The sequence below is a fragment of the Felis catus genome, chromosome C2, assembly GCF_018350175.1.
Source record: "Felis catus isolate Fca126 chromosome C2, F.catus_Fca126_mat1.0, whole genome shotgun sequence".
Lineage (NCBI taxonomy): Eukaryota > Metazoa > Chordata > Mammalia > Carnivora > Felidae > Felis > Felis catus.
This window is the reverse complement of record NC_058376.1, coordinates 101035400-101107488: the sequence shown is the minus strand read 5'-3', so window position 1 is coordinate 101107488 and position 72089 is coordinate 101035400. Positions and strand designations below refer to the sequence as shown.

The following is a 72089-nucleotide window of genomic DNA, read 5'->3' as shown; positions in this document are numbered from 1 at the left end:
TTAAATATATCAGTTTAAAATGTAAGTAGAAATATGTAGAATATGTTATGAACACATGTAAAAAATGTTCAACTATGACTTTAAAGGAGAGAAAAGATGGGTAGAGTCAAGATAAAGTTAAGGAATATGTAATATTTGAGCTTGATCTTGAAAGAAAAAGAAATTCTTTAGGTTAAGGGAAGTAGATAAAAGAACTTTCACAAAGAGTACTGTGGACATGAAAACACTTCTTTTGTGTTTATTTTCCTATATATATCTTGTTTTTATTTTTTTAATTTTTTAGGTTAATTTATTATTTATCCCTTTGCCAATATTCAAACAGCAAGGCAGTCATAAACCATTCAAAAGATCCTCTAAAATAGTCAAGACATGGATTTCACCTCAGTTCCTTTTTAGGAACTTGGAAATCAGTAGCCCCAGCATTAACAGAAAAGTTGTGTTAAAAATATCTGCTGAATTGGGCGCCTGGGTGGCTCAGTCTGTTAAGTGTTGGACTCTTGATTTCAGCTCAGGTCATGATCTTGGGATTCATGAGTTCGAGCCCCACTTCTGGCTTTGAGCTGACAGCACAGAGCCTGCTTGGGATTCTCTGTCTCTCTCTCTCTCTGCCTCTCCCCCACTTGTGCATGCACACTATCTCTCTCTTTCTCTCTCTCTCTTTCTAAAAATAAATAAACATTAAAAATATATTTGTTGTATCAAAAATATTGTTTGAGTATCAATACTTAGAAAAATTTTAGTTTAGATTTTATCTAGACAGTGGTTCTTAAAGGAAGATTCAACGTAAATTGGGAAAGTGTGGCTTCCAAATCTTTGACTCCTCAATCAGTATTATTTTGTTGGAGCAAGGTGTTGACAAAGCCCACTGTTTGGTAATTAGCATCCTGTCAAGTCTCTCCAATCAAGACCAGCATGCTGCACCTGGTCCTATTTAAAAAAAAAAAAAAAAGTGTGTGGACAATTCTCTTTTTTTTTAAGTTTTTATTTAAATTCCAATTAGTTAATATACAGTGTAATATTAGTTTGACATATATAACATAGTGCTTCAACACTTCGTGTAATACTGCGTGCTCATCACAAGTGCACTCCTTAATCTCCATCCTTGTTGAACCCATTCCCACCACCCATCTCCTGTCCAGTAACTGTCAGTTTGTTCTCTATAATTAAGAGTCTGTTTCTTGGTATGCCTCTGTCTCTCTTTTTTTCCCTCTTTGCTCATTTGTTTTGTTTCTTAAATTTCACATATGAGTGAACTCATATGGTATTTGCCTTTCTCTGACTGACTTCTTTCACTTAGCAAAATACCCTCTACCTCCATCCACGTTGTTAAAAATGGCAAGATTTTATTTTTTTCAAGATTTCACTCTTTTTTATGGCTCAGTAATAGTCCACTATAAATATATGTAATCACATCTTCTTTATCCATTCATCAGCCAATGGACACTTGGACTGTTTCTATAATTTGATGATTGTAGATATTTCTCTTGTTTTTATTTGTTGAGGTGTAATATCATGAAAATAGATTGCTGAGCACTCTAGGATTCTACTTTAAGTTGGAAGCCATAAATTTGTCATGCCACCAGTTTTTTACTGCAATGTAATTTTCTCCAGCAAGACTCAGCTACTGAGTGCAGGAGCCTAAAATGGAAATGTTTAAATTTTATGAACATATTTTCTGTCTTGAACAATATTTAGATGGGTGAAGCTTAGTAATAATTTGGAATTTAGACCTAACCCAAGAGAACCCCAAAACAGCTCAAACTATTTCACTGTTTCATGAATGTAGCCACAGTACCATGGCCTTTCATGATCACAAGATCTATATTTATTTTTTTAACTTTTTAAATGTTCATTTATTTTTGAGACAGAGACAGAGCACAAGCGGGGGAGGGACAGAGAGAGGGAGACACAGAATCCTAAACAAGCTCCAGGCTCTGAGCTGTCAGCACAGAACCAGATGCAGGGCTCCAATCCACGAACTGCGAGATCATGACCTGAGCTGAAGTCGGACGCTCAACTGACTGAGCCACCCAGGCACCCCAATTTATTTTATTTTTTGAATGGTTATTTATTTTTGAGAGAGAGAGACAGAGAGAGAGAGAAAGAGAGAGAGGGACCAGGGGAGGGGCAGACACACACACACACACACACACACACACACACACACACACACACAGAATCTGAAGCAGGCTCCAGGCTCTGAGCTGTTAGCATAGAGCTGGACGCGGGGCTCCAACTCAAGAACTAGATGACCTGAACTGAAGTCAGATGCTTAACCGACCAAGCCACCCAGGTGCCCCACAAGGTCTATATTTTAAATCTCCTAGCTCAAGTGTACTTTCCTTGCTCTAGAAAACATAATTATGAAAGGAGAAACAAAGTTTTTCTCTTGTCTCTCTGAAACTGAAATGAATATAATTCTAATATGGTAAAAAGGAAAAGGCATGTCAGTTGGTTACTGATTAGCGTTGTCACTGTTGAAACTCTTTTCCATGACATGGAGACAGGCACTTTCTCTGTGCCTTCAGATAATTAGCTTTTACCCTTCTCTGCCACCTCCAGTCAATAGTCCATCAATATTTTATAGTCTCTTCTACTACAGTACTCCCACTTAGAGCATGATAGCATTCTCTAAAGGAGCTTCAGTAGTTTTCTTTTTTGTCATTGATGTCATTTCCAGTCTTTTGTGGGACAAGTAGTGAGGGGTTTAGAGTTATGTGCTAGCTACATACGCATTTTCTAATTTGTCAGTTCTCAAATAAGTTTGTGATGGGACACAAATATCTATATTTTTATCAAGCATTGCAGGTGGTGCTGGTCCAGGTGGTATAGGGACCAGAATGTGAGGAACATGTTGTAAGATATCATATGTTGTACATCGGTTTGACGTTTAGATTTTTCTTTACAGGGTAGTCATTGCTTAATCTGTCTTTAGAGTGTAGTCCTCTGTGACATGTTAAAACATTCCCTGGTAATCGTTTGAGAAACTTTGCTGTGTGGTAAAGGATACCAGCATTTGTTACCTATCTCTTGGTTTATAGATAGAAAAATCAGCTTCGGTCCGGAATTCTCTCCCCTGCTATTTTTAACCTCGTTGCTGCCAATCATTGTGATTCCATTCAGTGGTATCTTTTTTTTTTTTTTACAAGAAAATCCTGGGTTTTTTTTTTCCTGTTTTATTGGGAAATAATTGACATACATCAGTGTTAAGTTTGTGAAATGATTACAATAGGTTCAGCTGACATCTGCCTTCTCATATAGATACAATAAAAAGAAAAGAAATTAAAAAAAAAAGAAAAACATGTTCTGATTACAATGAGAACTCTTAGGGTTCACTCTCCTACCAACTTTCTGTATCGTACACAGTGGTTGCTATAGCCATCATGCTGTACATTACATCCCTAGTGCTTATTTATCTTGTAACTGGAAGTTTGTACCTTTTGACCACCTTTATCCAATTCCCTCTCTCTCCTCACTCCCTCACTGGCGTCTTTACTAAACAAGGCAATGATCATTTGTATTCAAAGTCTCCTATGCATGGGGCATCAGTAAAAATTTGGAATAAGGAAAGGTAAACATACAAAGTTCCTGTCCTCATACAAATTACAATCTTGGGTGAGAAACGAGCCTAAGCAAATAATCATGCACTTGACATAGAATATAATTGTGATAAGTTCTGTGAAAAAAAAAGTATACGTGATACTTTGACATCATGTAAAGAAATAAGATTTGGGAAGGCGAGTAGTTCTTTCTTAGGAAGCTAAATATTCTGATATAAAAGTAAATCAATTGAAGAGAAGGGTAATAAACAGCATTCTAAATCTAGAAAATAATGTAGTTGCAAGTCCAGAAGAAACTGGGTAAAACTAATGTGGCTTAAACATAATAAGTACACGTGAGATGGGCAGAAAATGGGATGATTTGGTCACTAAAGTCAAAATCATGTAAGCCCTTTCTTCTTTTCTCCATCCATCCATCCATCCATTTTTTTTTTTCTCTTCCTTCCTTATTTCTTCCATGTCTAGTCAGGGATTTGGATCTTAATATAAGAGCAGTAAGAACTAGTTGAAAAAATCTAACTTCGTAAGTGGCATGATGTGATTTAGCTTTTGGAAATACCAGTATGACAAAATAGACTGGAGATGGTGGTCATCTGAAGGCAAAATAGGGACTAGAGATGTTAGCAGGGAAGCCTCAGTGGAGGCCAGATGAAAAGTTTCATTTTTAAAGGATGGAACAAAGGAAATGGAGAAGGATCAAATAACAGAGATATATTTTGTAGATAACACTGAACATTCAGTCAATTGGTATTCATCTCTGCTAACTCCTCTTGCTCACGCATCTCCAACATTTAAACATTTGACTTAAGAGTATTTAACATTTGACATAGAGAAGCCACTTGCTGACATGAGAAGCATGGACAGAGCAGCAGATACAATGTGAGATTTAGAAAGCAGAGCTCAATTTTGAACACATTAAATTTCAGATAGTTCAGTCCCTGTGCTTGTTGCCACTTTTCCACTTTCTCTCCAGCGGCTTTTATTTTGAGGGGAGTGCTTTTCTGTACTCTCCCCTCCATCTCCGTCCTCTCTCCTCTAGCAAAAATAGCTCCCTTCCCATGGCTTTTCTCTCCCCCAGTTCACCTCTCTGCACTGTGTACCTGCTGAGTTCTGTAGTTCAGGTTGTGCAAATTGTTGTGTTAATCCTCAAATCAGTTTTCTAGGTGTGCAGGATGGTTTAGTGTTTATCTGGCTGCATTTCATGAATGCGAGATGCAAAAAAAAAACTTCCATGCTGTTCTGCCCAAATTTCAGATATTTGTAACACATGCAAATATGGAGGTCATGTGTATGTATCTGGTTCTCCATAGCATTCTGGCCTTAAGAAATTATTTTGGGAATTATAAGTATATTTAATTTTTTTTTAGTTTTATTTGAGGGAGAGAGGAGAGAGAGGGAGGGACAGAGGGAGAGAGAGAGAATCCTAAGCAGACTCCATGCTCAGTGCAGAGCCCTATGCAGGGCTAGATCTCACGACCATGAAATCATGACCTGAACCAAAATCAAGACTCACACGCTTGACCAACGGAGCCACCCAGGCACTCCAAGAGTTGTAAGTGTATTTAAAACTTCTGAATGTGGAAAATAATGTAGTGCTCACCTAGACACTTGTTTGAGACATGGCCTTTGACTCTCAAGATCAAAATATAAAACATATTTTTTCAGTCCCCCCCTTAGAACTAGTATCTCTAAGCTTACATCTTATGAGAATTGTATGGCCAGATAGCAGAACACCTAAGGCTACTGGTGACCATACAGTCAACACCTGAATGCCTTTTGTAATATTGATTTTTCTCCCCAGTCAGGACCACAGGCTAAAGGGCTTTGGGCCCTTTGAAACTGCCACTCTCTCCACTACTACATCAGCTGAGACTGAGTCACGAAATAGATTTGGGTATATTAAAATTTGTACTTTGAATGGGTTTGTTTACTATGGATTCATATTTAGGGTCTGGTATGACTTTTGAACAAGCATCTTTAAAAAGAAGTTAAGATCAGTATATCCTGTTTTAATTTTTTTGTTGTTGTTGATCCACCAGAGAAATATGGATAAACTGGGAAGATGTTCGGTCTGCACCAAAAGGCAAACTAGGTAATAAAAGCAATGCACCACCTTGTACCTGAGTGATCGAACTAGAATATCTGCAACCTGATTAGCTAGTCATATCCCATTATGAGGTCTAAGATGCATCTTTTGTCTTTGAACATGGGCAATATCAAATGTGGTGGGTCACTAAGAACAGCTTCTTGCCACATTTGTGCCAGAATAACAGGCAGCCTGAATGAATTTAAGTTTTAAAATAACCAAGAACCAAGTTTTATTTGACTGGAAGACACTGTGCACAAACTCAGAACCTTACCATGTTCATACTTGTTTTAATATACCATCTGAAACCTTAGTGTTACATGATATTAAGTTTATTTACTTAAAAAATAACATAGAGGCACCTGGGTGGCTCAGTCGGTGCAGCGTCCGTCTTCAGCTCAGGTCATGATTTCACAGTTTGTGGGCTCCAGCCCCACGTAGGACTCTGTGCTGACAGCTCAGAGCCTGAAGAGTGCTCCGGATTCTGTGTCTCCTTCTCTCTCTCTCTCTCTCTCTCTCTCTCTCTCTCTCTCTCTCTCTGCCCTTCCCCCACTCATGCTCTGTCTCTCTTTCAAAAATAAATAAACATTAAAAAAAACTATAAAAAATAAACAAAGAGGATAATGGAGGCAAATACAGGTTAGCAGTTCTAAACTTTCTCTTTCTTTTTCTTTCCTACTCTGGTTTATCCATTCCTATTAAGTCTAAACCATTCAGAGCAGACAACCAAACCATTATTTCATTCATGCAATCATTCATTTATTCAACAGTTTTTTTTAAACTGAGAACCAAATATGGTAAATGCTAAAGTTTCAAAGGTAAGTAATATGTACCTTACCTTTAAAACCTTCAGGATTTTAGAGTTTTCTAATTCCAGTATCCAGTTTGAAGAAAAAATTTATTGTCAAAAGTAACACATACTACAATAAATTATTTATTTTCATACTATCATAAATGTTTCTATTACCGGGTGCTATTAAAGTGAGATGCCATATATTACATATTTATTCATTTATTGAGGCTGAAATGAATGCATGAATGAGTAAATGAATGCTTTTTGGGGAAGCACAAAGGTCTCAAATAAAGTTTAGGATATTATGACAATATTTAGCAAAATACCTAAGTTTAGGAAAGATAACAACTTATCATCATGGAAATTTGTTTATGTACCTAGCTCTTATTAGCGAATTTTAAGTAGTATTAACTTAATCCAAATACAATAATAAAAATACATAGAATAATCCTATTTTACTGAGGAAGATATGAGTCAACAAATTGGCCCCCTAAAATTGAAAAAAAAATCTCCAGCATTGGAAGAAATATTCCAATCTGGATTGTTTAATACAGCCTGTATTCTTACTACATCCATATTCTTCCCCATGGGATAGAATAAAGGGGTGTGCAGCACAGAATAATTGCAGAACCTTAGAGAAGTGACTTAACATTTGCAGTCTTAGCCTTCAGTTTCACCCCTGCATCAAGCAATCCCCTCCATTTCCTTTCAGAGCCTTTGTGTTTTTCTTTCCATAGCATAATCTAAAATTCTATTTCAAAATCAACCTGATTTTGTATCATGCATACCTTTGTATTATTTCTCACTAATCATCAACATAAACCCTATGTTTATTAATAAAATATGTCCCCCCATGTGACCAAACTCATTACTGTTTAAGATTCTTCCTTGATGGTGTGTGTCTTTTGCTTGGAATATCTCCCATCTCCACAGTTTCATTTTTCCTACTTTAGTCACATTAGGTATCTTTTAAGATCAGTACCCAATCCAAATTATGTGCATACTTCTTTGATTTCAGCCTTGCAGTTCATACTTTGGGAAGTGGAGAATCAGGGAAACAAGGACATGAGGCCAGAAGGAATTGTCCTAGGACAATTGTGAGGGTCTTCAGGATGAGCAGGATTATGTATTCCTAAAATGAACAAATGTCTAGAAAAAAATTAGTTTAAGCAATTTCACACACAAAAAAATGATACACATATTAGTTATAAACTACTGATTCAATATTTGGTCACCCTGAGAATCTAACTTAAAACTGTGACGGTTTCCAAATTTATACTTAATTCTCTACAGTTCTCAAGATTGAATGAACAAGAATTTAGGATCCACATCCAAGTATCTTTACGAATATGCCTTGTTTACTTTCATATTTACAAAAACGTGCTGCAACAAGAAACAATATGTTGCAGGTCATGCGTATTCCTATTTAGAGCTAATATCTCACTTAGCAGTCAGAGTAATGCCTTAAATTAAGAATCATCCCAAGTAAATAATATTAAATATAGGAAGTGATTGACTGCAGTAGAAATGGTCCACTGGTCACATCTTTCCTTATATCTGTTCATCTCATTTGTCAAATTATGCTTAGAAAATAGTAGAACCAGCCCCACCACCCCTCTTACAGGTGTTAGCCAATTGTCTGGGTGCAATGATGTACAATAGCTCCTAGGACTAGGGAAGATGAAAGAAGTAGTTAAGAATAGTTGTTTGCAGGTGTATAATCACTCATACCTGTTCAACACATTTTAAAAATATTGAAATGCATAGTTTAAGAATATTGGATTATCTTTACTGCTTTCATTAGGTAAAATGTGGTGGTAAACTAAATGTAAACTTAGTGATTCATTAGAATCTTTACTATTCAAGAGTTCTAAATTACTATCTGTATCTATGTGTTGTGGTCCATCTGGGTTCCAACATGTTCTAGGAGTTCAGTGATGGACAAAAGTTCTAGCCAAATGGATGAATCTTTGTGCTATGCTTCTAGTTGTTCCATTCAAAGGCCTTCACAAGCACAAATAGATCTGAATATCACTAATGAATACTGTAACTAATGAGTAAGAACACATTCCTATTTTATAGTTAAGTGTCTTTTTTTAGCAAAGCACTAAAGTATTTATGTGACATTATTATTATGGTATTATTATCCCATTCTCATGATATACTGAGAATTTATTGTACCTATGTGAGAGAATAGAAAATATATTGGTGTCTTCCCCTAGGTCCTGGCACAGAGCTCCTCAAACCCTTGTAATTTTCTGTGTGATAAGAATATCCCTTGTGACTCTGAGTAGGCTCCTGGATGGGGCTGGTCACCAGAAAGACCAAGCCATGGGGTTTTTTTTAACTAGTATTTTAAGAAAGTTTGAATATAACTTAATTAATAAAATAAAACAAGAAATCTAAACAACCTTTAATTAAATGTGCCCTGTAGGTCAGGCCATCTATAAACCAGTGCAAAAGGAAATAGTACAAATTAACCTGTATGCTTTTAGACTCACTATGTAATTAACTACCAGCTGTGTTTCCAGAAAGGTCACGATCACAAAACCTTTGGTCATATGTATATGTGCTTTAAAGTTTGGGAATTATAAAAGCTGAGCAGTAAATTGTAATTCTTTATTAATTTAAAATCAATCTCCCTGGGGCTGGGAAGAGGCAGATAAGGGCAAGGGGCTTTCCTGTTTGGAGAGTGCCAAATACTTGATTTGTGAGTCTGGGTGGTTTGTGTTACCTGAGTACCATGGGAAATGTACACATCTGTGTATGCATACATCTTAACCTAACTAACCCCACTGAAGTCTCTGTAGAAAAAAAGCAGTAAATTTGGTAAGAATATATATTTATGAGATGTAGTGAGATGTAGAGTAGTACCATCTTAATTTATTTATTATATTCTAAATTAAATACTTTTTAGAACATTGTCATCATCCCAAAAAAGAAACCTCATACCTATTAGTAGTGACTTACCATTCCCTCCAAAGTCCCTTTCCAGCCCTAGGCAACCACTAATTTACTTTTTGTCACTATGGATGTCCTTATTCTGGACACTGTGGATTTCCCTGTTCTGGACATTTCATATAAATGAAATCATACTATGTTGCCTTTTTGTCTAGCTCCTTTCAGTGAGCATGATCTTTTTAATGTTCATCTATATTGTAGCATGTGCACTGCTTCGTTCATATTTATTGCCAAATAATATTCTATTGTATGAATACACCACTTTAATTATCCATTCATTAGTTAGTGCATATTGGGCTGTTTTCACCTTTTGGCTATTATGAATAATGCAGCTATGAACATTACTGTTAAGTTTTTTATAGTGTTTTTTTTAAATTGAAGCATAATTGACATACAATATTATATTGTACAACAGTTTCAGGCATGCGACATAATGAATGGACAATTATATAAATTATGAAATGCTCACCATGATAAGTGTAGTTGCCATCTGTCATCAAACATAGGTAGTATAATATTATTGGCTGTATTTCCTATGCTATACTTTTCATCCCAACTGCTTATTTTTATTTATTTTTTAAGTTTATTTATTTTGAGAGAAAGAGAGCATGCATGCACAAGAGCAAGTGGAAGAGAGAGAGAGAGAGAGAGAGAGAGAGAGAGAGAGAGAGAGAGAATCCCCAGTGGCTCCATGCTCAGTGCAGAGCCTGGGGCAGGGTTTGAGCCCACAACTGTGAGATCATGACCTGAGCTGAAATCAACAGTTGGTCACTTAACCAAATGAGCCACACAGGCACCCCCCCTTCAATGACTTATTTTTAATAAGAAGTTTGTACCTCTAATCCCTTTCCCTTTTTTTGCCCACCCCCCCCATATTCCTTCCTCTAGCAACCACCAGTTTGTTCTTTGTATTTATGAGTCTTTGTTTTTTCGTTACCGTGTTTGTTTATTGGTTCTATTTTTAGATTCCACATATAAGTGAGATCATACCATATTTGTCTTTGTGTGACTTATATCACTTAGCATAATACCCTTTATGTCCATTCATCTTGTTGCTAATGGCAAGATTTCATTCTTTTCTACGGCTGGGTAATGTTCCATTGGAGACACACATGTGCATGCGTGTGTGCACACCACAGCACACCTGCGATAGTTGTGGCCAAGCCTCTTAGCCAGCAACACTAGGAGCTGACCCCACTCACCAGCACATCCACAGCAGCCGCAAATATTTTTATTTAGATGTTAAATTTTACTCTCACCTTCTAAATTCTTATACATGACAATATATTCATATAGAATCTATTGGCTTATTGTATTAGTTATTCAGAGTTCTACATAATTACCCTTTGCTTTCTATTGCCTATTTCTCCACAATTTTTTATATCTTTTAATGACAAGAAACATCTTTAAATAGGAAAGTAAAACTGACTCAGTTATTGTTATAACTATGTTATGTTTTCTGATATTTTTTGATAGTAAAAGTAGAATGGGCCCCTATGCTATTAGCCTGATTAAATGATAGGTCTTGGTATAGGTAGGTTCTGTTTAACCACAGGCACAGAATAAACCTGCACTATAAGAGCAGAAGCTGTGCCCACCTTACTATACATTTAAGAGTTTATATAATAAACATGGAGGACTTTTATGACTGGTATAATCATAATTTGTGAATAGCTAACTGTAGAGCTAAAGCAAGTATGAGGTAGTTTTGTAATATTCTTGACATTTTAGTTTCTATCAAGCATTATGGTATAAGAAAGGAACGTGAAACAATAATTTTCCTTCAAGAAATGTGATGACTAACTTTGCAAGCAAAAATGGCCATTAGAAGGAAAAATGGGTTCTATATTCAGGACAAATATTCTTTCAAAATGTGATAAAATCATACTCAAAAGTGTAAAACTGAGTGGTTACCATAGACTGTCAGGTATCATTTATGATTCTCTCATGGAAAAAAGCAATTATGTTTAAAACACTTTCTCTTAAACAATGGACACGATTACCTCAGAGATTCACTTGATATATAGAGTAGATGCCCTATGAATGTTATTGGGTTCTTTTTGATGATAAGGATGAGTGCATTTTTTTAATCATTTGAAATATTGCATTACATTCTATTTCTCTGTGTTATGCCATCTGTTTTAGCATGTACCATCAATATTATATAATACTGGGGGTAGGGGAAATGAAACACTTAACCAAATATACATCATTTTTATTTAACTTTCTGAAATTAAAGGGATATTCCAGTATAGGAAGCAAAGTTCTTATCAAGCAAATGGCAACGAGTGACTAAGTAGCCCACTCAGAAGGCTGGTTAGACCTAAGTTGATCAGTGGAAAAGTGTAGACAGTGGCAGAAGTGTAATGTTTCAACATCTCAAACAGTGCACAACCATGTGGCAGGATCAGACTTTAGAATCCAGGGAAGGTATACTGGCCCTTTAATTGCAGGGCTTTAAAATTGCATTGGAGGGGAGGAAGCATTTACCTACTACTGGTGTTATCTGCAGCAGTTTAGCAGGCAGGTCTTTGTCCTCCAGCTATGCTTTCCTGCGCTCAGTATGCATGGCTGGAGAACACCAGCCCCTTCCTTGCTATAATTTAAAAGCTAAGGTTGGGTCACCTTGGTGGCTCAGTTAGTTGGGCATCCAACTTTGGATCAGGTCATGATCTCACAATTCGTGGGTTCCAGCCCCCTGTCATGCTCTGTGCTGACAGCTCACAACCTGGAGCCTGTTTTGAATTCTGTTTCTCCCTCTCTCTCTGCCCCTTTCCTATTCATGCTCTGTCTCTCAAAGATAACGAAACATTGAAAACAAATTTTTTTAAATAAAAAAATAAAAAATAAAAGCTAAGGTTGAATTCTTATTGCTGCGGCCTATAATGTAGTGAAGAAGGAGGCTAAGTTACCATATCAGTATTCTACTTGAGCTAACTGCCTCAAGCACCAGGCTGTAGCACGTTTCCCTGGAGCTCTACAGAAGACCAGTTCTCTCTAGGGAAGTAAAATTTACTCCTTAGACAAACCATTTCAGCACAAAGTAGGATCTCTATGCAATATTAACAACCTACATCTTGAATCAGGAAAACATGTGAATCTATGCAGTGACACTGGAAACACTGCAAAACAGGGAAACAGAGATAACAGTCTTATTTAAAGTAGCATCAAAAATAGTAACATATTTACGAACATCTTTCATCAAGGACGTAAAAGCCTCTACACTAGAAACTGTGAGACAATGCTGAACGAAATTGAAGAAGACACAAATAAATGGAAAGTATTTTGTTTTCATGGATTGGAAGAATTAATATTGTTAAAATGTCCATACTACCCGGAGTCATCTATAGATTCAGTGCAGTCCCTGTCAAGATTCCAGTGGCATATTTTTACTGAAGTAGAACAAACAACCCAAAAATTCATATGGAACCACAAAAGATCCCAAATAGCCAAAACTATCTTGAGAAGGAAGAATGAGGCTAGAGGCATTACACTTTCTGCTTTCAGACTACATTTCAAAGCTGTTTTAACCAAAATAGTATGATATTGGCATTAAAAAAAAAGAAAAAAAGACACACAGACCAATGGAACAGAATTGAGAGCCCATAAATAAACCCATGCACATTTGGTCAATTAATATTTGACAAAGGAGCCAAGAATACTCAATAGAGAGAAGACAGTCTTTTCAATAAATAGTGCTGGGAATTTAGATAATTGCACATGAAAAAATTAAACTTGACCCTCATCTTACACCACTCACAAAAATTAACCCAAGGTAGATTAAAAACTTAAAGTTTAAGACCAGAAACCACAAAACTTTTAGAAGAAAGCATAGGAAAATCTTGACATGGGTATTAACAGTAATTTTTTTGATATGATATCTAAAACACAAGCAACAAAATAAAAATTAAACCAGTGGTACTACATCAAACTAAAAAGCTTCTGCACACTAAAAGAAAAATCAACAATATGAAAAGGCAACCTACAGAATGGGAGAAAACCACACATCTGACAAGGGTTTAATATCCAAAATATACAAGGAACCCATATAACTCAGTAGAGCAAAGATACACACACACACACACACACACACACACACACACACACACACGTGTGTGTTTGTGTATTTCAAATGACCAGCAGGTACTCAACATCATTAATCAAAAATACAATAAGCTAGGGGCGCCTGTGTGGCGCAGTCGGTTAAGCGTCCGACTTCAGCCAGGTCACGATCTTGCGGTCCGTGAGTTCGAGCCCCGCGTCAGGCTCTGGGCTGATGGCTCAGAGCCTGGAGCCTGTTTCTGATTCTGTGTCTCCCTCTCTCTCTGCCCCTCGCCCATTCATGCTCTGTCTCTCTCTGTCCCAAAAATAAATAAACGTTGAAAAAAAATTAAAAAAAAAATACAATAAGCTATCACCTCTTATCTGTTAGAATGGCTATCATCAAAACGATAAGAAATAATAAATGCTGGTAAGAATGGAGAGAAAAGAGAGCCCTGTACTTTGTTGGTAAGAATATGAATTGATGCAGAACAGTATGGAGTTTCCTCAAAAAATTAAAAATAGGACTACCATATGATTCAGCAATCCTGCTTATGGGTATATATCTAAAGAAAATGAAGTTACTATCCCAAAGAGATATCCACACTGCCATGTTCATCACAGCATTATTTACAGTTTCCAAGACATGGAAACAACTTATATATCTATTGGCAAGTGTATGGGTAAAGAAAATGTGATGCACGCGCACATACACACACACACACACACACACACACACACACACACACACACACCCGACATAATGGAATTCAGCCATAAAAAAGAAGGAAATCCTGCTATTTACAAGAACACAGATGGACCTTGAAGGCATTATACTGTGGCACCTGGGTGGCTCAGTCAGTTAAGCATCTGACTCTTGATTTCAGCTCAGGTTATGATCTAACAGTTCATGTTATCGAGCCCCACATAAGACTCTTCATTGCCAGAGTGGAGCCTGCTTAGGAATCTCTCTCTCCCTCTGTCTCTGCCCCTCCCTGTTCTTGTGTGCTTTCTCTCTCTTTCTCAAAATAAATACATAAACTTTAAAAAAGGCATTATGCTAAGTAAAATTAAGTCAGATAAGTCATATTAAAAAAGGCAAATACTGTATGACCTCACTTATATGGAATCTAAAAAAAACCTCATAAAAACGAATCAGATTTGTGGTTAACAGAGGCAAGGGGAGGGTGTTGAGAGAGTTAGGTAATTGGTGAAAAGGTACAAATCATTATGTTGTACACCTTAAACTTATACAGTATTGTATGCCAATTATATCTTAATGAAACTGGAAAAAATGATTGTAGTCTTATATTTCCAAATAATTCAGGAATTAAATTTAGAAAAAAATACCATTAATTATAGCATTAAAATATTGTTCTTAGGAATAAATTCAATAAAAGATGTGTAAGACTGCTTCATAATAAACTACAAAACAATGTTAAAGATAATTAAAGAAGAATTAAATGGATAGATACATCGCAGATAGAGTCATATAGTCATGAATAGATATAGTCATAGGTTCAAAGACTCAAGATTACTTAGATGCCAGTTTTCCATATATATATGTAAAACAACTTCAATCAAAATCTCAAGAACCTTTTTATTTTTTGGTAGAAATGTCAAAGATGGCTAAAAAAAATCATAGCCCAAGGATCTATATAAAGTTTATAAAATCTTGAAAAACAACAACAAAAAGAACAAGGAATAATGGAGGACTCAGGTTATTGAGTTTCTTTCTATAAAATTATATTAATAAAGATTGTAAGGTAGGTTTTGACCCATGGAAAGACAACACTGTCAATGGAACAGATTATACAATAGAGGAAAAGACCCATACTTATTTGGTCAACTGATTTTCAACAAGTTCTCAAGGTAATCCAATGCAGAACAGAAATTTTTAGAACAAATTAGTTAAGTATATGGAAAAAAAATAACTTTGACTCCTTGCTCACACAATATGTAAAAGTTAATTCAAGATGGGCCAAAGTCTTGAATGTAAAAGTTTATATTTAAAATAGAAAAAAATTCTAGAAGAAAACAGAAAATGCTTTCTAGGGTTGATGAAGATTTTTGATACAAAGATATCTATATTTGTCAAATGTAACCAAATTATATCTAAAATCTATGTATTTTATTGTATATGAACTTTACTCAAATGAAATTTAATGAGGCAGGGCAAAGATAGTAAACATGTCCCCACTGTAATAAGCCACTGACAGCTAGGGGCCTGGTGCCAAGGCCAGATTCCATCTACTTCCTGGGGAATGATGAAATCTGGAAGTCCCACTTGCCTGAGAATGTTGGTATGTAAAAGAAGAAAAGGAAAGAGGAGAGGAGGGTAAAGGTCTTGGTTTCGGCAATGTAGTTGTGTAACTTCTGATGTCTTTCCCTCCTTCTGATTCTTGGTTATCTACAATACAGCTAAAACCAAAATTAGTCTTTCACTAGATGGTGATATTAATGATGCTTATAGCAGCAATGAAGTATTCAAGAGTTCCAAAAATAAACAGCAGTGTTGGACTGTTTTTATCTGTCCTTAAGTGAGCTGTTCTGACACTATTTTGTTCCTGAGCTTTACAAATTAATGTTTAAGGGATAGCCACGAATCCCATGCAAGGTAGTCCAGGATGAAGTTCATAGGCCATATCCCAGGAAGGGCGTTTCATTGGTCGATTGGGTTCTAATGGTTATCCACAAAGGTTCTGGGAAAGCCTCCTGTTAGAGATGAAAACTTAATTGATAGCACCTTGAAAGATGCAGCAGTTAATAATGCAAAAAAAAATGAGAATGGGGATGTGGAGGAGGGTATTCTAAATATTTAAGTTATTTTATAATGTATGGAATAATCTAGTACTTCCAAATGATATTTTTTTTAAAATAACACTTTTATCTATTGCTTTAAAAAGAGTTCTTTCCCATATATCTATATGTAATTATAGAAACTAAATGACCTATGGAAACTTAGCATAAATTCCTAACTCTCTAAGTTCTAAGTAGTTATGCCTCATTTCTTTGTGTCTCCAAAGCCCTTTATTGACATTTTTCTTATATCATTAAGTATAGTCTTTTGTGTATTATGCGTAGTTGGGTTTTTATTTGCTATTTTTGTTAAGCTGAAAGTTTCTTTTGGTAGGAATGTAGCATGTTTACTTAGAGTACACAGAGAACCTGGTGCTATTTGTAAAACTTAGTAGGCTTATAAAAAGGTTCTGCTTCTTTATTTCTCTGCTTTATTAATCTTACCTTTTTGATATCTCCTTAAACATAAAGTAATAGTAAACTTAGTTCATTCCTAGTATCAGCCTTTTACTTTTTCTCTATGGAAGCTCATGTCACAGATAAACCAGTTCACCAGTCTATAAACCAGTTAACAAAATTTAAGATGATTAATGTATAGTTAATAGTTTCTATGGTTTATCATAAGAGATTCTTAAATACAGAGAACAAGCTGAGCATTGATGGGGGGGCAAGGGGGCGGAGAAAGTGGGTGATGGGCATTGAGGAGGGCACTTGTTGGGATGAGCACTGGGTGTTGTGTGTAACTGATGAATCACGGGAATCTACCCCCAAAACCAAGAGCACACTGTATACACTGTATGTTAGCCAACTTGACAGTAAATAATATTTAAAAAAATAGTTTTGATGGTTTATATCTGAAACAACTACAGAAAAAATGTTAAGTGTTTGAATTTGACACCAAAAAATTGAGGAGATAGAGAAGTATATAATGGTGAATGAATGAAGTTGATTTCTGAACCATACATATTATGATAAATTATACTTTAAATTATTCATTTTAAGAAAGTAAAGGACTATAGTTTTAACTTCTTGAAGAAATTTTGTTTGGGGTAAAATGTTATACTAGGATTCTATGACTGTTGTAACAAATTACCACAAACTACCTTCTTCAAACAACAGAAATCAAGGGGTGGGGCAGAAATAAGAAATACATCTCATTAGGCCAAAATAAAGATGTCAGCTGGGCTACATGCCTTTCTAGAGGCTCTAGGTGAGAATGTATTTCCTTGCCTTTCCCAAATTTTAGAGGCTGGCAGCATTTCTTGGCTCAGAATAATTTTCCTATCTTAAGGTCAGCTGATCAGCAACCTTAATTGCACACAATTGTTAGATCCCCTTTACCATTTCACAGATTCTGAGGAGTTGGATGTGAACGTTTCTATGAGACAATTATTTTTTCTACCACAGTCTGCCTCCTGGCCTCCAAAGATTCACATCCTTCCCATAGGCAAAATATGTTTACCTCATTCCAATATTCCCAAAGATCTCATCCCTTTACAGTAGTAACTCTAAGTCCCAAATCTCATCTAAATTTATCAGCTCAAAAATCTCAAATTTCATCATCTAAATCAGATATGGGTGAGACTATGGATATGTTCCATGTGGGGGCAAAATTTCTCTTCATCTGTGAATTGTAAAATTCAAGAAACATGTTACCTACTTCTAAAATGTATTGGTGGAACAAGCATAGGAATCAATTATAAACATTCCTGTTCAAAAAAATGAGAAAATGGGGTGCCTGTGTGGTGCAGTCAGTTAAGCGTCTGACACTATCTCTGCTCAGGTCATGATCTCATAGTTGGTGAGTTCGAGTCCCACATCAGGCTCTGCATTGATGGTGCAGAGTCTGCTTGGGATTCTGTCTCTCCTCCTCTCTGCTCCTCTCCCACTTATTCTCTCTCTCTCTCTGTCTCTCAGAATAAATAAATAAACATTTTAAAAAATTAATGAGAAAATGGAAGGCAAAAAGTAGTCAACTATCCCAAGCAATTTGAAATCCAGCTAGGGAAACTTCATTTAGTTTTAAGGCCAGAGAATGACCCTTGGTGTCTTGTGGCTACAAACTCTGGGTGATAGGCTCCATCTTCTAAGTTATCCTACCTTTTCTATAAGAGGTAGCACATGTTTGCAATTGAGTTTTATCGGCATATTCTTGACTGCAGAATTTTGAATGTCTGACCACCTTCTTTCATTGTGTCCTATCTCTGTACTTTTCAGTTAAAATTGGAAGTATTTTTGCTTATATAACATTCTCAGGAATCACAGGTTTTTTTTATGTTGTCACAGAAATTCACGCCATTAGACGTTATGCTCCTAGATAATCCCATTTATATTTTGGCTTCTGCTGAGATGGTTGAGAGGATATGTGAGTCACATGCTTAGTCTTTTCAAAGAGCTTTTTCAATGACTGAATATTTTCATCTTTTATCTTTCTAAGGTATTAGCAAAGATTTTCCAGCCACATGAATGGACTTTTGTATGGAAAGTGGCCTCCAGACAGTGAATATCTTAATTTTAGTCTCTTATAATCTAGATAAAATGAGAATTTTCCTACTCATCAAGCCTTATTTTCTCTTTGTTTAACATTTCTTTCTCAATTTATCTCTTTCCACTGGAAATATGCTATGAACCTAAAGAAAAAACTAGGCTACCTTCATCACTATGCTTGAAAGTCTTCTCAGCTAAATGTCCAGTTTCATCATTTTATAAGTTCTTTCAGCATAAATACAAGACACAATTCTGCTAAGTATTCTGCCACTGTGTAACAAGGATCTCCTTGCCTCCAATTCCCAACAGCATGTTCCTCAATTCCTTCTTATCTCTCACTAGCAGAACTTTAACATCCATACTTCTACCAACAGTCTGTTCATGATGGTTCAAGTATTTTCTAAGGCATTATGTGTTTTCTCTAGCATACTCCTCACTTCCATCTATGTCCTCACTAGAAAATTTTCTTGACATCTCTACCTGTACAGAATCTAGATCTTTTCTTTCATGCTCTTTGAAGTTTGACCAGCAGCTGCCCATTGCTCAATTTGAAAGCCATATGCACATGTTTTATATATCTGTTGACAGTATTCCATGTATATCTAGTTTTCTATAGCTATTGTAACAAATTACCAAAAACTCACTTGCAAAAAAACAAAGTTTAGTATCTTGCAGTTCTAGACTAGGTCAGTAATCTGAAATGAGTCCTAATGGACAAAATCAAGAAATTGGCAGGGCCCTTTCCTTCTGGAGACTCTAAGGAAGAATTTCTTCCTTGCTTTTTACAGTTCTAGAGGTCATTTATATTCCTTGGTCCATGTCCCCTTTCTATTTTCAGAGCCAGCAACAGTTGGTCAAGTCTTTTTACATTGCATTACTCTGACTCTGACTCTTATTCTACCTCCTGATCGCATTTTTAGGGGGATTCCATTGGGCCCACCCAGAGAGTCCAGGATAATTTCACGATTTTTAGTGTCACCTGATTAACAACCTTAATTACATTTGCAACCAATTCACTTTTGCCACGTGTCACAGAACATATTCACATGTTCTGGGATTATCCTGACATAATATTACGCCACATCTGAAGGAAGTTTAGCTCATCTATTAGGTAAAGTTCTTTCCACTGATTTGCTACAATTCCCAAGAGTGACATTGTGATCGTATTTCTTATCCTGATTATATTTTCCTGCTCTTTCCTCTTTTACCTTCAGAGTCAAGCACAGTGAGTGGTGACAGTAAACAATTCTTCCTGGATGAAATAATTAATGACCAATGAGGGAGGGAAGCTGTATTAAATTGACCCCATTCCAAACTTTGGCTTATATACACTCTCCTAGAAAACATGCAAAATATGCTTGCTGAACCATGGCTGCCATTTCGAACCAAAGGATTTTTTTTAAGATCTCATTTGTTCTGTTTCTTCAGGAAGTTTTATTCAAAAATTTTTAATAAATATAATTATTAAACATTAAATAAATATAGTCTACATATTTTGGTCTTTAGGAAAGTAGTCTTAAAACTTATTAATAAAACTCTATTAAATTCATAGTTTGGTAACTAAATTACACAATTTAAACCTTAAAATGAACTTAGATATTATTTGCTTCAATAAACCAAGTTTACAGATTGAAGACATGAGGTCGAGAAAAGTCAGAGAAGTTGCCTCTGTGAGATCCTTGGCAGTGTAGAGAAAGAATTAGGACCTTATCTTTTCACATTTATAATTAATAAAATGGTTTTTATTTGATAAAAAACAAAAATTTTGAACTAAACTAAGGTAGAAATAAGTGCCTTGTAAACTAAATTTAGCTAGGTATTTTTGTAGCTAATAATTCATTAATTTTGGATCAGTGTTTTCTCTCTTTTTTTTAAGAAGTTACTGAAGCAATTATTTAATATCTCAAATCTCTTGGAATGTTAGAAATTATTTTTTAAATATATAATTACTATATCAAATCTGATATGAGCCAAATAGCTTGAGTAAAAGCTTAAAAATTCTATATATTAAATCAGTAAATATGATTGAAGTTAATCATTTGTTCTTGTAAATATCTGTTCTAATCTGCTTAAAGGTTTTAGTGTCAAAGTAAATGAATATATATCCTAATTTCTTTAAATATAATACTTTTTTTTTACCTCTTAGCAGAAACTACTCAGCAAAACTTTTGCCTCCAGATTAATTTATAGTATTAAACCAGCAAATAAATTACTTCAGGGTATCTCTGAAAACATATGTTTTTTAAATGTTTTTATAATCCTTATTCATATATTTCCTCAATTTATAATTGACTACAAATTTATCAAATAGAGCTTCATATAAAGCCTCATAATATGCAAATGATAAAAGATAGGTAGACCTCTATTTTATGAATTTTCAAAATAATATCAAGAATCCTGTTCTGGCAGAATAAAAATAGTTGTTTTTCATTACACAAAAATGTTATCCTTATGCAATGGGATCATAGTGTGTGTTTTCATATTCTAATAAACAGTATTTCTGGAGAGTTTATAACAATCAGCTAACTAAATTGTACATATGTAGGTTTTTATTATAATACAAGTAAAAAGGAATAATACTTATAAACTTGTGTGTTCTCCTTTGTTTAAAATTAAATATAATTTGAAGTAGAATGAAAAACAGGTTAAGGTCACAGGTTGATAACACTATATCAATACTATTTTAGATGTACTTTTTTTAGGCATGAAAACTTAGTTCAAATCATGACCTACACAAAAAAGAAGTAATAAATCTTTGTAGAATTGTGCTTGAAATGTTTAAATTCAAAACAATACATTCAATATTTGGGATACAAAGAAAGAGAAAGCGTATTGTTCAGAATTCATACCATCAGTTGACCCCAATGTTGAGGTTATTTCCATCTTTGTTACATTTAAACAACAATCATATATGTTGTTAAGCACTGACTAAAATACCTTCTCAGTCTTTATAAATGATTTAGCTGTTTATGTTTCCTTCTTCATTATATTGTCTTATAAGGCAATTTACAAACTTGGTAAGAAACTGTGCATCATAGTGTGAAACTACTTTAGAAACTATTCCTAGAATCCTATCAAAATGATAGATTCCACTGGGCAATTCATGAATTCAGAGATCCCTTTTATGGAGTTTCATTATTATTAGTTGCATATCATTGCCACTATAATATATTAAACAATTTTAGAAGAAGAGTTTTGACAATTTAGGGGTTATGATTTTTTTCCTATAATAAAAGAACATTTAATTTTAAATAAGATACATTTGGATGGTTTTTTATTTGATGTATTTTACTTTAGATTAAATTTCTAACATAGAGTGCAGAAAGCTGAATCTTGAAAAAAATAACTCTGCTAGAGGAAAAAAATGTAACACTCTTAAATAAGTATGTGATACTTATATTAAATATTTGAAACATAACCATCTATAAGAGAATTGATATGAGATATGATGTTGAAGGTTCATGTTATGTATGCATTGGTTTCTCTCTGGTGGTGATAAGGGCTTTTCCTAACTCAACACATAAGGATTTAAATGTAAATTCCCTAATATGCCAACCAAAGTGATCACTATTATTACTAGGATTTGGTTAAGAATTATTATTTTCATTCAAACTTGAATGCAAATAAAAATGTTACCTTTTGGTTCTCTTTACTAATCTCAATAATTTTGGACTGTCATAGCCACTTATTTATTTTCTTTTGGATTATAATATCATAATCTTGTAGTGTGTAGCATGATCATCAGAAAAACAGTATGTAGCAATGACAAGTTTAGAGGCTTTGAAATCTGACAGACGCCTTTATTCCACATTCATCTTTTGTCATTGACTTTGTTAGGTATTAGTAGTTTGGGCAAATGTTTCTATTTCTCTACACCTTGGTTTCCATGTCTGTTATATGTGTTACTCTGTTGAATTTCTTTAAGAGCACAGTACCTGAGACAATATAGGTACTTAATAAATCATACAAGAAATATGTAATAGTGATAAGCTGTGGAGAACATGTATTTTGGTGAAAATTTATTGATCCTGGTATACTTACACAAATTCCTAAATTCATTGTGCTAATATTGTGAAGAGTCTGACTTTGTTTTTGATGTTTGACTGTTGACAGTCTTCAATCCTCACCCTTTCCAGTTTCACTCTTGCCTTACTTGTGGGAGTACTGATAAGAAAGCCCAGATGCTTCCTCCGTGGCACTGGCAGGATGTTTAAGCCAAACAAATCCTAGTCATGTGAGGGAACCTCATTACAACCTCATTGCCTAGTCACCATAAAACCCCAAACCAATTACCACTGTGCTCTCTCCAGCTATTTATGGACCTGCTTAAGAGCCTCTTCTCCTCTCCCAAAGCCTTATTATATAAGTAAACTCTTTCTGGTACTTGTGTATCATCATCAGTGTTGACATTCAAACCAAATTCCAGGTGTGTAATGGGGGGGGGGGGGAATCCAGCTTGTGTCTGAGGGATTAATACAAGTAACAGGCAATTTGAAGTCTTACTAATTTTTTCCTCAGTTGTTTGCATAAATCATGGGCTCAATAGTGGCTTATGATAAATGTGAATATTAATTTTTATTTTTATTGATTTTTTGGTATATTCCAGGCAAAGTTTTAAGTGTTACATATGGATTAATTCATTTATTTACTACATCTATATGAGGAAAATAAGATTATCATTTATTACACAGGTAGAGAAACGAAAGGGAAACTGATACAGTAGGCAGCAGAACCAAAATTTACATATAGGTTTCAGGTCTCTTACTCTTATCCATAAAATTCCTTGAAATAATATTGAGGAATAAATTCAATGAGTGAGGTAGTTGGGCACGTCAGTATGGGTATATCATGTGGGACACAAACACCAATTCCATAAGTCTGTCCAGGATCCAGGCAGGACATCTAAAGATGTCCTGAAAATATTCCATTCCCATAAGCATGAAGACATATTTTGATAAATAGAGCACTGGTATCTTAAAACAGTGTTTTTTTGGTTTTTGGTTTTTGGTTTTTGGTTTTTTTTTTTTTTTTTGGCTTCTTTTCTATAGAGTGGGAATCTTGGGAGAATATGCTACAATAAATAAAGTCTCCTGATTTCAGTGAATATGGCAGAATCTCAAGGGCCCAGAGGCTTTTAGGACATAAAGAACTGACAGAGCAGATAGCTTAGATTCTTTCCTAAGTTTTATTTATGCCAGAGGGTGGGAGCTCTGTTTCAGCATAGTTCAGAGAGCAGCCAGCTTAGAGAAGTCACTGAGCTCCAGTGTTCTTTGGAATGTCAAGGAATTCCCCCATGGGCCACAATAACACAAATAAATTCACCAGCAGGTGTTTCACATTCCCTGTGTGCCTGTTTTGTTAGTGTTGTCACTTCCTTGTAAGAAATTTCCCATGACCAGTTGTCTTAAGAGAAAAAGTTAACCCTTAAGAAGAGATGGCTCTTCAAGATAAACTGGCACCAATAGAAACTGAACTGCTATGACATTCACCTATGAATGGATTCTTCTGAAGCATCACAGAAATGAGAATCTTATCAGCAGCTAAATTTTGAGAGGTACTTTTCTTTGTCTAAGAGAATAAATCTTATAATAAATCGGTGCTTTCTAAGCATTTTTGTCTATTTTAAAATTTCTTGTAGTTAGGTAGTTAGGATTACATGATATGATGACATCTGGCTACAGGGATTATAAGAGAAAGTAGTAAATGTCAGCATTGCCCTTCAGCTTTTTCTTCCCCTGCTTAGAAACTGAGCAAGACTCATTTCCAAATGGTGCAGCTGCAAGACTGGGAAAGTTCCATCATGTGTAGTTCTAAGTGATTTTCAGAGCAGAGCCCCTTCTGATCTCTCCACCTACCAAACTGTGTACCTACAACAGGATGAAAAGGAAACATTTGCTTTGTTAAGTAATTGAGGCAGTAAGATTGTTTTGTCTTTAGCATATTGTATCCTATCCTAATGCTGGTGGTCAGTGATAATTCATGGGTGATATCAAATGGTTTAAAAAGATGTATAAGTACTTGGAAGCAAAGAGATTAGAGAATTACTTACAAAGATCTTTAAACATGGGTTAAAAAGTGTGAACTAAGTTCACTGCTAGAAAATTAAAGTGAAGAGGAGGAAAAGATATGTATTATTATTTCATTAAAATTTTCAACTTGTAAAAAAAGTGCCTCCATGTTTGGGGTCTTCACTACTTGGGAAGTTTTAAGCTGAAGGGCAAAATGATTTCACTAAAGAATACAAAAGAGATTCCGTTGAGTTGGAAATTGAAACTGGCAGGTGGCCTTTTTGGACATATTCTACTGGGTGAGCAATTTGTGAGTTTTGATGAGAGATGAAATCCAGCTCACACTGTGCCAGCTGAAATCAGTTATTACTCAGTATTCCCGACTTCCTTTTTTATACGGCATGAACAATCACCTATTCCCATCCAGTTGGATATACCTGTCCTGGATTTTCATTTTGATTTTGCTGACAAAATTTGCTAGGAGACAATGGAAACACTTTTGTGGTGCAGAAGTATTGAAAAACTCTATAGCACATAATGACAGAAATGTCATTAGTGTTATTTAGCGTGCATTTAAGCTCTGTTTGTGGTACCTGCCATTTATCTGGTAGCTATTAGTGCTGCCAAAGGAATCATCAATGGAGCATGCCTGTGGGATAATGTTGGCTGTGGTCATGAATATATAGCCAATGGAACCTACTTCTCCAGGTAGCTCTCCTTTGTGAGCTACCTACAGATAATTCAGAGTTCCTGCTTTGGTTTAAATTATCTGTTGTCAATAGCTGATATTTCAAATGAGAATTCCTGACTAATGCAGTTATTCATTATGACTTCAGGCTTGCTACCAAAATTAATGAATCTAAAAGGAATCTTGATCAACCAGGTTCAAATGGAAAGGAAAAAAAAGTCAAGAACATAATGAGATCAAGGAGTAGAATTCCTGGAAGTAGGAATATGAAAGAATAGGGGATTAAAATCAGAGATGCTGATCTTCAAATTAATATTTATGATATGGAATACACCTGGATTGTGAGAAATGGACATCAGGAGACATAGGTAAAATGGGATGTAAATTAAAGTCATTTGAGTTGAATCAGTGAAATATGAGGTTAGGCTCTTTGATACGTCATTCGTATGGACATTGGAATTGCCATTACATTTACAGTTATAGGAAAATTCATCTTTGCTGAATGGGAGGTTGTAACTTACAGATCAGTAAAAATCCATTTTGTTATAGAAGTAGAAGTTATTTAGCAATATGCTTTAAGATTTACAGGTGAAGAGGTGTGCCAACAGGTAGAATAATTCTTATCTAAAAAGTGGAGGAAAATGAGTACAATGTTTAGAATATGCCAGCGCCCTGTAGCATGTGGTTAAAAATGCACCCTTCATTAGAGTGCCTTTTAAGGGAGTGGTGTCCTGGATGTAAAACACACTTTCCATTAAGGTACAGAGATAGTAGGTTCTGAAAAGAGGTTAAGGTGAAGGCAATTTTGTAAAAGAAAGAATTTCAACAGAAAATGTTAGAAAAAGTTAAGGTATAATTTAGGATTCATTCATTCAGTAAGTAATACTGTTTCTCCCAGGTAGCAAGCACCATCAGAAGTGCTGGAAATATACGGTGGCTAAGTCATTGTCATTACCTTCAAGGGATCTTATAATCTTGAGAAAAAGTCAAAAATATAAAGAACCGATTAACATAGTGCATGATCAATGCTTTGGGCATATTTAATGAGATATATGGGAGGAATAAGCTAACTGAATTGAGTTCTGAGTAAAGGAAGACGGGAAGTGTTAGAAGATGTGTTAGAAAAATTTACCAAGAAAGAAGTGACCTAAATTTGACCTGGGAATACAGCATAGGGAATTTTTCAGAAGAGTGGGGAATGGGAATATCAGTGAAAATGAGTTGCGAATAGAAGCACTAGTCCTCTCGTAAGCAACATGGCATATGAAGAAAATCAAGAATAGCTGAACATGGGCAGAGAGTGTGTGAGTGTGGTTTGTTCACAGGTACTGGATAGGAATTGAGAATAGTTAAGAGATAATCCTGGGGAGATATATGAGAGCCAGGTCTTGAAAAGACATAAACAATTTACATTTGTTTTGAATACTATATAAAGGAAGAGATTGGATCTGTATTTTCAACAATATTTGTGATACAAGGAAGAGAACTGCTATTAGAAAGTAGGATGTGCTGCAGGACCCCTTGCTCTCCACCCCTACTTAAAGCTGGCAGCCTTCTGTGGTTTATGTTCTAGGTGTTGAATGTGATGCCTTCAGAATAGAGCGAAGCCTACCGGTTACTCCTTCGTGTTTTGTGGTAGGTGTTTCAAGGTACAGAAATGTATCTTTTATTTTATTTTGGATATCTAATACCTGTCCTGCTTCTGAAGATTGGACTCCCAAATGTTTCACAGATACATCAAGTTTCTGAATCTTTGTTGGGTTTATCTTCTATTTCCTGGAGCACATGTATCTTACCAAGGTATCCAGTGTTCTTACCAGGTCTTACTTGTCCTTCCCAGTCAGTGTATCAGTGCAGTCTTGGATATCCAGGTGATCTAGACCTCTTTAAATTACATTTTGATGGAAGGCAAGAGAATTAACATAGTCCTCAGGAAAAACTATCACTATTGTTGTCCAACCTATCCGAATGTACTGTTTCTGATTCTCTTTTCTAGTTGAAATGAGAAAAAATTCATTTGCCAAATTGATGACCATGAAATATGCACTGATGGCTCTATTAATCTACTCTTGCAATGGTACCAGTTGATATTGGAATCACTATTTGGATGATTCTGCCATAATCTACAGTCATTCTATAGGATTCATCTTATTTCTGCAGGGGCCATTCTGGCAGATGAAATGCAGATATCATAGAGACTACCACTCTTATTATTTAAGCCTTTATTGTTGTTGTTGTTGTTGTTGTTGTTTAAGCCTAATCTACCCTAGAAAACAGTACTACTTCTGGTTTACTATCTTGGCTATGTGTGTGTGTGTCTGTGTGGTGCATGTACGAGAGAGAAACAGACAGAGAGACAGAGAGATAAAGAACAAGTGAGAGTATGAGTGTCTGCTTTTTAGAGACATCCACTTGGTCTTCCCCACTGTGATAAGTCTTCCCCTCAGTAAATAAGGGGCCTCATGTGAATATAACTCCAACATTCTTGTATATCAATTCCAAATATATGTCACAGTTTGGGGAAATGACCACTGTGTGTGTCCATGGATTTATTAAGCCTACTGTAAACTGAAATTTTGCCAGAATCCTGGCCAATTCATAGTAGACTTACTAGATTCAGGACTCTGGGTGTCTGCTTCTGTGTCTGCATCTCTGATCAGAAGCGGTAATTAGCAATCAGAGTACAGATTTTTTATTTTTGGAGGAAAATATCCTCAGTGCCCACCCTGGTTCTTTGTAGGCAGTGTGAAAGCTGCTCCAGGAATGTATGCAAGGCTGCCTGCTATGGATCTGGGTGTTGGGGGATGGGTAACTGTTGTGGAACAAAGAACTGAATTGACTGAAATTAATCACTGTAATTAATGTACTGCCCAAATCTCCCCCTGGAAGTTGCAAGCCTTTGATAAACTTCAGAGACCCTATATAGTTACAGCAAATAGTTTCTGCCAGTGCAATTGTTGTCTAGGTGGAGAGACAAATTCTTGGTGCTTCCTACTCCATCATTCTCTCAGAATCTTCTTGCCTGTGCTATTCTTTTACCTCTAAGACACCATGCCCTATTAACCAGCTCCACAACTTACTTTGGATCAATCCCTCTTGGCTGTACACTTGATTATGGTAGTTATGATCTCCTGAATTCTGATGGTTCAGTATTACCACTTGGGTCCTATTAATATGGGGCCTCTTGAATATCATTGATATTCATGGCCTTACTTACCATGAGCCATGACCAACAGAGAGAAAACATCAGTCTTTCTAGCAATGATACCATCCATCTCACCAGCACAGTCCTGGTGGACTTTATGAATGCTGTTTTCTGTTGGCCTTCCTGTGGAACAGAAATTTTGGTGTACCACAGCTCACTACCAAGTCAGAATAGCATTTATTGTTTTGGGAGAGGGCAGATATGGTCCAAAAGAAAGCAGTTAGTTGAATATTGGAATCATTTTTTAAATTGAGAGATTATAAATTCAAATAAGAAGACTTTTATGAATTATCCATTTCTCAGTTATGTTTAGAATACACCACAGTGACAGAGAAAAAGCAATCTGAAAATCAAAAACCTGGGGCGCCTGGGTGGCGCAGTCGGTTAAGCGTCCGACTTCAGCCAGGCCACGATCTCGCGGTCCGTGAGTTCGAGCCCCGCGTCAGGCTCTGGGCTGATGGCTCGGAGCCTGGAGCCTGTTTCCGATTCTGTGTCTCCCTCTCTCTCTGCCCCTCCCCCGTTCATGCTCTGTCTCTCTCTGTCCCAAAAATAAAAATAAACGTTGAAAAAAAATTGTAAAAAAGAAAATCAAAAACTTGGCCTTGTACATCCAAATCAAAGCTTGAAGGCATTGAAGCACAAACTTTATATCATACAACATAGAGTAACATAAAGAATGTAATGACAGAAACAGTTTTTCTGCCCTATAGTGACAGAGCAAGAACCTATTCTGAAATCTAATATGATTGGGAGAAGAGAACAAATAGAAATCCCTGACGTCTTTTTAGAAAACAAACCAAAGAGAATTAAAACAAACCTCCAGATAATTCTGAAACTGTGCAGAGATTTATTTCCCATTACTGACTTGAATTTATGACAGGAAGCAACTTCAGATTAATCATCCCAAATGGGGTTACCACAATAGTATCTTAGGTAGAGAGAGGAAATCATATACCCAACCTTACTTCATTTTTCCAAATGTTCCCTCAGCTCCTACAGGATAGGGTGAAGACTTGAAATGTCCACGTGTGCCCAAATAAAGCATAAAAAACTGCTCAGAATTAAGAACTGGATGTTTCCCAGGGAGCTCTAGCAGCAAAAGGCAAGGAAATCTTAGATCTGAGAATGCAAAATAGAAGGGCAATGTGGGAACCGATTAAGGATAAGACTGTGGCTCAAAGATTAGCAGTGGTAATAGGAGATGAGAGTAAAGTTTCAGCCAGCAAGAATGGAACTCTCAACTCCCCAGATTCATCTTTGTGTATTGCCTATGCCAAAAGAAGAGATGCGGTAAACACTAGCATATTATGTCCATGTAGTGGACACCCTACCAGGTGGAATCCACAGTACACATGAATGCCAATAGAACATGAATGCCAATAGAGAATACTGAATGGGAGAAAATGGACTTTAAGCCTTTAGCCATTCCTAAATCCAAGTCTGTAATTGAAATGATTGATTGCATTGATTGGCAAGATCATATTTTTTGTAATATCAGCAACGGGCCTGATTAGCTGAGTAGAATTTTATAAAGGTTTGTATTTGCACTGTTATAGTTATAAAATGTTGAATCTGTAGTGAAGCAGTCTGTTGATATTAAAGTCTGCCTATACTATATTGACATAACAAGTTAGCTCTTCAGAGGCACATTGATTAAAGTACCTCAGATGCTCATTTCATATGATTTTTTGATTAAAGCATACCTAAGCTATATCAATGTTATACAACTAGCCACCTGGCTGGAATGAAGTAGCTTGTGGCAGAACAAAATTCCTGGTGATAACTAGAAAAACGATAAAGAAGAAAGAGAGGGAGAGCAGAGTATAGGGAGCAAAGGAGAGAGAAAGGAAAAGAGAACAGAACAGAGGAAAAAGAAAAAGAAAAAAATCTTGCTTTGAAGAAACCTCTATTGGGGCAACCAGGACTCGAAGACCTTAGAGGCTGGAGAGAAGGAAATGCAGAGATACAAACCAACATTCTGTGAGTAGCTGCTTTCCTCAGGGATTGTGCTTAATTTTGAGTAAGGTACAAATCAGAAAATCCAGACAGATTACATTTTAAAGATCTATAAACCAAGGGGTGCCTGGGTGGCTCAGTTGGTTAAGTGTGTGACTTCAACACAAGTCATGATCTCATGGTTTATGAGTTCAAGCCCTATGTTGGGATCTGTGCTGACAGCTCAGAGCCTGGAGCCTGCTTTGGATTCTGTGTCTCCCTCTCTCTCTAACCCTCCCCACTCATGTTTCTCTCTCTCTCTCTCTCTCTCTCTCTCTCTCTCTCTCTCTCTCTCTCTCTTTCTCTCTCAAAAATAAAATAAATATTAAAAAAATTAAAGATAGATGAACCAAGAAGATGAAAGTTCATAGTGATAGAATAAATAATTGCATGTTTGAGATTTTTCAGATAACAGGACTTAAAGTCATAAAATCCAGAGAGTAGAGAGGAATCCTTCCTCAGTAGGATTTTCCCCTCAAATCATTAACTGATTTCTTAAGATGCTCAAAGTCATAGGTTAAGAAACTAGACAGAAAGTCAATGAAAAGCAGAACAACATTTTCTACAGTCTCATACTGCTAGGAAGATAAAAATTAGAGATCAGGAGAAAGGAGTCTACTAAATATGCCAAATTCTCATTTGAGACCTGTCATAGACTCTAAGTCTAAAGTTCTCTTTTAGCCAGCAAAAGAGTGGGACTCGGGATTAAACGAGAGATGGCTAATGTCCAGGAAAAGTCAAGAGCCCAGAAAAAGGGTCCTTGCACCATTTTTATTAGGATCAGAAGGCTTACAAACATGGCGATGGATGTGCACAAAGAGACAATGAAACTGTGAACGTTAACTTGTGGACATGAGGGAAAAGGGGTCTTGAAGATATTTGGGGTTAGGGGTTTGGGTTAATACAAAACAAAATCTGGGCACCGGGCAGTTGGGCTTGTTTACAGGGGACATGAGGCATCACCTCTGTTTATGTTAGCTAGCCTAGGGGATGGGACAGGTAGGGGAAATAACCTCAGAGTTAACAAGGCACCTTTTGTAAATCATCTCCACTCTGGGCTCCTTTACCTGCAGTGCAGCAGGTCTGTAGCCCAATTTACCTGTTTACCTAACTTGGTCCTTTCTTCCTGTGAAGGCAGCTTTCTGCTATAGTACTAAATTGGGGTGCTTCCGCCCTAAATATCTAATCTTGCTTATTTCATATACCTATGTTCTATACTGGTACCTTTGCACCTCCCTATTCTGGGGGCCTAAGCCCCCTTTCTCTATCCTTATTCGCTTAATCTTGTTTACCCAAACTCAGGTGTGAGCATCCTATGGCTTTGTATTCCTTTATGCCTTATTAGCCCATTGGTGTAAGCCTGGGGGATTCCTAAGCTTATCCCCCACAAGAGCTATGAATTCTTAAACTTAGCAAGGTAAGAAATGTGAAGGGTCTAAGACTTCACCTCAAAAGTTAGCCTTCCCCAATTTCTCGGGTGCTGACAGAACACATGAGACTATTGAGTCAGAAGCAAAGGACTTTATTACTCACAACACAGCAGGCAGCATGTTGGCATTGGTTCTCCCTGGCCTTCAAGGCCCTTTGGCGTGGTATAAAATCAGATCCTGGGGATGCAGTACACACAGTGAGTTTATGTCACAAGGGAGAAACCTTGAGATCAGAACCCTGCCAGTCTTGCAAGGGACCTGTTAGCAAACCTGACTAATTTTTGCCCTTGAGGGAACATATCAATATTATCTTGGACAGCAAAAACCTCTGCTTTTTATCTTGGAGAGAAATAGCATCTTTATCTTCCAAGGCTATTTGTTATACAAACATCCTTGAGAAGATAGTTTGGAACAAAAGCTAACACAAAACATGTAGAATACCATGGAGTGAAAGAGAGTTAATTGAGTCTTATAAAACTGACAGTACAACCTCAAGTCAAGTCATTCCTGATTGGATCAAAGTAATATACCACCAACACCAACACCACCACTCCTTAGGCCACCAATGAGAAAATAAGATTATCCCTTTCTGGAGGAAGATCCCATTACCTGGCAACATGCAGTTTTAATTTTAATACAAAATGGCTGCCAATAAGATTACCAGCTATACAAATAGACCAGAAAAAGAGAAAAAAAATAACCAATAAAAACAGACCTAAAAACGACACAGTTCTTTTTTTTTCAATATATGAAATTTATTGTCAAATTGGTTTCCATACAACACCCAGTGCTCATCCCAAAAGGTGTCCTCCTCAATACCCATCACCCACCATCCCCACCCTCCCACCCCCCATCAACTCTCAGTTTGTTCTGTTTTTAAGAGTCTCTTATGCTTTGGCACTCTTCCACTCTAACCTGTTTTTTTTTTTTTTTTTCTTCCCCTCCCCCATGGGTTTCTGTTAAGTTTCTCAGGATCCACATAAGAGTGAAAACATATGGTATCTGTCTTTCTCTGTATGGCTTATTTCACTTAGCATCACACTCTCCAGTTCCATCCACGTTGCTACAAAGGGCCATATTTCATTCTTTCTCATTGCCACGTAGTACTCCATTGTGTATATAAACCACAATTTCTTTATCCATTCATCAGTTGATGGACATTTAGGCTCTTTCCATAATTTGGCTATTGTTGAGAGTGCTGCTATAAACATTGGGGTACAAGTGCCCCTATGCATCAGTACTCCTGTATCCCTTGGGTAAATTCCTAGCAGTGCCACTGCTGGAGCATAGGGTAGGTCTATTTTTAATTTTTTGAGGACCCTCCACACTGTTTTCCAGAGTGGCTGCACCAGTTTGCATTCCCACCAACAGTGCAAGAGGGTTCCCGTTTCTCCACATCCTCTCCAGCATCTATAGTCTCCAGATTTGTTCACTTTGGCCACTCTGACTGGCGTGAGGTGATATCTGAGTGTGTTTTGATTTGTATTTTCCTGATGAGGAGCAACGTTGAGCATCTTTTCATGTGCCTGTTGGCCATCCGGATGTCTTCTTTAGAGAAGTGTCTATTCATGTTTTCTACCCATTTCTTCACTGGGTTATTTGTTTTTCGGGTGTGGAGTTTGGTGAGCTCTTTATAGATTTTGGATACTAGCCCTTTGTTCGATATGTCATTTGCAAATATCTTTTCCCATTCCGTTGGTTGCTTTTTAATTTTGTTGGTTGTTTCCTTTGCTGTGCAGAAGCTTTTTATCTTCATAAGGTCCCAGTAGTTCATTTTTGCTTTTAATTCCCTTGCCTTTGGGGGTGAAAATGACACAGTTCTTGAATTTAAAGTAAATATTTGTACAGTGCAGACTTTTCATTTACTTTCTTTTTTTGAATATTCTGGAGTCTTTTTCAATGTATAGAATTCAAATGAAAAATCAGAGTAATTCATTTGTTGGCAATTTTAGTCGTTTAGGTATATATTTATGCTCATTTATGCAAATAAATGATCACATTTCTTTAAAACTAAAGGATTATTTAGGGTATGAATGAAGTATTATTTATATGTGGCTTGTACATTTTGGGAAACTTTGTTGGATAAACTATGGCAGCAAAGTACAATATATTTTCTGAAACTATTAATTTTGAAAGTGTAAATTCACCAGATGGAAAATAAAGCTTCAATAATATTGAATGTTTAACACTATCATCAAAAATGTACTAAGAGATGGGGCGCCCGGGTGGCTCAGTCGGTTGACCGTCTGACTTCGGCTCAGGTCATGATCTCGTGGTCCGTGAGTTCGAGCCCCGCGTCGGGCTCTGTGCTGACAGCTCAGAGCCTGGAGCCTGTTTCAGATTCTGTGTCTCCCTCTCTCTGACCCTCCCCCTTTCATGCTCTGTCTCTCTGTCCCAGAAATAAATAAACTTAAAAAATATATATACTAAGAGCAAGGAAGTGCATGTGTTATATGAAAAGGTGAAGAAAAGGAATAATTTTAATGCCTCCCAGGAAGCTGTATTATTTTATAAAAACAACTCATAAAAAATATTTAAAAATAAAACATGATGTATATGGTGAAGTACCAATAGAGAGAAAAAAGGAATAAAAATAATAAAAATTGAAAGGCATTAAGATGACATGAGTGTAAATACTTGCTATAAAGATAAAGTGATAAAATTCACTAACAAAAAATAAAGATTTATATAGCCCAAAAGTTCTTGTTCTGCCTTCTTGGGCAAAATTGAACTTCCCACCCCCACCAGAGTTTTGGAAACCTTTAGGAACTAAGCTTTTCCTGTACTCATCATGTTCTCAGTATGTTCTTGATTTCTCCAGTTCTGGACTCCATGCTCACATTTAGCCTGGTAAAAGAATGGCCTACCATTATCTCTTGGTCAAAATTATCATATATGTTAATTTCAATTTCAGTTTTAACTATAGTATACATGGATACTTAAGTAACATTTAATTAAAATAGGTAATTTCTATTTGGGGCAGTTTAAAAAGTATAATAGTGATGGGACAGTTTATATATGGGAACAGTAAGTTTTGTTACATTTCAAGTGTTAACATTCCACCAATAAAGCAAAGAAACAAAAACACCTAACTGATTCTTGTTTGTGGATGATATGGCAAAAACATTGTTTTCAAAATTGGGCAATAAAAGAATCAAGCATGTATCTTGCCTTCTTTCAGCAAAGTATGTGACAGAGTAAACCTAAGGGTATGTGAAATTCAATTTCTTCTTATGGAGGTATCCCAACGGGTCAATGCAGGAGGTAAATGTGAGAATTACTTTTCCATTTGCAACCCCTAATGAACTAATTGATCTATGTAAGAATTATCATTACTAAAAGAGACACAAGCAAACATTATGTGCCTTCTGCGGAAGGGCATCTCCCATGAAATATACATTTACAAACACACACACACACACACACACACATATACACACAGAGTGTATGTCATATATATGAGAAGCCATTAGATACAACAACCTATTATTCATATTTTCTTCAGCAAAATGCAGATGGAAATATCAAATGTAGTATTTAATATCTATAAAAATTACCTGTTCATTTTTTTTCAAAAATGCAGATTCTGGTTCACTGGTTCAAGTGAGCCTGAAAGTCTGCATTTCTAATAAGCTCCCAATTTATTTGTTATAATTAAAGTCTTCTGTGCTGCTGATCCTTGGAAAATATTTTGAGTAGCAAGGCTTTATAGGAAAACAACTTTGTAGGCTTTATAGGAAAACAACTTGATTTTGAGCAACTGCTGTGTGTTTGACATGTATGTATTTAAGAGAAAGATATTTAAAGAGAGAGAGAAAGAGAGAGAGAAGCTATAGATGAAAAAAAGACTTAAAATACATATGAACTACTCAAAATACAGACATCTTATTTGGGTTCTGATTCAGAATTAACATATAAAACTATTTATGACATTTTTGAACTGTTGCAAAATTGAACACTTGAACACTAAATTGATGATACTAAATAACAATTTTTAATGTTTTTAGGCTTGAAGATGACATTGTAGTTACATTTTTTTTTAAATTTTTTTTTCAACGTTTATTTATTTTTGGGACAGAGAGAGACAGAGCATGAACGGGGAGGGGCAGAGAGAGAGAGGGAGACACAGAATCGGAAACAGGCTCCAGGCTCTGAGCCATCATCAGCCCAGAGCCCGACGCGGGGCTCGAACTCCTGGACCGCGAGATCGTGACCTGGCTGAAGTCGGACGCCCAACCGACTGCGCCACCCAGGCGCCCCTGTAGTTACATTTTAAAATGCATATTTATCTTGTTTTTTTTGAGTTCTTATATAAATTCCAGTTAGTTAACATACAGTATAATATTAGTTTCAGATGTACAATATAGTGATTCAGCACTTCTGTACAACACCCAGTGCTTATCAAGAGTGCACTCCTTAATCCCCATCACCCATTTAACCCATCCCTCCACCAACCTCCCCTTCAGTAATCACCAGTTTGTTCTGTAATTGCACCACTAGGTATTTACCCAAATACTACAAAAATACTAATTAAAAGGGGTACATGCACCCTATGTTTATAGCAGCATTAGCTACAATAGCCAAATTATGAAACAGCCCAAGTATCCATCGACTGATGAATGGATAAAGAAGATGTGGTATATATACATACAGTGGAATATTATTCAGCCATAAAAAATGAATCTTGCCATCTGCAATGACATAGATGTAGCTTCAGAGTATTATGCTAAGTGAAATAAGAGAAAGACAAGTACCATATGATTTCACTCATATGTGGAATTTAAGAAACAAAACAAATGAGCAAAGGGAAAGAGAGTGGCAAGCCAAGAAACAGACTCATAACTATAAAATATTATATTTTAAAGATACATTATTTGTTTATCTTTATAAACATTTATGGATAAGATTTACTTCAAAATAATATGTAAGGGTAGAGTGGTTAGGAGTACATATTGAGCAGAATTGGCTATGGGTTCAAAGTTATGGGTCCTTGGTAATGAATACATGGGAGGTAATTATGGTTTTGTGCCTGTGTCTTATCATGTTTCAAATTGTTCATAATAAGAGTCTTTTAAAAGGTTTATAATATTTAGAACCATGCAGTTGACTATTAAGAGTACAAAATAGAAATATAGTGTTCTTACATATAAAAAAACATTGCCCTTAACTAGAAATAAGGTTAAGTAATATAAATAGCTTATAGGAGAAAAAATGAAATTTTGTGCCAGTTAACTAACCAAAAAGAAAAAGTACAAATTATAGTCACACTTATAGCAATGATAGACTTTTTAAACCCTTAAAAATCCCTAAATTAATTGGTTATAATTAATTATCTTTGTGATCACATCAGTTAGACAGGGTCATCAATAACTTGTAGGAACCTTAATTGGAAAGAAATATAACAACATATTACGACCTACTTTTTTAAAATATATTTTGATATATTTATTTTACTTTTAGAAAATTACTCCAAGTAATTAATCAAGTATATGGAAAGCGGTTGTTGTATAAGGTAAATATTAATTTATTTTTTAGGTTTCTTTCAATTGTGGTAACGGTATTTATCTCAACTTTGTCTAAGCATAAAATGACAAAACATTATGTGGGAAAGGACTGACAGAGCTTCACTTTTTTACCAAACTCTAGCCAGGCTCCCTGGAGCATTTTTCTCAACTAGGCTTAACATTGGTCTATAAACACTAACACAATTTCTAACAGCTCACGGTCTCATGATGACCTCTAGCCACCCTTAAAATGAGAAAACTCAATACTACCAAAGGAATTTACTATTCCTTCTTGCCAATATCTAAAGATAAGGCCCCTGCCTCTCATCTTCTGTGGGACAATAGGAGCCTAACCTTAATAAGCACCAGTTAGCAAACTCAGAGTTTTACATTGATCAACCTCCCTTCTAATTTTTGTAATTTTTCACTTTCCTGACTCTACTGAGCTGCTGCCCACCCTCTCTTTATTCCCTCAACCCCCAGTCACCTTTGTACAAATGGAAATTGAGTTCAGCTAATGCTGGGCTCTTTTCCCTATTGCAGTAACTTATTACTGATTAAAATCTGTCCTTACCTGACTTACCTGACTAGTGTCAGGTTTTGTTTATTTTTGACAGGAGATGTCACTTGAGCTCCAGTGATTAGAATGATATCAAGTCTCTGAAAATGAATAGAACCAGGGACTCATGCCTCAACACTGCAAAACAGTAGGGGTATTAGAAACATGTGATGGTGATAGTAAGATGGACCAGAAAACTCAATTAAGGGGCAACTACAAAGCAATTTTTAGAGCAAGTATGTGTAAATCACATAACTACTGTATATCCATTAGAGTCATACTTTTAAGAATACTTGGTGATATAACATTGAATTTGTAGAAACGCAAAAATCCAAATCTTGGGGTGCCTGGGTGGCTCAGTCGGTTGAGCGTCCGACTTCGGCTCAGGCCATGATCTCTCAGCCTGTGGGTTCGGGTCCCGCGTCGGGCTCTGTGCTGACAGCTTGCTCAGAGCCTGGAGCCTGCTTCTGATTCTGTGTCTCTCTCTGCCCCTCCCCCGCTCACGCTCTGTCTCTCTCTCTGTCAAAAATAAATAAACATTTAAAAATTTTTTTTTAATGTTTAAAAATACAAATCTAAGTTGAATCTGTGAAAAATAAAACATTGAGCACACTTGCTCTTGGAAAATGCTGAGCCCAAATAACAAACAGAGGGTTCATTTTAAACATAGTTGACATTTCCAGCAGCCCACTACTGGACAGAATTTTTTGTTTGTTTGTTTGTTTAACATGGACTTGCTGATTGAGCTGCAGCTGATTATAACAGGGATCAATGATGAAAAAATAAAATGAGTTGTTTGTATTGTCCACTGGTGGTAAAAGCATATTAGAAATCTGGCATGTTGAGTACTTTAGTTTGAATTGTGACTAAGTTGCTCAAATTTGCATGAAGGATGAAGAAACAACAGTGGATCAGAAACTAAGAAATATATTGGGGCGCCTGGGTGGCGCAGTCGGTTGAGCGTCCGACTTCAGCCAGGTCACGATCTCGCGGTCCATGAGTTCGAGCCCCGCGTCGGGCTCTGGGCTGATGGCTCAGAGCCTGGAGCCTGTTTCCGATTCTGTGTCTCCTCTCTCTCTCTGCCCCTCCCCCGTTCATGCTCTGTCTCTCTCTGTCCCAAAAATAAATAAATGTTGAAAAAAAATTAAAAAAAAAAAGAAACTAAGAAATATATTAAAAGAAGGAATTAGCAGGATGTATTAGGAAGTAGAGGACATGTATAAGCAGAATCCTTGGGACATTACTGAGGTATTAAGGTGGTAGAAAAACATGGTGGGTAGGAGAGAAAAGCACAAATTCATTTTCAGCAATATGTGTGATGTTGTATCAATACCAAATAGTTCATGAGTTCTGATAGTCTATATTCTGAGATAATTTCACTTTCTACACAATATCAACAATGAACCAGTATCATATGAGTCTACCTAATATCTCTCTTTCAACCTGACAGGATCCTCACATGTAAGCACACACACAAACTTACGGACTAGAAAAAAGTACTACTGTTAGAAAGCCAAATTATGTTTTTTAACATGTTCCCTTTTATTGAATAATTGTTATCCAAAGATGTTTTGTTTGTTTTAGTTCAAATTATTCATTTCCTATAAGTACATTTCCCTAAATTAGATTTTTTTTCTGTTCTTATTATAGTCTTACAGTAGTGCTATATTACTGTTACTGTGGGTAAATTGTTTTTTTTATAAGCTTTAAATATGATATGTTTCCTTAGGAAAATTAACCCCTTAGAAATATTTAGACATCATTTCATATCTTAGGGTTAATTTAAAGAGTTGTGTTAATTGCTACTTACGGATTAACAGTATCAATTTCTATTTTGACAATACAGATTCAGAAGTAATTTTTGCCCTTAAACTAATAGCTTACTAATAGCATGCTAAAGATTTGAGGATTTTAATATTATGTATTATAAGTCATGTATATATGTAAATCATATATACATGATTAAATGAATATATTAATCACATATTACATACAAGATTTGTTCATGTTCAGATATAAATATCCATATAAAAATATATTCATATATAAATATATATGATTTAATGAACATAACACTTTACTAAAATTTAGTGAAGGTTTGAAAATCACAATGACCAATGTCCCTATATTCCAGAATTAAAAACACTGACCTCTGGCTTCTGAATATGTAATGGGAATTAAAACTAGACCTTTATTTCTTTCTTTTTAATTTTTTTTAATATTTATTTATTTTGAGAGAGACAGAGAGACAGAGCTTGAGCGGGGGAGGGGCAGAGAGAGACACACACACAGAATCCAAAGCAGGCTCCAGGCTCCCAGTAGTCAGCACATAGCCCAATGCAGGGCTGGAACTCACAAACTGTAGCTGTGTGAACTGAGTCGAAGTTGGGCACTCAACTGACTGAGCCACCCAGGCTCCCCTAGACCTTTCTTTAGGATTGAATTTTGTCCAATCATTTTTTATGCCCTTTGTTAGCATTTGTCACCTATAAGCCAATCTGATACATTTGTGTGAGACTTGAAAAAGCTTGGCAAGAAATGTGTCATAGGGAAAACAAGGCATACAAAAAACAACAAAAATAGCCATAATTTCTATTTATTCCCCATGAAACCATGGGCTGTTTTCCCTATAGTACACAATGGTGCTAATAACTAGGTTACTCTTTGAAAAAGCTTGACAGTATGGAACCTACATTATTGGTTGTGTTTAACTGAAATGTTATTCATCCCATGTGAACAAAAATCAAATCATAAGTCTTTCTTGATTAAACACACTAAACTTAAGGAAAAATCTAAGTTTCTTCAAATAGCCCTACATGCTTTAAAACTATCTACTTTTATAGCTTCCTTTTCTGCTGTCTCTCTATAAAGCCCCTCATTTTATGCCATACCTAAATAGTTACAATTTCTAGAAAAGGGGCATGTTTTATTGCTTTTTATGCCTTTTCATGTTATATTCCACTTTGCTGCTGATGTGTCTTATCCATCTATACATAGGAAATTAATTTCTCCTCAGCCTTAATGTTTTAAAGCAAGCACTGTCTCCTCCAGGAAGCCCCTCATGCCATCATCAGGCAGTTAGAAGTTTTCTCCCATGGCCTTACCATGCATTGGTTAGAAAACACCCTCCATCACTGCAAGTGTTTGTTTCTACACTTCTCATTTCAATTAAATTATGAAGAACCTATGTTCAAATATTATTTTTAAAAATCTCCTTACTATCTTGAATAGTACTTGACATTCTATAAATAATTTTTATAAGGATGGACTCTTTTTTAAGTTTATTTATTTCTTTTGATAGAGAGCATGCATGTGTGTGCACAGGCACACATGAACAGGGAGGGAGAGAGAGAATCCCAAGCAGGCTCAGCATTCAGAGCAGAGCCTGATGTGGGGCTTAATCTCATGACTGTGAGATCGTGACCTGAGCTGAAATCAAGAGTTGGTGGCTTAACCAACTGAGCCACCCAGGCACCCCAACATTCTATAATATTTTTAAAAGATGAAGTAGAAAACAAAAAGAGAGTAGGTGAAAAGTTTGAATTGCTATTACAATTGATTTAAAATTGGAGAAAAAGTAGAGTTAATATAAAAGTTAAAACTAATAACAATTGAAAGTAAAAGTTCTTGGAAGCTTATTGTTAAAATATCTTTTAAATTCATATATATAATAATACAGAAGATAAATGCTTGAAGAGGAAGAAAATTTATTACAAACATTAGTTTAACTTATAAAATGATTCTTATGAAGTTACATATTTGTTATACCAATTCATAATGTAAACTGCCCTGTTCTAAGGCTAACCTATAAAATTGAAATTATGTGAAGACATTGCTTGCAACAACAGTGATCAAATGAGCTGAAGCTGGTATTTTTCTAGGTCCTTGAAGAAGAATTTTAAGGATCATACTTGATGAAATCTACAGTCTGTGTTAGCATCAAGTTACCATAAGGAAGTGGTTTCTTTATCTGTCAGTGCACCAACATAATCCAGAGTTATTATTTTTTCAATTGCAATTTTAGAGTCCTACCTCAAAATTACTACCACAAAATTCAGAACTTCTGGGAAAAAAGTAAAATTACATATATTTAGATATGTGATATGCAAATCTAGTCTTGAGTTTTATTTTATAATAACAACTTTAAGGGGCAGTTCATCTCTTTTCCCATATCATCCCTGTCATAGTAATTGGTCATTTCAACATTAATGAAGACAATTTCTCTTATTCCTTGTCATTTCAATCCCATAACAACCTACATTGCAATTATCTTGTCCTTTTCCCCATCCTAGCCCCCTTACTCCATCATAATATCCTGACTTTGTTCTAAACTTTACCTACAAATCCTCCTTCCTCTCAACCTGAAACATTCCAACCCTAATTATATAACCTTTGATTTTTCCCATACTCTGCCTTTTGTATCCCAACACCAACAATCGCTGACTCTAGGAAACCCTTCATTTGATTTACTCACACTTCCTTATGTTGTCCCTCCCCCCACTCAGTTCTCATTTCCTTTCTTACAGAATTTAAAGTCAGTAATCTCTGTTCTCCTACAGATACTTCCTTCCCTTGACAATATATGTATTTAGTCTTTCTTCTTCCTCTCTGGTCACTCCCAATGTACTTCAGCCTCCTGTATTGGTTTTTCCCATCTTCTAATCTAGAAACATTGAGCATGACACAGGGCTCATCTCTTTGATTTTTTCTATCTACACTCACTGTTTAAGTGAGTTCATCCAGTCTCATAGCTTTACTTACTATTTTTATGCTAATGACTGCCAGATTTATTTCTCAAGCTCAGATAAGCTCTCCTGAACACCAGAATCTTAACCAAACTCCATATTCAGATGATTCTACTTGAATATTTAGTAGGTTTCTCACACTTAACATATCAAAAACAGGCACCTGATATTTCTTCTGATGATCCTGCCTTCTTTTTCATTTTGATTAATGGCAATTCTATTCCACCTCTTCCCCAGCCCCAAAACTAGATTATTCTTGACTCTTCACTTTCCTTTGTACACCCCTTCCAATCTGTCAACAAATCTTGTTGACTGTACTTTTTAAATACCTAGAATTTTACAATTTTTTATATTCTCCGTTTGGGCTCTTTTTTCACTTCACCACCTCTTCCCCTACCTCTAGTTTACTTTGAGCATAGCAACCATTATAGTTCATTCCATTTTTCTAAACAAAACCCATTTTCTTCTCATCTCACTCAGTAATGCCCTAGATTAGATAGAACTTCTCAAATTGTTAGTGGTGAAGGTCATTTTTATTTGTTTATTTTTTATTTCCACTCTATGATGGACCAATACTTTTATAAAATAAGTAAAAATGTGTTATTAGAAAGGTGAAGAAAACAAGACCATATGATACTTTAATATTAATTTTAATAGAAAAAATTGCTATAGTACTCTATCAAGTTGTTATAAAAGTTTCTTAGTATTTACTCTCAATTTCTAGTGTCTATTTCCTTGTGACTAGTGACAAATTGTTCATGGTCCAAAATAGGCGGAGTCCACATACTGAATAGCACTGCTCTAACAGGTCTATCTTCCCCTTTCCACTCAGATATTTTATTCTACTATTTCCCCTTCTTTCCTCCACTATAGCCACAGTGATATGTAATCATCCCTGGACCTTCTAAGAACTTTCTGTCTCAGGAACTTTGAACTCCTTTCCCTCTGCCTAGGTGCTGCATGACATTTCCCTACTTCCCTTAAGACTGTATTCAAATGTTAGCCGCTACTAAGGTCTTTCTTGACCATCCTATCTAGAAAGTTATACTCCTTCTCAAAATTTCCTGATCCTATTGCTTAGTTTATGCTTCGTTTTTTTTTTTTTTTGTATTTATTCTCTAACATAGTATTTCTCTAACATAGTATTTCTGATTAGAATGGTAAGCTGTGAGCACAGGAATTTCTGCCTCTAAATTTACCACTGCATTTTCTGCACCTATGCCTGGCATATAGTGGAAGCTTAAAAACATTTTTTTGAATAAATGATTGTGAATAGCTACTGAGGTGTACAAGGCCTTATGACTAGAATAAGCATTAAGCAATTACAAGGAAGTTTAAATAATTTGCTAACAAATGAAAATAAATAATTTGTTTTAAGTTTAAATGAAAAGAAAAACTGTTATTATTGGCAGTTATAGTCCTGGTCCCCCAGTGTATATTATGCAGAATTTGCAAGCATTGCTTGTAGACTAAGGGGAAAAATAAAGCTTGTTTATGTGATGCTATTTTTATGTATGTATTTGTTGTTGTGGGGTAATAAAAGCCAAAATAATCTAGATGTGTTACTGAATTCACAGAAAACTTTTGTTGTTGGGGCACCTGGGTGGCTCAGTTGGTTAAGCATCTGATGCTTGATTTTGGCTCAGGTCATGATTTCATGGTTCATGAGGCTATCAGTGAGGATCCTGCTTTGGATTCTCTCTCCCTCTCTCTCACTTCCCCTCCCCACCCTGTGCTCTTTCTCCCTCTTAAAATAAGTAAATAAACATTAAGAAAGGGAAATTTTTGTTGTATATTGTCTTAGATATTGCTTATTAAAGCCATAATCCTGAGGTATCTGCAAATGCTTTTATTTAAATTTCAACTACTTCAAATTGATTTTGGCAAAATATAGAGAAATAAAGTTTTAGCTTATTTACCTTTCTCTCCATATTTTTATGATAAAAATATAATTTGTTATGATTAGGGTCACTATTTCTGGGTCTTAATTTTGATTTTTAAATGTTCAGAAATGTCTCTCTACTTAATTTATTTAAACATTAATTTGAAGTTTGATAGAAAAGTTCACAATTTTTAACTTATTTGAAAAAGATTATTTTTAATTCTGTTCTCTCTGAGGCACCTCAAATACTCCTGGTGGTAATCAGACTAACAAGAAAGCATTCCTTTGCAAATTATTACATTCTATGCTACTTATAATACAGTCATTAGTTAATACACTATGTGCTATTATTTATTACCATTAAATTTATACACACATTATTTCATTAGAACTATGAAAAAACAAATATTTCTTTACTTGTACCTATTTATAATTCAGAAAGAAATCTAAATCATATTTTTATTCCTAATTTGGAATATTTTGCTCATTTTCTGAAGAAATAAAATAAAGAAAAAGTTTTCTTTTTTAATTTCTAATTTAAGTATTTGCACAGAGTTCATTTAAGTTACCTATTTTGATTATTTAAAATTAACTGAAGAAGATAGAAAAGACTCTAAAAAAAAGGATGATTTGACAGAGAGAATTGGATGCTTAAACAGTATTCAAATGTGACTTCCAGTTTTAGGTCTACTGTGTAAAAAGCTTTGAAGTTGTCATTCTTGTCCTTACAACAAGAGAAAGCTGAACAAACTAAAAAGAAATGACTTTTTTTGACCCATCAGAGAAGTGGGGAGACAGGTCAAACAGCCTCCACAAAATCTGGAGAAACAGGCAAATCAGAACGTCAAGATCCACTCACCCTGAGCAGAAGCTCCTGGATTCATAAACTGTTATGAAAACATAAATGACAATTTCAATGACTTGCTGGAGGCTGAATGTAGATCAACATGAGAGTGAGAAACTCCTGGGTCCACCATCTTCCAAGGCCCTTTGCAATTTATTGGGTTTTATTTCCTAGCACCCCAGCCAGTTCCCACAGAGAGCAAAGAAATATCCCCTAGGGCTCCACACTAGGAAGAAGACAAACCTTTGTTAAATATTATCTGCATAGGTCTCCATAACAAAAGCCTACTCTTTAGGGAAAAGACTTTATTGGAGCCTTATCCCACCTGAGGGAATGGCAGTTAGTCCATTCCAATCCCTCTAGCCTTCTTGTCTCCCCTAAAGGGCATGAAGGAAGAGGAACCTAAGGAACACTCAAAGATCAAAGTCCAGGGATATTTAATCATAAGAATGTTAAATATCCAGGGTGCCTGAGTGGCTCAGTCAGTTAAGGGTCCAACTTCAGCTCAGGTCATGATCTTGTGGTTTATGAATTCAAGCCCCACATCAGGGTCTCTGCTGTCAGTGCAGAGCCCCTTGGAATCATTTGCCCCCCCCCCCGCCCCTCCCCTGCTTGCACTCTCTGTCTCTCAAAAGTAAATAAACACTAAAAAAAAAAAAAAAAAAAAGAATGTTAAATTCTTCCAGCTGCCACATTACCACCACATTAAGAATGCTCCATTTGAAAGAGTTGTAAAAGGCAGACTCTCTCTGAGGAGGAGTACTTAGCCTAAAGTAGATAGAAGAAGGTAAAAAAAGGAAAAAAGTAAACCACCTACACACCTATAGCAAACATTAAACACAACCCAATTACTTTAATTACACAAAACTTCACACAAAAGACCTGTTCCCCTCAGTTCCTTTTGCCCAATACATCATGTGGGGCTTTCCACTGTTAGGAAAAGAAACAACACTCTCCAAATGGAGTCACTTGTGCTAAGCCCCTTACCAGCAAACCAAAACTTAATACTTAATTGCAGTTTCAGCCTCTCTCCAAAATGTGACCTTTAATCAGTCAATCTGGACAACACTAGTGAGGTAATCTTCCTGACAGTCCCCAGGCTTTCCCCAAAGAGAGGTGACCTTTCCTGAAATTATAACTTTCTTTGTCTCACCCCTTTCTTCCTATAAAATCTTCCTTTTGCACAGCTCTTCAGAGCTCTTTTCTTTTTTCTAGATGGGATGCTGCCCAATTCATGAATCATTGAATAAATTCAATTAGTTCTTCATATTTACTCAGTTGAATTTTGTTTATTAAAACACAATGAAGAACTGCAAAGCATGACAAAGGCAATTAAACACACAGTCTGAAGAAGCAAAGCAAGAATCTGAACCAGACTCAAACCTGACACAAATGCTGAAGTTATCAAAAAAGGAATTTAAAATAACTATGGTAAACATGTTAAGCATTAGTGTAAAAAAGTAGATAACATGCAAGATATGAGTAATGGAGTGATAGGCATTCTAAGAAATAAACAGAAGAAAATATCAGAAATACAGATCACTGTAACAGAAATGATTTTACCTTTTGTATGTAGTATTAGGTTGCTGAAATCAGTGAGATAGCTCGCTATGGAAAATAGTGAGGTGTCTCAGTAAAAGGGTGTTAGAAATGACTTACTATAGTATTTAGGCACTTTTAGATAATTTTGGAGAAGGTGCAATTGGATCAAGGCTTTGCTTTGGATTGTGTGCTGTCAGGAAGTTGTAATAATACTATGATTTGGTATTAATACCAAATCTTACCTTGTAGGTATAAAGAATGAAGTGAGGGTGAAACTGTAATTGGAAACAACAAAACAAAACAAAAAACAGAGGTCACTCATTTTAACTAGGAAAGGAAGAAGTCAATAATTTTTATGGTTTTAAAAATGTACACATTGTTGTCTGTGTTCATGTAACCAAACAAAATGAGTTTGCTCCTTGGTGAGTCCCAGGTAGAAACTACACTGGGTGAGTTGTCGCACAAAGAAAACTTTATTTGATCCTGGGGAATAACCTCCAAAGCCATGACTCTTTGAGCAAGGGTGAATAGGTTTCTTTTATTTAAGGCTAGAAAGAATATTTAGATGGGGGGGGGGGGGGAGTTGGCATTGTGTGTAGAGGGAGGCATAAGGTGGCACATGTGCCCTAAGGAAACTTACCAATACATACATTTTATGGTATATAAATAAGGCTTGTGTTCCTCCTTGGGTGGAGATTTTAGTATTATAATGAGTTAAAAGTAACTGTCGGTCATTCCATAGGTCACTCCATGGTCCATCTGAGCAGGCATGAGTCACAGGTTGAGTTCAAACTGACCTGGGTGTTCTGGCTGGCCAGAATTCTTTGGGCAATTGTTATTGCTTGAGAGGTAGTTATGTTTTCCATCACAGGATGCTATGCCCCTCATGTCTTTTGCCTAAGAGATAAGCTAGAAAGAAGAGCATAATGAAAAATGTGAGACAAAGGTCACTGGATACAAGAAGGTGACCAATAAAGGTCAGGTCTTCGGGTCTAGCTGGTGACATTCATACATGGTTATGGCATGGTCTTCCTTTTGTCTTAACTCATTATGGTCACAGAATGGCCTTTTCTGACATTGGTATTCTGCTAAATTGTTTCTTTTCAATGTAACATCAACACCAAGCTCTGAGTGAAAGTCCAGCTCTTAGCAACCTGGAGACCTAGCTTTTGAATGTCAATGGCTACTGTCTTCTTTCTCATCAGTTTTGTTTTTATTTCATTTGGTGAGTTTTTCTCCATAATGCATAACTTTTTTCATTGCCATTTTTATCATATACTAATTTCCCATTTATACATGGGACTATCAATGTCTCTATGATATAATATTATTTAAATTGGGAGAGAAAAGATCAGAATTAAACTATTTTAAAACCCTTGTATTGTTAGTGGCAGGCTAAGATATTGCTCAACTTAATACTTTATTTATTTATTATTTAAGTTTAATATCTATGGAGAAGTTTACAGCATTAGAATTAAGAAAAAGAAAATTTCATACTAGAAAAACAAGATGGTCTAATTGGACAAAGGAGCTAAACAGCTAGGGTTGGTTCCGGGCTAAAAGGCAGAGGGGAAAGAAATTTTACTCAGCCTGGAGAGGTCAGTCTTTGAGACAGACATAGATTTGAAAAGCTAGTGCAATAGAGGGGCACCTGGGTGGCTCAGTCGGTTGAGCATCCAGCTTCAGCTCAGGTCATGATGTCACCGTTGGTGAGTTCGAGCCTTGTGTCGGGCTCTGTGCTGGCTGTGCTGGCTGTGCTGACAGCTCAGAGCCTGGAGCCTGCTTCAGATTCTGTGTCCCCCTCTCTCTCTGCCCCACCCCTGCTTGTGCTCTGTCTCTCTCTGTCTTTCAAAAATGAATAAACATTAAAAAAATTTTTTTGAAAAGCTAGTGCAATGGAAAAGCAGGAACAAGCTCTAAGTACTCCAGTACAAGTAAGTTATATGGCAAGTACAGGAGACACTTGTTAGAGAGGTGGGGAAGTTAGACAGGAAAGAACAGCAGCTGAGACGTCTGCAAGCCAGCTACCACTGTGGAATTCAAAATTAGTTTGGCATCGCTAGAGCAGAAGATAAACATATGGGAGTCGGGGGTAATTAGAGAAGAATCTGGCATTGTCCACAAACAGCTAAAAACAAGCAAACATTTTAAGCAGGAGAGTAACATAACTGAATTTTTGGCTGCCGTATGGAACATGGACATGGGGAAACAATTTGTAAAGGACTGAAGGCTTAGGAACAATTTGGAGGCTGTCTCAAAGAGGTGTAAGATGACTTCAGAACACTGACAAAGAAACTCAGGGGCTACTCACTCCTAGAGTTTTTTATTTTTTTTTTCTGAAATGTATTTCTGTTGCAATACATATATAAACTCCCTGTACATTGTCAAATGATGTGGTATGTCCACAGTCTTTATTTTTCCAAACCAATTTAATAAATCTACTCCACTAAGGAGCATATCTTTTTTTTTTAGTTTATTTATTTATTTTGGGAGAGAGAGAGAGACAGAGAGAGAGAGAGAGTGCGCATGAGTGGAGGAGGGGCAGAGAGAAAGGGAGTGAGAGAGAATCCAAAGCAGGCTCTACACTGTCAGTGTGGAGCCAGATGTGGGGCTTGAACTAAAGAACCGTAAGATCATAACCTGAGCTGAAACCAGGAGTCAGACACTATACCAACTGAGCCACCCAGGAACATATCTCTTACATACCCAGTCTTGTAAGACTGAACCTTTAACCTGTGGGATCAGATACTGTCTCCAGGTAGATAGTGTCAGAATTGATTTAATTACTTGGTAGTGTGGAAAAAAACATACACATTGGAGTTGGTGTCATATTAAAATTAAGATATTAAACAGAGAAATTCAGCAAATATTAAAAAACTCTGTAGAGACATCTGGTCCCAAGATGGCCTGAGGTGAGGAGACTTGTACTGGCCCAACTATGATAAGATCAGAGTTATCTGGAAAATAATTTGAGTAAGAATTTGGAGATAAAATTAGGATTATGCTATAATAGTAAAAGAGAAAGAGGCAAAAATCTACCTATTAATATTCAGAATTTTGTTACTGTTATTGTATGATAATTTCACACAGTTTAATACATATTTGATTATGTATAACGAATTTATAGTAAAAAATATCAGGTAAAACTCACTGTACATTTAAGATTATATGATCTGGACATCTATTTCTCTTAAAAGACAAATATATTTTTATCTTCTTATGTGATAGATCAAACTTTTAGTTTTTTTTTTTTAACGTTTATTTATTTTTGAGACAGAGAGAGACAGAACATGGACGGGGGAGGGTCAGAGAGAGGGAGACACAGAATCTGAAACAGGCTCCAGGCTCTGGGCTGTCAGACAGATCCCAACATGAGGCTCGAACTCGCAGACCGCGAGATGGTGACCTGAGCTGAAGTCGGACACTCAACCGACTGAACCACCCAGGCGCCCCGCGATAGATCAAAATTTTAAAGGAATGGTAAAGACTGTATGAAGTAACTCTAGCTACAGTTAATTTCCAAAATTAGATCAAAAAATTTACAGCTGATCATTTAAACTAGAATTGTAGATTGCTAGGGGTAGTTATGAATCAATGAACTTTGTATGATGATTAATAAAGCACTCTTTAGAGTATATGTATGTATGTGTGTATACATTCCTCTCTCTGTACGTGTGTGTATATAAAAAGAATTTAGTAGAAGAGTATTCTGAGTTAAAATAAACAAAATATTGGCTTTAAATATATAAACCATGAAGTAAATATTCTGCAAGAACAAGAATTAGAATGTATTCTACACACAGTAGTAAAAGCTACAATCTCTGTTTTCATTGGCCCTAGGAATAGTATCAATTTTACAAGGGACAGATGAGAGCCATTATTATGGAAAAGTATGTTCATACCAAGAAATATATTTTTTTTTATAAAGAGGAAAAACATTTAACTTTAGGTCCATTAAAAGGTACACAGTGTTCTCAACGTGCAAAAATAAATTTAGGAATATTCCATCCCATTTTGTAGAGGATGAGATGATTCATCCTGATTAGGTTTCCTGTTGAGGCTGAGTGGTTTTAATAAAAGAAGGAAATCAATGACTGGCCATTGGAATATAATGGATCCGTAATGCTATATTTTAATGAGGCAGCAATGGGAGGCCATTAGAATGAAATAGATTGACCATCAACAGCACATAAAATAATTTATTAAACAAGCTGATGTGCAGATAATAGGGTCACTAGAAGTATGTTGTAGGGATATACAAAAAAAAAGTATGAGGGTATAGTTTCCTAATAAGTTTCTAAACTAAGATTGTTTTCAAGCAAAAGGGAAAAATAATTTGCTGATTAGTGATACATATTAGGACCTTTTAACCACCTTCACATTCCATGTTTTGTGTAATATATGATATAGTAGAGTGACATTTCATAGTACTTTGGATAAAATCTGCAAACATGTATGGTCTTTGAAATATGATTAATATTATCTAAGAACTTTTTAAATTAATATTAGGCATCAATAGCTTGTTATTTCTTGTCATACAATCTATATTTGTCTTCTCATTTTTAATGCACGCACTATGTAATTATTACCTAATCAGTATCATTGTTATAAGATCAGAAATGATTCACTAACCCAGAAATATAGTTCATTCTGAGAAAGCTACATGTGCTATTTGTAGTCATATTCAAAATATTGAATAAGCATTTCCTTCATGACAGAGAACTCTTTTAATACTCTTTTAATATTTCCGTATTTTCTCCATGCTCCAGAATCTAGGTTAAAATAATAATTCAACCTACCAAAGACAACAACTGTCTCAGTAAGATGAATTAAAATATGATTAAAATTAATTCAAACTATAACTAGAATTGCTTTGAAATTAATGGTTAAAGTTTAATAGTGATATATTAGAAGCTTACCACTGTCAATCTTCAATGAATTCATTTTAATCATTATGCTAAGGACGTATAATCAAGTAGATTTGAGACATAAAATTTCTGCCTTCTGGGTTACAGTGTTATTTTTATCTCTTTTGTTCACTCATTGCTATCTTGGCACAAGTTATGCACAAGTTAATTTAAATATTCTTCTTCAGGCAAAAATCCTGTTGTCCATTTGCCCTTTTCTTCGTCTTACAATAACAACACCAGCAGGTTGCACATTCCTCTTCTTGCAACTTGCTAAGTCTTTGTTTTAGAACTGACATTTTTTTTTTCCTTTGAAGTTGAGGTGAATACACTTAACCGTATACCTCCATACACAAAACTGAGAGCAGTCAGTAAATTAAAGCTAGATCATCTTTTTCCTTTAGTAAAGATATATCACAAGGGCAGTTTTACTTTTCTTAAATAATGAAGAAATTGCTAACTTTTAAATATCACTTTCGGGGCGCCTGGGTGGCGCAGTCTGTTAAGCGTCCGACTTCAGCCAGGTCACGATCTCACGTTCCGTGAGTTCGAGCCCCGCGTGGGGCTCTGGGCTGATGGCTCGGAGCCTGGAGCCTGTTTCGGATTCTGTGTCTCCCTCTCTCTCTGCCCCTCCCCCGTTCATGCTCTGTCTCCCTCTGTCCCAAAAATAAATAAACGTTGAAAAAAAAAATGAAAATCACTTTCAAGAAAGTTTAACTAATAATATAGTTCATATTTCTTTTCATATGTAATTCATGAGGGTAAAGAATTTTAATTACAAATTCCAGTTAAAACCAATATAAACCTATATTATCAGTTTAAAAAAAGAATATTTATATTTCCCATGGTTAAACCCTGATTAACAGTTAACAAATAGTCTCTTAAAAACTATTATATATTTAATAGGTTAAGAGGTGATGAGGCTTCAAAAACAGTGGTGCTACAATCTATTGAGGAAAAAACCTCATTTTATATATATATATATATGAGCTTTTTTATATTATATATATATTTTATATATATATAATGGGCTTTTTTATATTATATATATATATTTATATTATGTATATAATGAGCTATCGAGGAAAAAAGCTCGTTATATATATATATAATATCTATAGTATGTATTTAATTAAAATAAATTAATTAAATTACTTATTTTATATTAATAGTATATACTTAATAGAGTATAATAAGCACTCCATCATAGAGGAATATACAATGCCACTTGAACCCTATTTAGAAACACACCTGTTAGGGAAAAAAAATAAGCCTCAGAACAGTTGAGAAAGAACAGAACATAATTTATATAATTTATGACTGAAAAGCAAGAACACCTTCATTGTTATGTTCATAAATGTACTTACACAAATAAGTGGTGTTTTTTAGTCACTCCATCTGGTTTATTAAAATTCAGAGTTAAAAGACAGCAAGGATGCTTTTATTATGTAGGTAATGAACTAAATCAAAATGTATTCCACTGAAACATTGAAAAATAAGGATTGAATCAAAAAATTAAGTATTTGTAATAGATAACTATAGAGTAAACATATGAGTAAACAGAGAATTTCATATTCTACATGAAAGTAAAATCCTAATGCAAATTAGGAGGATACGACGGCAAGGAGGTACTGTGTCACCTTCCTAAAAGCATTAGTTTCCCTGCACATGACTCAGTAAGTGGTATCTCATCAAATATTAAGCGGAAATTGGATGATAAGGTTACATGAAATTTTATTATTTTATTTTATTGTATTCATCATTTTACCTTCCTTGTACTTTTTGTTTTTTTCCTCCTAAAATAAAGATACATTATACGTACCATTAAAAGGTAGAATATATACTAAGAATAAAAAAGTAGAATTAAAAAATAAGTGTATTTTATAAAGAAATATTAAAGTATTTCCAAAGAGTAATGATTTTCTTTCAGGCAAGTATCACTATATTTTGCTTACGATTCACCTTTTTCAAAGACAGCAAAACTTTGTTTATGACATTTCTAAAATATAAAAACTGTGTGGTCATTTTAGTCACAAAATAGAATCTCCACCCTGAAATTAGTTTGTCGGTTTCTATATAATAGGTACAGCTTCCAATTTCATTTCAAGTTCACACTAATGTTCATCAGGCCTGATATAGGTAAAGAAGAAATGTGATCTCTTTCTCTCTTGCTTGCTTGCTTTCTTGCCTGCCTTCCTTCCCTCCCTCCTTCCTTCCTTCCTTCTTTCTTCCCTCCCTCCCTCCCTTCCTTCCTTCCTTCCTTCCTTCCTTCCTTCCTTCCTTCCTTCCTTCCTTCCTTCCTTCCTCTCTCTCTTTCTCTCTCTCTCCTTTCTCTCTCTCTTCTTTCTTTCTTTCTTTCTTTCTTTCTTTCTTTCTTTCTTTCTTTCTTTCTTTCTTTCTTTCTTTTCCTTCCTTCCTTCCTTCCTTCCTTCCTTCCTTCCTTCCTTCCTTCCTTCCTTCCTTCCTTCCTTCCTTCCTTCCTTCCTTCCTTCCTTCCTTCCCTTTCTTTATCAGCTTGCTCATCATGGCTTTTGGCCTGCTTTGTTTGGAGCAGGTGGAAGCAGGTGAAGGTTCAAAGAGATTAAGGAGGAAATAAGTCAGCTGCATCAATTTACTGATATGTAATGGTAATTGGAAAGGTTTGTAGAAGTACTAAGGTACAGGTGAGATGTTTGACCATCTAATCTGCAGACCTTTCAAAAAGGAGATCCTAAAAATATGAGTCTTGAACTCGTCACTTCTACTGACTAAAAAAGGTAAGACTATTCAGGATTTTAGGAAGGATTTTTTGAGAGAGCTTAGAGAAAGTTGCATAGTAAACACCACCTCACTCAAAAAGGGGGTGCTGGTGTTCCCCTAAGTCAAGAGAGATGGGCTTCAGTGAGACTACTCAAAAGTGTTGGCTTGTATCCCCTGAGATTAGAGAACTCAGTGGACAAGGGCTAAACTTTTGCCTTGGAAATCCATAGGAAAAATGGTGAAGGTTGCTGCTGTTTGAAGACCAGCCATATTGAATCTGTTTGTTAATTAATGTGGTTGTAGGACCCTTTTTTTTTAATGTTTTCTTTTATATTTATTTTTAAGAGAGCACAAGCTGAGGAGGGGCAGAGAGTGAGGAGAACAGAGGTGGCCTCTGAAGTGACAGCACAGATCCCAATGTGGGACTGGAACTCACAAACCATGAGATTATGACCTGAGCCAAAGTTGGATGCTCAACCCAATGATCCACCCAGGCACCCCTAATTGTTGGACTTTTGATTACCTGAAAGTACCACCATAATTATGAAGACTCCTGAAGTGTTTATTTGGAGTCAAGAGAGATTTGTCATTCACTAGATCAATTGTGAAGGAGCTGTGAAAGCAAAAATACAGTTGCTTATGACTTCCATTTTTCAGTTCTGCTTCAGTGCTCCTGGTTATGCTCAAATAACCTTTGTACAATTCCTTTGTTGGTTCAAGAACAAACAGAAGTGAAACCATTTGTGCATCCTTTTCACATCATTCCCTCTCTGAAATTTTCTGGTCTAGCCAAGTTCAGTAATTTTTTTACTTTTTAAAAAAAATTTTTTAAGTTTATGTTTATTTATTTTGAGAGAGAGAGAGCACAAGCGGGGGGGGGGGGAGCCAAGAGAGAGGGAGAGGGAGAGGGAGAGGGAGAGAATCCCAAGCAGGTTCCATGCTGCCAGCATAGAGCCCAGCACAGGGCTGGAACCCACAAACTGTTAGATCATGACCTGAGCCAAAATCAGGAATCCGATGCTTAAACAACTGAGCCACCCAGGAGCCCCTCAGTAATTTTTTTTTTAATAATAACACTAGTATTATTATTTATGTTCTGTTAGGTTTGGTTTTAAAGTCAATTCTCAATATCATAGGTTCTCAATTGTTATTTGCATGTTTTAACAGATAATTTATTTTAAAATATGATAACATATTAATAAGACTCTAGTAATATTTTCATATATTAATGACTTTCATCAACATTTTAGCATAAATTGTTCTGACTCAAAGTTTTAACTGACCCCATCTTTGAATAGTGCTTAATATTACTTACTTGAAATTACGCTGGAGATTTACTAGAAAACTAACATAAATAAATACTATTCTAGACTGATCATTATAAACTCCACCAGGTACATTTAACATAGTGAAGCCCAAATGAATGCATGGCCACTTAATCAAGAACTGGAGAAGGTGCAATGTATATTCAATATGGAAAAATTCATTCTGATACCATCATTAAGCTTATGTATACCAAGGCATTACTTTCATTTCTTCTACTATCTTCCTTTTGCTTCCTGTACAAGAATTTATCCCAATTCCAGCTCCAGCTAATTTGATTGGAATGAGCATCTGATGATCTTCCAGCTGTTCTGAAAATTTGAAATGGGCCTTGCTACTCTGTCTTAGGGGATGGAACTGCCAGGCAATTCTGCTCAATACTGCTAAATAATAGCCGCCTAAAAGAAACCTGTCTGGTGGCAAAGCCATCCATCGCACCTCCTCAAGATTTACTCAGTCTCTTCCTTTTATCTGTAAAGCACTACTTAAAATATTTGTGATCTGTTACTTTTTGATTACTTAGTCACTACTTAGGATCTCTTTCTCTCTCTGAATATGACATTATTATATTTTCTACAATCCTTTTGTTTTCCTTATTGCCACCAGCAATCTCCCCTTCTTTAGGTTTGTTTCTACATTCATTATTATTGTGTCTTCTGGTCATGCCACTGAAAAGTAAATTCTAACATTTCTTGAAATAAACCTCAAATCTATCCACATATTGCTCTTTAGAGGGAGCAAAACATTTATTCTTTATTTATGGTTTCATTCTTTAAGTTCATTTGTATATGAAATTTAGACTATTGACTATTGCATCCTTTTGAAAAAAAAACTGTAGAGTTCAAGCTGTTTTCATTACTTTTAGAACTAGTCCCACTTACTTATAGCACTCTGGGTCTAAAATAGACTTCAGAAATGATTTTGTTTCTTTTTCATGTAGTTCTATAACATGACTGTCAACTATAAAATCATTCTTATTGAAAGTCAGTTGAACTTTGAAATTGGTAACCATCTACTTAAAAAGTTATACTTTTATAAAATGCAAGCTACTTTGTTTTTGGTGAAAAATATTTTAAAATTGTGACTTAATTTGAAGTAACAGTTTTCAATTTCATTTCCCTAAGTTACTTAGAAGTATTATATCTGTAAGACTATACTTTCAGAGATCATATCCATAGTCTGTTACTAGAGAAGCTTTTCTGAACATTTAGAGTACCTGAAACCACAAGGAAGAGGTACAATGTTCTCTCCTGAGCGTGAAGCTGACTTTGGGTGTTGTTCCCATGACAGCCAATTACCACTGATCATCATTCGTCTTCTCCTTTGGGGGAGTAAGAGGGAGAGGACCAGGTCTGAGTGATGAAAAAAGAAAAGCAACAAAAAAAGAAATGTTATATACCTGTATCTATTTCTAAAAAAATTCAAAATCATACCTAGTATCTTTTTATGTGTTTTGTTCTTACCTACTTCTTTTTTGTACAAGATCCTAAGAACAAATCAATCACAGGAAGGATGACACAAGAATTTCCTCACTAATCAAATTTGATATGTTAATCTATGTCTTGAACTGATAAATGCTAAGGCATTCTTAGTTATTTTGAAAAAAAAATCTTAGTTAATATTACCTTAACATTATTTAAATCAAATTTAATTTTCATGTATATTTTTATTGTATATACTCTTATGACTTTACAAACATAGAAATCATTATAGGGGTAAAGGAGTTTATTCATGAATGAGGAAATAGTAATAGTCCATGATGTTGTCCACTAAAATTCTAAGTTATATGTGTGTGTGTGCTGTGTGTATGTGTGTGTATGTGTATACACACACGTACAAAGATCTGAAAACAAAGTTGTCAGAAAAAAATGCACTAGATGGTATAAAGTTGGTTAAATTAGGGGCTGGAAATTGAGATGGTGGGGTACAGGAAGGCAATGAATAGTTTTGTTTTATACATCTTTGTTATGCTTTAGTTCACTTCCTAGAATATGCATGTTTTACAGTATTATGCTGAAAAACAATTTTTATGATACAAAGGTATTATTAAAAATTCATGAATAATTGCATATTCTGACTTTTGGATATTTTAATAAAACAGCTGTTATTTTTATTCTAATGATATGAAGTGTTATATAAAAACTTCATTTTAGCCCACTTTTAATAGCCTGGTTTTATTTTTAATTCTTAATATGCAAATTAAACTGATAAGACAATTAATGAGCCATAGAACTCAATTTAATGTTTTCATATTTAGAATTATAATAAAATTATAATTTTCCTTATTTATTTACACCGACCGATGCATTAAATTCTCAACATCTGCCAGTAAACATATGCTTTGCAATCACACTAGCTAATTGTTTTTGTGAGGGTACTCAGGAACAAATAATTTCCACTAAAGGAGAAAAAGGTGCTCAAATATTCAAATCAATCCCAGTGAAATGAATCATAAAACTTTCTACTCGTGCTAAATTTACCATTAAATCCTAAATTAGAGTGTATAGCTGTTATTTTTGACATCTCTCTAACATTTTTCAAGCTAATTTCCTTTATTTTATTGTAAGAATTGTTTGAATCTGCTGCATGGATTTTAATAGTGTTTCCAGAATATAATTGAAGGCAAGAAACGTGACAGGTTAAATCACCCTGAATAACATCTAGTAAAGACAGGTACTTGAGTAATTAAACATAACTTACCACTGACTTTCACAGATATTTTTTTAAATAGAAGGCGTAACAATGTAAAGACATATTGGACATTTACCATATTTAGAAATGTTTGTCTAAGATTTTCTTTTTTCCCATCATACTATAGCATAAACTATGAAAAAAAGGAAAGACAGATTTGCTTAGCTCTGAAGATAAAAATTGAAGGACCACTACTGGTCCTTAAAAAATGCCAATGTCTGCAAATTAAAACACAAAAGATATTACGTATTCATTCCTTGAATGGAGAATTTCAACATAAATTTAATTCTCATAGACCATACAGAAAAAAAGGTAAAATTTTGCGCATTTTCACTATTTGACAAAATTGTTACCATAGAACTTTAGTGAGCATAGAACTTCTCCAGATGACCAGTGAACAAGACGAGACCCTGTTTCCTTTTTTAGTAGAGACAATAGTGTAGGTTATAGCTATTTCTGAATTTCAGCAAGTCATATGGGTTATTGACATAGGGAAACCTTAATTTGACTGTGTTTAGGATTGTGTATTGCTTGTCCACTTTACCATGTGCTACTTTTCTGTTGGTTCCTCTGTTATACTGCAGAATAAAGCTGTTTCTTGCAGACGAAATTACCAGTGTGACCTTGTCTCGTCCCATTGCACAACAGTTGACGTAAAAACAAACTGCTTTTGAGAGAAACAAAGAACACTGGAAAAATTAAATGATAATATTTTAGCTAGTAATATCAATGTTAAAGTCATCATCTTCATTGTTTACTGAAAATTGTAAGTGATTTCTCTTTCAAAAGGTGTAAAAATCAAATTTTACATGCATAAACCCAAACCGTAATTCCTTTAGCAATATACTTAACCATGGAATAAATTTATGGACTTATTACAGCATTATATTCAAATAATGAGCATCTGTTTATCTGAGTCAAAGGAGGAAGGATTAAATAATAGTTTCTTTCAGTGCTTAAGCTTTGTGTTCCAGAATAGTAGGATAAATAGTACATAGCTAAAATGACCACTGGTCAGGTTCATATGAGAACAAAATCCTTCAGCAATACAAATGACTGCCGATTAATTTTCTGTACTCCAAAATTTGGTTAGAAGTAAATTGCTATATATAGAAACCTGGTTTTTCCATCAGTAGTATGTATTGAAAAATTTGTGATGCATTACCATAAAAAATAATTTGATTCAATGACATAATTTAATCGCTGCCTTTATCTAAGGGTCAGACAGGCGATTCAGGACAACTATGATTTCAAATCAGCTCTGCTACCCAATACAGGATATTTCAGACTATTGTTTATTTCCTTGAGCCTGTTTTCCAATTTCTGAGATATTAGCATTTAGACTAGATGATCCGTAAGGTCTTCATCTCCTCTCCTTAATTCTCTAATATTGTCCAAACTAAAACTCTGGTTTCTGGCATCTGGGGAGATTGCAGTGAACATATACTATGGTGATTTGCCAATGTGTCAGATTCTTGTGTAATCCCTCCCTTTGAGTGCATATGGAATCTATGACCTATTTTTAGCCAATAGAAAATGGCAAAGATGATAGGATATCACTTCTAGGATTACATTACATTGTATAAGACTTCACCTTAGCCTACTGGAGTGTGAGGTTTTCCTGTTGGCCTTGAAGAAGCAAAAAGTTAGATTGTGAAATTGTTATGGAGAGGGCCATGTGGCAGAAATGCTAGGTGGTGTCTATGACCTGAGGACAGCCCTTATCCAACAGTCAGTAAAAAACTGGGCCCTCAGTCACATAATGGCAAGGAAATGCATTCTACCAACAACCTCAATGAGTTTAGAAGAGAATTCTTCACTAATCAAGCTTTTAGATGAGAAATGTAGCCCTATTGACATCTTAATTACAACCTTGTAGAGCCCCTGACCAGAGGATCCTGCCAACCCATGCCCAGACTTCTGACTCACAAAACTAAGATAATGTATGTTGCTGTGCTACCAGCAGTCGAAAATGAATATAGGAAACCAGTTTCAGATTTTGTGTCTCCTTGGAAATTTTGCCGACTGGAAAAACAACAACAACAATAACAACAACAAAAACACATAGAAATAAGTAAACAAAACTCACCTGAATGTGGGGAAGTTATTTTTTTTGGCTTATTTCAAAGTGGTATTTTTGTACTTTCTCTCTCTCTCTCTCTCTCTCTCTCTCTCTCTCTCTCTTCTCTCTTCTCTCTTCTCTCTTCTCTCTTCTCTCTTTCACTACAGGAGCAATTGGTAAAGAGGAATGGGGAATGTAACTCTCCTGACAGGTATTAACTAAAGCTTTATAGTGTTATAGGCATAATCTGTGATATAGGATTATTATTCACTTTTTGCTTGGTTTTGTAAAATTAAGAATGACAGAAATGCATTACTTTCTTTCCTCAGCCATCTACTCCCCAACCCTTCTAAGTATTGGAGTCCTGACACCTGAAATTGTAACTCTATCACTTTCAAATAATTCCTTCCAAGTGGTCAAAAACACTTATTGAGAAAATCCCCAGTAAGTTATTATCTGAAGAGGTCAATCTCATTTAGTAACAAGCATGTTCAAAATTTAAAATTATTCACTTGTATTTTTATTTTCATTTATGTGCAGTATCTGTAGCAAGATCCTAAGGTCAGAGATCAGAGCTAGAAGAGACTCAAGATAGCATCACTAAAACCACGTGATTTTATAGGTGAGGAAAGGTTTTCCTGGAACGTTGAAATGACTCCTTAAGATTAGTCATAAATAATGTCACATAATTAGGACAAGAAAACAAGACTTAAAATTAACAAAATGTGTTGAGCACTTATATAGTCACAGAAGATTTTGCAATTATTTTTGAATTTTAAATAACATAGAAAAGGGTAAAATAAAATAATAATCATTTATATTATGTCCATCTAAAATTGAACACTGTTAACACCTTGACATTTTGCTACCATTTTTACAGAATAAATACTGTGTCACATTGCATACATATGAACTATCAAAAAGATGGAAGCATAAAACAGATATCACAAAATGTGCCAAATGAGAAACTGCCATCCAATGCCATTAAAAAAATTGATTTGTTGTCATATGGCTTTGAAGTGGCATTCAGCAATGTGGGTGAATGGGACCCAAACATAGGGCTATTAAAGGCCATATTTATTCTGCAATTCCCTAGGAAGTTCACTTGCAAATTTAAATGAGTCTAGCCCTCTTTAAAGAGGTGGCCTTTGAAAAAAAATTGAGGTAGTAATGGAGCCATCTCCTTGGAAAGAGCACTATAAAAAGTGGGACAATCTGTCCAAAGGCTCTGAGATGAAACAATACCTCACATATTTTAAAATCAGCAAAGGTGGGGGGCGCCTGGGTGGCGCAGTCGGTTAAGCTTCCGACTTCAGCCAGGTCACGATCTCGCGGTCCGTGAGTTCGAGCCCCGCGTCGGGCTCTGGGCTGATGGCTCAGAGCCTGGAGCCTGTTTCCGATTCTGTGTCTCCCTCTCTCTCTGCCCTTCCCCCGTTCATGCTCTGTCTCTCTCTGTCCGAAAAATAAATAAACGTTGAAAAAAAAATTAAAAAAAAATAAAATAAAATCAGCAAAGAGGACATTGTGGTTGGTTGAGCACAAGTTCTTGTCGCCTGCAGTGCTTTGACAATCGAGCGTTCCATTATATGTCTGTTATGCTTATACTACTCCTGTTCACTTTTGCATCTAAATGTAAACTATTTGATGATGTTAAGCAGATGACTGTCCAATCCAGGTTACTATATTGCTTTACATACTGTTTTGCTAACAGTTTGATTTTTGTGAGTGGTACAAGTGTAGTGTAACTGGATAATTAGATTTAACCAGTGTTATGTTTTTACTGAGTTAAAAAAAAAAAAATGAAAGAGCGTTAAGAGAGTTCAGGGTATATGCAATAGGATGATTATAATGACTCTATGGAGTTTAAGTACAGTGGAAAGAAATTACCTAAGTGGTGAAATAATTGAAATGGCTGGCGTATGTGAATAGGTAACAGAACCAATGGATTGGCACCCTATCATCAGGGAGTCAACATGGAAAATAGAAGGTGTTGAAGAGAATGAGATGTGTGTCACAGATGGCAGTTATTAGTGATGTTCTATTTAGGGTTATAAACAAAGGAATGAGAGTCTGGGGTATAGTGGAGGACAGATTATAGGAAGACGGGTGTTTCTCTGGGATAAAACCTACTGGCACTTGAAAAGGTTACAGGGAAATTGGTGTTCTCAGGAGAGAGTAGGTTTCCATAAAAACTGGATCACTCAGGAAAGAAATGTTCAGATAAGAGACCGTATTTGTAGAGATTTTGGTAATGATCTTTTGGCAATTTCAAAGAGGACACTGGGGATATTTTAAAAAGTGAAGAGATGTGATGGGTTTTAGGTAAGGTAACTAGATAAATTCATTAGTTTAGAATTTAAGACATGAAGACATGACTTTGGAATCTTGGACCTTTCATGTGGTGACTAGATCTATAGGGACCAAAAAGTTAATACAATTTGTGTGAGACAAGGAAGATAGTGCTAATGATATTTATAGTATTAGGAAATAGAAGTGGGAATCTGGAGCTTTCTCTTGATCCCTGGCAATTGAAACAAAAAGATTGACTTTTGGAAAGGTAGTTGTTGCAAAAAGATGGACTTTTGGAAAGGTCATTGTTGCTCTAGGATCATGAACCCTCTTTGATTAGATACAGTGTCATCGGTGTTGAATAGAAGTAGCTAGCTCTAGTGTTTGATCTAGTACCAGGGATTTGATTTTGACCCTTGTCGGAGCACTGGTAAAGTGACTTAGAGTTACACAAGGCTCTCCACTGACCACTGCTAATGGAATTTACAATGAACAGGGAAGCTTGCCATAATTCAGGAACAAAGGACCCAACTTATTCCTGCAGAATGTTATTCAAGGCATCATATAAAGCAGGATACAGATAAAATAATTTTATAAACTATGTAGAGGTTAAATTGCAAATGTATTTTTGCATCAGCTATCACAGATATTGATCAGGGGAACGAATTAATGAGGTTTTAATGCTTTAGTTTATTTACTCTGGCATATTCTTTTTGAACCAACACTCTCTTCCAGTATAGGAATAGCTATGGTTTTAGGTCTTCAATTATGCCCTGCACTGAAAATCTTCAGACTTTACATACTGAGAGAGAGCAATACTGTGTAGAATGTAAAGGCTTACACTCAGATGAAGACTCCACTTGGCAATAGCTTTGTCACATTGGGCAAAACAATTTTGATTGATTCTGATTTCTTTATTAGTTAAATAAAGATAGCAGTACCTTTTAGAAAGATTTTCTTGATCCATAGTCAGTTTTGCTGCTATTCTTTATAGTCCTGTAACACAGGATTATACTTTTATTAGAGCTAATGTAACCATACAATTTATCTTCTAAGTTTCTGACAGTCAAAGCAGGTGCTGTTTATGAATGTTGAGAATACAGTTTTTACTAGTGAAACTTAATATGTAATTACCATCATTCCTTACTTTTGAACAATGATAATACTTATTTTACTTTTTAAAAATGAGCATTACTATGGGGTAGCCCTGTCTTGGGAACTCAGGATTCTACTCTCTTCAGAAAGCCAAAAATTTGGTACTAGAAGACTAGTAGACCATTGGATACAAAAGAGAGTTACAAGGCCTGTAATGGATGTAAATTAATAAAAGGTATATTTGAATAATTTATGACTAACTTCTTACTGTTTGAAATAATTGAGGGGCGCCTGAGTGGCTCAGTCAGTTGAGCATCTGACTTCAGCTCAGGTCATGATCTCATGGTTTGTGGGTTCGAGTCCCACATCAGGCTCTGGGCTGACAGCTCCCAGCCTAGAGCCTGCTTCAGATTCTGTCTCCCTCTCTCTCTGCCCCTCCCTGGCTCACACTCTGTCTCTCTCCCTCTCAAAAATAAATAAACATTAAAAAATTAAAAAAAAATTATTTGAACAAATTGCCATAAAAACACAGAGTAGTAGTGAAATATTATGGGACCAAATGGCTTTGAAATCAGGAAACCATGATCTGATATTACCTGTATGATCTTGGGAAAGTTTCCCGTTCTCACTCTAGATTTCCTTATCATAACATTTGTATTAAAAATCCCACTTCACTGGTTTATTAAAATGACTGTAGAAGTTTCTAGCATAGTATCCTATACAAAGTAGGCTCTCAGCTAATGTTAGTAACCCTGCCCTTCCTTGTGATACTAGTACCTATAAAGCTTCAGACAAGATTCAAAAGTTACTTCTTGCTTTCTGGTCAGATGGAAAATAATGAATCTTCTGTGTGTTTTGACAACTCTAAATTAGGAGACAAATGCATGGAGTTAGCTATAAATGAACCTTTATATAAAAGAGCAATGGTTACAATTAACAAAGAATGATAACTAACCTTTTATCTCTTAAGGAGATGATCATTCTTTAATATGTATCTTTACAAGAAAAAGTAAAGATAAGCCCTTAAACCTTATCTATTTTCTTAGGTACTTTAGAGAATATTATCTGTCTTTCTCATTACTTAACCAGCTTAAAACAGATGACTTCCACATTAATTGGGGTCTAAGATTCCAATTAGAAACTTTGTGTCATGTATCTTAAAATGAAATACAGACTAATGACAAAATGAGAAAGCATTATATTCAAGTAAATGTGTTTGGGAGAAGAACTATAAAGAATATTAAATAAACATAAGTATAATAAACAAAACTGTAATACCTCTGTGGGAGGGAAGTAGTGCAAAGACTATGGGTAGACATAGTATCAGTGATATGCCTTAGACATGAAGATATGGCCTGTATTCCTCAGAACACATTTTATTTCCTACAATGTAACATTATAAATACAATTAGTGTATAATTCAGTGACATTTTAGTTTCCATGTTTATAAAACTTCAGTGTAGATTTGTCAGCACATTTATGTGACTGTGGATCCACATAGTGCCATCATTGAAACTGTGCTTGTCTCTATTCCACTGGCTTTCTTGCTATTGCACTGTAAACCATCTCTACTGGCATTTGTAGTTTATGCTTAGCTAATTGTTTTTCTTATAATGCTGACAAAAATAACCTGAAAAGAAGTTAATTAATGACCTGTTTAGTACTTCATGGTGAAGAGAATTTATGTACTAAGTCCTATGGAGAGTTCAAACACCCCCCTCTCTGAAGACAGTATTTTAATCCAGGAAGTATAAGACCAGTAACTCAAGTATGACATCCAACTGGATATATTCTGTATAGAGTATTTGATTTGTCAGTAATTATATTCCTTGGTCAGAGTCTAAAATTGATCCCGTATTTGCCAAATAAGTCTCATTAGTGTATGTATATATATGTGTGTATGTATACATTTAAGTATATGTATGATATGTATATGTGTACATATACATACACATGCATATGTATATGTGTACATATACATACACATGCATATATAAGTATAATGGAAAATTAGATACTACTGCAGATCTAGCTATATCTGATTACTTTAAATTCAGTATCTGTAGTATATAATGATTAGTACCATCAATTTTAGAATTAAATTAGAGAGATAACCTTTGTCTATAATTTTCATAACAGTGGACAAGTTACTTACTTCTCTAACCTTTCTAATTGGATTTAACTGATATTGATAAACTTGGTATTTGTTATTCTTAGATTTCTTTGTCCAGGTCTCAAATATATTCACTTTATATCAAATTTTGCACTGTGAATACTGAGAATACTATACATGCCCTAATCACATAGTTCATGCAATTATATATACTATAATATAGTACATTGTAAGAGTGTATGTGTGTTTGTGTGTGTGTGTATAAGTGGATATAAAGATAGACAGACAGACAGACAGATGGGTCTATAGTTAAGCAGATGGGCAGATATAGATAAAAATCATGCCCTCTCAGGATGTGAGAACAGGAAGGGAAAGGAAGTGCAATACATTTAGTACAAAAACATCAATTCAGGAATTTAAAAAATAATATAGATAAAATAACATTAAAGTTGCAGGCAAATTTAGAGGCAGGTATGGGTATAAAATAGAAGTTTCAGGAATTCCATTATACTGTATTAAACTCCTTAATATAAAAATTTTAATTAAGTAATATTTATGCCCCAGAATATTATAAGCATTCTCTGAAGAGAGCCTACCTTTTTTTTTCATATAGTTTCTTTGAAATATAATAAGAAATGTGAAGAATTCACTAGCTCGTATGTTAGGAATAATCTATAAATATGGTAGTCACTATAAATTTTATGTTCAAGGAAAATATTTATCTATTTGAAATCTCTGTTTGGAATTAGACTTAATGTGTCTAGCTTTCCAATCTAAATATATACCCTCTGCTCCATCACCCGATATTTCCCACATCAGTGAGTGAAATGAATGACATTACCATTCATCCAGATGTCTCATGGTGGGAATCTAGGAATCATCTTTTATTTCTTTCTTTCCCTTCCTTTCTTTTGCTAATCCGTAAACAAATTCTGTTTACTCTGTCTCTACTGCTAACATCTTGGTCTAGGCCACTAATAGACCTAGTGAACTAGCATTCCAACTGTTTTCTTTCTTCTCTCTTTTGCCTTCCTTCAGACCTTTCTATATTTATTGGTAAGGAAATCTTCAAATACAAATCACATTATGTCATTGACTCACCTGAAATCCTTCACTAGCATCTCATTGCACTGAAAGATAAATCCATAAATCTTTCAATAATACATAAGTCTCAGGATGGTATGTTCTTCCTCGTCCTTCAATTTGTGCCTTTAGTGTTTTCTGGTATAATAAGCTAAGGGTACAGGGATATTCTTTCAGTTCCTTAAGCTTGTCAAACTCAACCCTTTCTCACTTCAATGGCTTCTTCATAAGATGTTCCTTTTGCCTGCAATGCTCTTTTCCCCCATTCTTTATATCATTGGTTCTTCTCCATTCCAAGCACAATTTCTGAGTATGCATTTCTATGAGCCTATCTAACCATATTTGACATATTCTTTTATTCCCACAGTTTCTTTCTCTTTCTCTCTCTTTGCTTCACTTCATAGCCCATCACAACTTAAATGTAATTTGTTTATGTTTCAGTTTTTACTTGCCTGTCCCATTTAAGGTCCACAAAACACAGCAGAATGTATCTCACTTGTTTATCACTATTTTCTTTGGACAAAATATGGTGCCTGGCACATGATAGGTTCTAAATAAACACCCATTAAATTTATGCATGAATCATTTTTCAGTCAGACTAGGCATATGATTTGTTCTGTAAAATGTTCTTTAAAACAAATAAAAAATATTCAGATCCTGTAAAAATATATTATAATTCTAGAAGTTCTGCAGAAAATTAACTTAATGCTCTAAATTACAAAGGTTTATGATCCATACAGAGGTTCAAAGAGGGACTAGAACAGAACTGAATGATGGAAGAAGCATCTGCTGAGAGCTCACCATGCTTCCAGTGTTTGATAGTTCATTTATCTATCTAAATTCATTTCTACTGTAATATGAATGTTATTATCTCCCTTTGGAGGTAAAGAGAAACTCTGTGCAGTTTATAAAAATTCCCAAAGTCATTTTTTTCACGAGTTGGAAAAAAATAATGGAATTTGAACATGAGTTTGTCTGACATCATGGTTCATTAGTTTTCCTGATGTATTTTCCTGGTATAGTATATATAACTGCCCAGAGCTACTAGAATTAGTAAGGGAATAGATGGGATTTAGGCCTAAGCCCTGTAACTTCAAGCTATGTATTCTTTCCATTATAATGCAGCTGCCTTATTTATACAAAGTCTATATTTTGAATAGGTAATAGTAATGACTCCGATAAAAACATCCTGCATATTTATCTTTCATATTAATTTGAAAATTGAGTAGTTGCAAAATTATTACCATTTTAGAGGATGTAATGGTCCTAAAGGATTCAGGACCAGGAATGGCAACTGACGATAAAGTTACTAAATAATTTTAAAAAAACGTCCTCACTACATACATTTTATACACAGATCCCAAAATTGTATTACTAGAGATGGAAGAAAAAAAGACATGATTTCTGCCATGGGTGTATGAAGTATATATTTTATATCATTAACCCAAATCTAAAGGATGGGGATTTAGTCCCTAGCATGCTTTTTTTCATTTTTTTCTATAATATGTAAAGGATTCATCAAGATAAGTTACATTTATAAATCCTAAAGAATAAATTTTCCTCTAAATGGAAGAGTAATAATAGTCTGTAAAGGAAATACTTAAACTAATTTTAGGGTATTAAAATCCCAATACTCATACCATTAAAGAAAATCATTTGTATGTATTTGCCAAAAGCACATTAGCAATTGAAGAAATGCCACATTTAAAAGTAAAAGCTGATAAAGCAACAACAAAATATTTGATTGAGGCACTTTTTAAAAACTGTATGATCATTGTCGTTCTGAGAAATCTCAAATGGCCTGATAAAGTTCTCAAGTGTTATCTTTCCTTAATGTCTGCACTTTTCATGGTTTTAAATATAGGAAGATTAATTATTCATTAAAATAAAAAGGACAAAATGATATTTAAAATGTTTAAGATTTTTGCTGCTAAATTTTAGGCATTTTAAAGAAATATCTTAATTTCTCCAAGAAAGTACAAGTTTCTTTTTTTATATTCTTTGATATATGGAGTACAAATTATGGAATTTTTGTTTGTGTTAGTTTTATTTCTCTGTAAAATAGTCATAAAAACCTTTTTCTCTCAAGTCCTTTTCAAAAAATTTTCTGCATTAAAATAACTATGGATATATCACATTATGAAGTTATTTTACCATAAGCTATTTTGAGGTGGCATACAAGAGACATTATGCTCAGAGTTTCTATTGATAGAAATTAAAGAAAGTGTAGTGCGGCTCCTGGGTGGTTCAGTCGGTTAAGCGTCTGACTTCAGCTCAGGTCATGATCTCACGGTTCTTGGGTTTGAGCCCCGCACCGGGCTCTGTGCTGACAGACAGCTCAGAGCCTGGAACCTACTACGGATTCTGTGTCTTTCTCTCTCTCTGCCCCTCCCCTGCTCACACTCTTGTCTCTCTCAAAAATAAATAAACATTGAAAAAAAAAGTGTAGTGCTTCCTTGACAGTATGCATATTTGCTGTTCCTTATATTAATCCCTGGTATAAGAGAGAAAATGTCAAAAATGGAAAGCATAATAAAGTTCCTTAGACTTTTGTTTTCTTATAAATGTTGACATTAAAGAGACACATAAGACCCAGTCATTCTTGTGTGGCAGAGTTCTTACTAGTAAAAGCAGAAAAAAATCACCTAATGTCTATATTAAAATTGTATCCATGGTAAAGTGCATCATAAACATATGACTTGTTTTTCAAATACTAATACTTAAAAAATAATCTTGAATTTGTCACTAACATAAAAACCTTGAACAGAAGTATCTTAAAAAATTACTTTTTACATTTCCAAGTAAAAGAAAACATTGCCTTAAATTTGAAAAAAGAATTTTTTAAAGTGCTTTTTTTTAATGTTTATTTGTTTCTGAGAGAGAGAGCATGTGCATGAGTGGGGGAGGGGTGGCAAGAGAGGGGGACAGAGGATCCAAAGTGGGCTCTACTTTGACAGCAGAGAGCCCAATGTGGGGCTCAAACTCACAAACTGAGATCATGACCTGAGCCCAAGTCAGAGGTTTAACTGACTGAGCCACCCAGGAGCCCCTGGAAAAAAGAAATTTTTTATATCATGGATTTGTTTTATTCTTAGAAAAGTAAATCATTGCTTCAGTGACTCTATCAATAACATTGTTCACTTCAAAATAGATAACATTCATTTTAATATTTTGAAGTCGTTTATGATAGCTGCTAGATTCACCTTTAATGTACAACTAGATGAAACCATTGATGTGTGACACTGCAGCTAAACTTGGATTTTGGCCTATTATGGGTCCACTAAATCACATGAAGTATATAGCTATGCATATAGCTTGGACTAGAAAGAATCTTTGTACATGCCGTGACTTATTGTTTTCTATGTGAGAATTCACTGGTGTTGAAGACTCTTTCAAAAATACTGAATAGATAATTGTCACCTTCTTAGCTCAGCCTTGGGACCATACTGGTTCAAGAGATTTTGTTAAGCAATGTGAGCAGGATAGGTAGTTGTCAGTTTTATAGATGATTGCTGGATTTCAGGGTTTGTGGTAGTGCTCTCTTGATTCAATTTATGCACAAATATTTTATTTTTTGTGAGTAAAGGAGATCTTAGCTCAGAACCTTTAATGTTGACTGCTAAAATATATCATGTCAAATGGAAGTTTGATATTCAAAATTAATTGAAAGATTATAATCAATACAATGGGAAATATTTTTCAATTAAAGAACACAGAGTCAGTATTGTCTGTGTGGTGCCATTCTAGGAGAGCCTGACAGTCTCTGAAAAGTTTCCAGTGTTGAGGGAAATACTTTTGTAGGCTGTATTTGAAAAATATAGGTACTTGTCCAGTTTCCTCTGGATGAAGAAATTATCAAACATGTGGAAACATTATAACATTCTTGTGTAGCTCCCCTTCTGGCAAATTTAAAAAAGCGTGTATGGTTGTATAGTTTTGTTTTTTGTACATGTTGTTGATATAGAGGAAATTTCTTCAAACCTTGTCAGGGATAATCTCATTGATTTGAAAGAGTAAATAAATAATATAACTGAGTGCTCTATTTAAGATTCTCAGAGAATTTTGGTGTCAAAAGCAAACTAATAGAGTTGTAACCTCTTTGCAACAGTATAACTTTGTGATATGGTCATTATGTAGTAATACCTAACATTTGTTGATGCTTTATGGTTTACAAAAAACTCTAAGACATTTGTTACCACTTTTGCTCATCACAACTATAAAAGTTACACTGGGACGATTAATCTCATTTTTTAAAAATTTTAGACTCAAGTAATATAGAACAAAATGGTATTGCTTTGTAAATACTGGTGGCTGTCCATTGAATTTTGTTCTTCCTTTCTTCTTAGGAACACAGACCTCATATCACAGGCTTCCTTATAATCTATCTTGACTGAATTCTAAGATGTGGAATATGAGTAGAAATGATGTGTGCAAATTCCATAAAACTTCCCATGTCTACTTCACCATGTTCTTGTCCTCATCCAGCTGGAGGGAATGGCAATGCACAGGGTGGCTCTCGAACTACAAATTAGATATCATAAGAGTCTCTATCATGTTGGGTCACTGAATCACTGTGGAGCAGGGCCTTACCTGCAGCCTTCACGTTGTACCCTGCCCAGGTAATCTGAAGCCACCTTGTACTCTCTTGTGAGCAAAGG

General features: G+C 35.3%; 1 non-coding gene across 1 annotated transcript; it reads left to right on the top strand.

Moving 5' to 3' along the window:
• Positions 1–57245: 57245 nt before the first annotated feature.
• Positions 57246–57459, top strand: LOC111556489. Its single transcript, XR_002735949.2, has one exon. It is a non-coding gene; the product is annotated as a small nucleolar RNA U3 (small nucleolar RNA).
• Positions 57460–72089: the final 14630 nt, after the last annotated feature.